This window comes from Megalobrama amblycephala, linkage group LG5 (assembly GCF_018812025.1).
Source record: "Megalobrama amblycephala isolate DHTTF-2021 linkage group LG5, ASM1881202v1, whole genome shotgun sequence".
NCBI classification, from domain to species: domain Eukaryota; kingdom Metazoa; phylum Chordata; class Actinopteri; order Cypriniformes; family Xenocyprididae; genus Megalobrama; species Megalobrama amblycephala.
Genome location: NC_063048.1, coordinates 37,969,411 through 38,041,499, shown reverse-complemented (window position 1 = coordinate 38,041,499; position 72,089 = coordinate 37,969,411). Strand labels below are relative to the sequence as shown.

At 37.2% G+C, this 72,089-nt stretch overlaps 3 protein-coding genes across 6 annotated transcripts in view; 2 read left to right on the top strand and 1 right to left on the bottom strand.

Moving 5' to 3' along the window:
* Window positions 1-12,821, bottom strand: part of LOC125269307 (1-phosphatidylinositol 4,5-bisphosphate phosphodiesterase beta-1) — a 78,689-nt gene extending 65,868 nt beyond the window's left edge. For both annotated transcript variants that reach the window (XR_007185073.1, XM_048192208.1), the window contains exons 1-2: window positions 11,328-12,821; window positions 6,336-6,413 (exon numbers count right to left, since the gene is read on the bottom strand). Coding sequence is in view for 1 of the 2 variants with exons in the window: in XM_048192208.1 (XP_048048165.1) it covers window positions 6,336-6,413; window positions 11,328-11,426 (177 nt within the window). In the remaining variant the exon portion in view is untranslated. The remainder of the gene's footprint in view (window positions 1-6,335; window positions 6,414-11,327) is intronic.
* Window positions 12,822-16,937: 4,116 nt separating this feature from the next.
* Window positions 16,938-28,591, top strand: tmx4 (thioredoxin-related transmembrane protein 4). Its single transcript, XM_048192207.1, has 8 exons — window positions 16,938-17,143; window positions 17,607-17,722; window positions 21,229-21,274; window positions 21,414-21,542; window positions 21,644-21,689; window positions 24,167-24,268; window positions 24,725-24,788; window positions 26,640-28,591. Exons 1-8 carry the CDS (start codon window positions 16,950-16,952, stop codon window positions 26,879-26,881), a joined length of 939 nt encoding a protein of 312 aa, XP_048048164.1. The 5' UTR covers window positions 16,938-16,949; the 3' UTR covers window positions 26,882-28,591.
* Window positions 28,592-32,745: 4,154 nt separating this feature from the next.
* hao1 (hydroxyacid oxidase (glycolate oxidase) 1) lies at window positions 32,746-55,983 on the top strand. Of its 3 annotated transcripts, XR_007185071.1 has the most exons (9): window positions 32,748-32,928; window positions 36,697-36,848; window positions 39,369-39,624; window positions 49,682-49,857; window positions 52,437-52,528; window positions 52,949-53,107; window positions 53,190-53,259; window positions 54,100-54,290; window positions 55,533-55,983. XR_007185071.1 is itself a non-coding variant. In XM_048192206.1 (8 exons), exons 1-8 carry the CDS (start codon window positions 32,792-32,794, stop codon window positions 54,165-54,167), a joined length of 1,110 nt encoding a protein of 369 aa, XP_048048163.1. In that variant the 5' UTR covers window positions 32,748-32,791; the 3' UTR covers window positions 54,168-54,352. The 3 variants fall into 3 exon arrangements, 1 of the variants encoding a protein (XP_048048163.1); XM_048192206.1 differs by lacking the exon at window positions 55,533-55,983 and having other exon boundaries at window positions 54,100-54,352; XR_007185072.1 differs by lacking the exons at window positions 54,100-54,290; window positions 55,533-55,983 and having other exon boundaries at window positions 32,746-32,928; window positions 52,944-53,107; window positions 53,190-53,265.
* Window positions 55,984-72,089: the final 16,106 nt, after the last annotated feature.

The following is a 72,089-nucleotide window of genomic DNA, read 5'->3' as shown; positions in this document are numbered from 1 at the left end:
GCAGTCGCAAAGTTATTATTTATTCAAAATAAGTACCTACTCAAGAGAGTATGTGATCTCGGACTCACTGACTTCCCTCCATCTCATTCACTCAGATGTATACTACTGCTTACATGCGCGAGTGCCTACTACTGGCGGCAATAAATGAAACGCCCTAAGCCCTTGATCACTGTGGGTTGCTGTTGTGACATAACAATCGTATTGCTTTGTGCTCTATGGATCTGCCTAAAGTGTACATATGAGTAGACTCCCTCTGTCAAAATCAAGGGTCTGTCCAAATAAACTTCCCTCGTCCACTTGACGAAGTTGAAGGAACTTCAAAATGGCGGTGCGGACTCCACCCTCTCCCCCCATCCAACCAACAATTTTTTCAATACATATCGATACTGAAATATCTGAAATGCTCCCAATACTCATTTTCCACAGAACAGATACATGATATTAGCTGCTCTTTCTCTCTCTCATCTCTCCGACAGCGAGTTGACACACAAACCCTCCTCCCCTCACTCACTCGTTTCATTTGTTCCGGATGAATATTGTTGGTGTTACAGGTCTTGAATTGCGGCATGGGATTGCACATATTGTACACAATTTTACTAATTCTCGCAGATTTTGAGCACATAAAGCTGCCACTCAGTACTAAATTGAGTTCTTTTTCACTGCTTTTTGCGCCTAAACCATCAAATACACACAAAATAATGTCAAAATGCTGGTCATGGCGAGTATTCATTCATGTAAACACAGTCAGTTTTGTTTTAAGTGAACGTAAACAGTTAAGAAAGAAAACGCACGTGTAACAGTATAATAGATGTTTGTATCAGATCTTAAAGTGACAGCAGCCTAATAAACCTGCTGATAATTATGAGATACCTATGTGGCATTTTTTCCCCATGGTATCGGTTGAATTAAAGAGCCTCTCATAAAAACAGTCACTTGTCGCCACCTACTGGCATAACCTGCAGAAATAATGATTGCAAAATCCCTACCTCCATGGGTGTCCAAACTCGGTGAACGTGATTTCACCAAGTACAACATGTTCCTGTATCAACATCTTTGTTGATCCTGGAACAACATTCCAATCAACCAATCAGATTTGAGGGACAAGTTTACCATTTATGTCAAGTTTAGGCTTACAACTTGGGTTAGGTGCTTCCACAACAGTGTTATTCAACTACCATTTCCCTCTGATTTTAGGGATAAGTTATGGGTAGGGTTAGGCTTAGGGGTTGGGAAAAGGTTAGGACTAAATTTTCGGATAGGAATGTTGTTCCAGGATCAACAACATGAACACGTCTTACTTGGCAAAATCACGTTGACCGTCCAAACTCGGTCATGGAAGGCCACTGTCCTGCAGAGTTTAGCTCCAACTTACCTCAACTCAGGTGTGTTTAATTGGGGTTAGAGCTAAACTCGGCAGGACAGTGGCCCTCAAGGAGCAGGACTGGACACCTATGCCCACCCCTTTAATACACTGACAAACAGTCTGTCTGGAAGAAAAGACAGATATAACAGATATAATATGATTTACACATACAGTCCTATATGTGCGTTATTGGGCATTAAAAAAATCCATATAATCACCAATTCAATCTCAAAATGATCATTATTCCTATATTACATTTCTGTTTATTCCTGAAACACATTTTGGACGGACTTCAATCCCCACCCCTCGCTGACACACTTTTGCGGTTGTGACACATTTCTGTGCAGTGGAGGGTGAGGACAGCGGACTCCAGGAGATTACATAAAGACAACCTGGATGTCATTTGTTCAGCGATTTGACCTAAAACACTAACACAGGACGAGAAACACGTCTCCTTTAATATTCACTAGGCCACGAGGTCAACTCAACTCAACTCACATTTATTTCACTTTGAAACGAAAACATAATCCACAAACGACACGGACGAGAAACCCAACAATGCCTGTAGTGTTACATTTTCTGATCATGTGAAGGTGCCTGTCAGACATGGAACCATGATGCTATGCAAAGCAATGCTCCCCATAATATGACTATATAATATTTATGATAACTGCCAAGGCTATCTGAATAATGAAAGCTTCTCTCTCTGTCAACCGGTTCAACTATGAAAATTCGAGTATGGTGGCGAGCGCTTCACCAGCGCCATGGCAACAGGGGATGGAGGTGGAATTGGGCTAAAGCAATTTGAAGACAGGCACCAGGCACCTTTGAAATCAGCTTGCAGAAGCCGTCGCCAGCGAGCTGCTCCTGTGAAAACCCATTGAGACTACATGATCAAATATCTGTAGGTCAGCAGAGCAAACCGCAGTCTATTGACTCTCTATCCACAGAAAACTCACAAACGTGCTACAATGTTCAATAACGGAGCCGGTTGTAAGTGACTATAATGATTTGCTCGTCCCTCGCTGGCGACAATCCGGCCTGTAGCGCATCTAAATATAGAAAATCACGTATTGATTCAATAGACACTTGCTTTGCATAACAATACAGGATGCTATTTTATTACTATTGGCCAGAGGCGCCTGTTCTGGAATTCCTCACGTATTTTATCGACAGGAAAATCTGTCAGGTTTGTTTCCGGTGATTTGCAAGTAGACTAAAAAAACACAACTGTGAACTCTGGTGTCTGTCCATGTGCATGTATATTATTCACATGATATCTCACAGAACCTGTCAAGAACGAGTTACCATTTATTTAGTTTTAAGGTAAAGTGTGAGCTGCTTTTGTTTTCATCAATATTAGTAAGCACAGACACTGTTCTTAAGACAATAATCAAATGCAGTTTTGGTGTCCTGCGAGTCCGTCACAATTAGCAACGTTTTATTCAATACCATCTGGTGTCAGAAGATTGAGTCACTCAGATGAATATTATTGTGATATTACTCACTGCTGCTTTCACAAACTCTGCATCCTGACTTACGTGACAAATGATATGATAAAGTTTGCTGGAATACACTCGCACTCGACTGAATCATAATTGATTTTCTTATATAAAAGGGCGAGAGGAGAGGAGAGGGTGTTACATACTGCCAAATCCACGCTCAACTTATACGACCTCACTTCCAGAGATGCGAAGATCAACTTATGTACATTTACACTGTAAAAAATACTGGTCAAAGTTGTAAATGAAGTTGTAAATGAAACAAAGATTTAAAATAATCCCGGACGAGCCCCCATATTTGTCACGACTGGCTCAAGCCGTGACAAATAAAAGGAGGACTAGTAGGTAATAATAATTAATAATTCAGTGTGTTGCTTGCTGTTTCTTTTAAATTATTTGTGAAATTTAAAGGGGTCATGAACTGTGTTGTTTTATTGTTTTATAATGTTTCCTGGGGTGCACTTACAATGTTAGTATGATTTTTACATCAAAAATGTACATAATTTAGAAATACAAGGCATTTTTGCTCCCCTGATTTTAGTCCTCTGATTTGAACGCTCTGTTTGAAGGGGCGTGTCTGCTGTGAGACTTCAGTGTAAATGCCCACTGTTGTGATTGGCTGACATCTTTGCATATGAAATAGCTAAGTATTACTCTCTAGGACGTTTGTACTATTACAGCTCTCAAGGTTAACTAATCATGAAAAGTGTTGATTATAGCATTACACTTAAATCTTTGTCATATTTAGATCGTGGCATGAAAGGTTGCAGTGATGAACATTGTAGCCGATCACAGACATGTTGAGCTCATGAAAGCAGTGATCTCGTCAATTTCTGCACCCTAACGAATGCTTTCATCATAACTAACGGTGCAAACTCGATGTAACTAAGAAATTTGTTGAATAAAACGGGAGTTTTGTCACGTCCAGAAGTCCAGAAGTCAGTCACTGATAAACTCGCGCTGTTTGATTGACAGCTCCAGCGAATGCAAAGGGAGCGTTCTTTGAATGCTTTCTATTGATATTTTAAGCACAGTTTAAATAACAGATTATTTTCATTCTATTAAGAGAAACAACATGACCGTTTAGTCACTGGTTTGATTTACTGACACATAGACAAAGATGAACATGAATCATTAATATCAGATCAGGCATTAGAATGAACACAGTTACTGACATGTTGTTGCATTACTGTCGAGTCCATATCGTAAAAGTCTGAAGTCCGAAATGTGATTAATTTACCAAAGAATCCACAGTGAAATGTACCGAATACAAGTAAATAAAGCTTAACTGAGACTCGCATTGTTGAAAATAAATAACCATATTCCTAACATTAGGATCCTTTGAAAGGTAATGTTATTTTAGTCTTGTATCGCTCTTCTCTCTTCATCAACTCACTAACACAGTAGTGGGCGGGGCTAACGCTGCAATGATGAAGTAGGCATTGATTTATTCTGTGGAGGCGGAGTTTCACCTATCTTCACATTATGGGGCGAGTCATACACTGGGCCTGGTGGACTTACAAGGAAAATTAGAAATTACAGGATATTCTTATAGTACGATGACCTCTTATATATGGAAAGCTCTAAGAAAAGTTGATTTCTCATTTCATGACCCCTTTAATAGCAATTTCTCAGTGAAAACTGTTTCAAAGTAAATCCTACACCAACATTAAGACTTTTTTCCTTGAAATAGCATGCAAGAGCAGGAACATGCATTATGAAGGTGAATAGGATCAGTTTTGAATTCATGTTAAATTGCATAATTCTGTCTAAAAATACATAGGCTCATCAAAAGAGGAGAATTAACATGAAACATGAAGGAGTCTGAAGTATTTTCAACATTCTTTTACAGTTCAAAATCAATGGCAGGTGAGCAGTTCATTTGCTGAAAACATTTACACAGCTCAATGACCTTCATTTTCTATGATAAGATACGATTGTTCTTTCCGACGCCTTCAAAGCTGCTGTAAACGGCAGAATGAACTGATGTTATCTCACCAAATGTGGTTGTGATTCTTGAGTAATTATTGTCTGGCATCCCATTGAGCAGTTCTGCCTTTTAGTACATTGTGACTTCCTGTTCTGCTCCTCACCCACACGTAACTCTATTCAGAATGTTTCAAAGCAATTACTATTGAGCACAATCTATTAGATGCTGTTTATCAAATCAGCAGCTCCAGGTACATAAATCAAGATGGACGCTGACAAAATGGCAAATTTACAATGGCAAAAAGTGACAGAGAGACAAACTATGGAACACTTGAAATTAAAAATTTATCTATACTTTAATGAAAATCTTTCATTTAAAGTGGGACGCCACTATAAGCCAAACTCTGAGGCAATGTGAGCAGTTGGCTGTCAGTGGTCCATCTGGACAATAGACTCAATCTCATTCCCCACAGACAGACTTTGGAAAGTGACACTGCACAAGATAAAATTAACTGTTTTGTTCTGATGAGATGCTCATTTGTTCAGTGTTGTTATCGTTAACTAAAACTAAAAACACTAAAAACATTTACGCTGAATGAAATAAATTACACGATAAAATAAATAAATAAATGTAATGATAATTGAAATAAATTAAAAGTTAAATAAACAAATAAAAATGAATAAATGTTATTGAAATTTTTTTAAATAAATAACTTAAAATGAACAAAAATAAATGTAATTTTAATTGAAATAAATTAAATGTTAAATAAATAAATACAAACAAATAAATAAATGCAATAATTGAAAGAAAACGCTGAATAAATACATACAAATAAATAAACACATGTAATGTTAATTAAAATAAATTAGATGTTATATAAAATAAATAAATAAAATTAAATGAATGCAAAGTTCAGTGAAATAAAATGCTAGATAAATTTAAAAAAAATACATTTAATGTTAATTGAAATTAAATAACAAAAAATATAAATAAACAAAAATAAATGTAATGTTACTTAAAATAAAATGTTAAGTAAATAAAAAAACAATGTAATAGTAAATAAAAATAAATAAATAAATAAATAAATGCATATAATGTTAATTTAAATAAATAAATAAATAAATGTCAAAGGCAAAATTTACTAGTACTAAAATTACTAAAACTAAAATTGAAATAAAAATGAATAACAGGCATATTAAAAAACTAATCAAAACAATAAAAACACACCAAAATTACTAAAACATTAACTAAAAATTAAAATGAAAACAGAAAAATTATAAAAATAAAAGCTAATTAAAAAAAATAAAAAAAATACTAAGATATTAGTAATGATACTAAAATATCACTGAAAACCCAATCAACAAATATTACAAACAAAACTGGGAAGCACTTGTGTTTAAACAAACAAAAAATAATAATAATAATATGTGTGTATATATATATATATATATATATATATATATATATATATATATATATATATATATAAAATCACACGCTTCAATCACACTGCACTGGATTTTGATTTGAGAGATTTTACCTTATTCTGATCCGTCCAGTACAGGAAGTATCCCTGCGGATCGACGCGTAACGTCACTGGAGTCACAGTAGAAGAATCCTGAGCGGAGAAATTACATTGTTAAGTCTAAACACACAGCAGAAATAATATAAAAATGGCTATAGTCAACATATTTACAGAATGCATTAAAGGTCACATGAAAAGATCCCTTTTTTCCTGCATTAACATATTTCCTATTGAAACAGGGTTAAAATTCAGGACATATTTTAAATAAAGCCAAGAGAGTGCAAAAGTCAGGTTAGGGAAGTAAAAACTTTCAACAGGGAAACTGATTTTTAACAATAACTTATAAACCTTTAAAGACAGACCGACTGTGAGCTACGAGGTCCGCATTATTTCAACTTTAAATAATCATACTTATCAGTAAAAAACTACATTACCCATGATGCTATAATGACAATTCCACCAATCAGAGAGTTGCAAGAAGCAACACACTTACAAAATAGCAGTTTAGCTCCGGCCACTCCCATGAAGCACTGCGAATGACGTAATCGAATCGATCCATCGTTTTTAATTTGATTATGCTGTTTGCAATGCTTCATGGGATTGTAGTTCTTTCCCTCACTAAAGCGTAAAGTTCACAGTCTTGTATTTTTGTCTGATTTTCAAACACTTTTTTGCTTCAAATCAAAGTTTATAACGTTGAGATTCTCCTCGTAGCTGGTTGGTTTGGTTCATGGCTTAAAAAAAACTTTTTTTTTTAAATCCCTATCGTAGAAATGAATGGAAAAAATACTTCTGCAACCAACGGCGCTGAAAAAGTGGACGGGCACTGTTGCACTCTATAACCTTTAGTTTACATAAACCATGATTTACTGCTTGCTATCATGCATATATGGATCTGAATCCCAGATGATATCATCGGTACAGCTGGAGGAGAAGGATGGCACATTTCAAACGCTAAAAGTTTCCTTTTACACCAGCATATAGATGAGCTCAGAGCCAACAGATGAAATAAAACCCATCATTTTGATATCACAGGGTCTGTAAAGTCAACTGCAGGAGTTATTTTAAGTACCCTGAATAAAAAGAGCAGCAAAATCAAAGTCTTCAGTAAAGCGACGTCATGTTTCTGTGGGAGGTAAAGACTAATCTTGCCTCGCGCAAGAAAAACACATGGGATTTCTGTGGAAATCCACTTGAAAACATGTTTCTCGATACGGGACGGACCAAAATTCGAGGTTTGACTCAGAGATTGCATAAGCGCTCTATATTAGTGTGATTCACGCTGGCTTGTAATAAAGTCTCGAGAATAAAACGAGACGCCGGTCCTGTTTTAAACATGATGCGGTCGTGCCTTTTTGAGCAGAACATTTGAACAGACAAGCTGGTGAGGAAAGGGGAGCGTTTACCCCTCGAGCAGACGGTGCGATCGCGGCGTCCCTTTATAAAGAGACCTGTAATTGATTGTGTTATTTTAGATCTTGCGTGGGTCTGCCCACATTCTAACTGCACATCTAAGTTGGGCGGCGCAGCATGTCTTAGCTAATGTAAGGCAGGCAAGGAAGACGGGAATTTAAAGCATGAAAGTTGCCATAGCAACAGGCCAACATTTCCAGTTTTATTTGCAGAGAAAAGCTTTTAAACGTCAACATTTTCAGCATAAGCTCATGTAAAGCTGTATGGCATTATGGTGCTGATAGAAGTCAGACTCCTCCAGAATACTTACTGCATTTATTTAAAGTGAACACAGCTTCTAAAGGACTGCAAAATTCATGAGAACCATCTGGGATTTTTGTTTCTTTTAAACCTTGATTAAGTAAGACCAAGAATAGTAAGAAATATTTCAGATTCTGCACTATTTCTAGGTCAAGACATTGACATCGAAGCTCTTTAGATCATCTCAAATCATTGTGGAGAACATGATGATGCTCAGGTTTTGTTCATGTAGAGAAACACGCCAAATGCATGCTGATGTTTCTTGTCTGTTGATAATTTGTTATGCAAATAAAATGTTTTAAATAAGAAAAATAACTGAAATGGTATCAGACTTAAATGCACTACCTAGTGCTTTTTTGGACAGAATTTATAGCAGCAGTTTCTAAATGATTAAAGGGCACCTATTATGCTATCTTTTTACAAGGTGTAAAATAAAATCCCTAGTGTGCCCAGAATGTGTCTGTGAAGTTTCAGCTCAAAATACCCCACAGATCATTTATTATAGCTTGTTAAAATTGCCATTTTTTTTGAGTGTGAGCAAAAACATGCCGTTTTTGTGTGTGTCCCTTTAAATGCAAATGAGCTGCTGCCCCCACCCCCTTTCAGGAAAAGGGCGGAGCTTCAAGAGCTCATGCTCTGGTGTCATGAGAAATCGAATCCCATTCCATCAGCAGCTTTTGCGTAAAATCCCTATTATTGGTTATTATAATGCCTTTTAAACAATATAAATCATAATGTGATTTTGTAGGAATTATAAATCAGGCACTAAAAATACTACCCATTAAAAGTGTGTTGAACCAATGGAGTAACTCTGAGTCCTAAAGAAGACCCGATTCCTGGGGGGATTCGATTTCTCACCACACTGGCATACAGACAACAACAAAACAGGACAATCTCATGCACTGAAAATGTCAGGAACTGTCAGTATTGGCGTTCATTTCAAACCGGAGTCAGACAATGATGCCTATAGAGAATATATTCTGCATGGAGATAGAACAGGTACAGTTTAGTTTAATCATGGTTATAATTTCACAAACAGTTTGTACTGATCCATCTTTGAGTTGACAACTTTTTAGCAAAAACCTGTGTTTTGTATTGTCCCTTTGTATAAAGCAGTGTGGTGTAAAATGATTCGCAAAAACATAAATGAATTTAGGTATATGGGGGCGCATTCTCTTCAAAAGTGAAACTAATCCACGGCGTCTTCAGCGGCTCTGATGTCAGGATTAAATGAAGACCAGCCTGGAGAAAATGGCGGAGAGTGTACAACTCGCTCAGGGTGGGGTCTATGCTAATACGGCAGAGCCCGTCAGCAGTCGTGGGCGTGGTCTGAGCAGTTTGACGTCATGAAAACGGCTTGTTCTGAGACACTGCTTATGATTTATGAGGATTAAAAAAGGAGTGGGTGGATTTTATTATTATAGGATGGTTGCGGTTAGCTTTAGAGCATTACATAATAGATAAGAGTACTGATGTTACCAATGTCGACAAATGATTTACTTTAATTTACAAAACCACATCGAAACCTCTTAATAGTTGAGTTACAGTTGATTTTTAAATGAAGGATGTAATCAAATATTTAAGCTCTGTATGGACTAAAATTAAAAGTCCAAGAATTGGTCATTAAAAACCCATATTGATCAACCATGAAATGCAATATCATGGAGAACTTTCTTAAAGGGATAGTTCACCCAATAATAAAAATTCTGTCATCATTTACTCATGTTTGGAACAACATGATGGTTAGTAAATGGTGACAGAATTTTTTATTTTTTGAGTGAACTATCCCTTTAAAAGTGTGGTTGATTATGATTTGACTGTTTTAACTTTAGTTAGTGTGTAATGTTGCTGTTTGAACATAAACAACATCTGCAAAGTTACGACGCTCAAAGTTCAATGCAAAGGGAGATATTTTCTTTTAAAGAATTCGCTGTTTAAGGACTACAACAAACGGCTGCTAGGGACTACAATGAGCTTCTTCCCGGGTAGTGACATCACAAACCCCAAAATGTACATAAACCCCGCCCCCGGGAACACTCAACAAAGGGGGCGAGGCCATGCTGGGCTGCTTTAGAGAAGAGGAAGAGTTGTTGTAGTAGAGTGTTGTTGACATGCCGTCATTTTCACAAACGAGGGTCAATTCAACACTGGATTTGAACAAAAGATGAACATGACGGCACATGCTAGTGGATGAGTTGAATCAACTCCACAGCAACTACTTAAATTTATCCATTAACCATTCAGAAACGTCTAGTTTCATTCTAAAAGTTGTAACTTCTTCCTGAGTCTCTCCATCAGTGTCGACTCCGGTTTGAACAATGTAAGGCTGAACACCGTTACTGACAATCCTCATTTTTGCTGCGTGAGATTCTCCAGCTTTGTTGTTGTTGAGCTGTTAAAGCTCCGCCCTCTTCTGGAAAGGGAGCCGGGAGCAGCAGCTCATTTGCATTTAAAGGGACACACACAAAAACGGCGTGTTTTTGCTCACACACAAAGAGGGGCAAATTTGACAAGCTATAATAAATGATCTGTGGGGTATTTTGAGCTGAAACTTCACAGACACATTCTGGAGACACCAGAGACTTATATTTCATCTTGTGAAAAGGGGCATTATAGGTCCCCTTTTAAAATATCTAGACATGTTACAGAATAAAGCACATCTGCAATAAAAGGGAAAAAAGAAATGCTTTAAAATAACTGTTTGATAATTATCTTATATCAAAGTGTTGATTCCCAGAGTGCAGCAAGTTTTTTCTGGCTGATCCAACAGGTGAATGTGTAACACCTCAGTGCTGATCCACACTCAATCAATGCTCATGCAGCACTCGCTACAAAATGCGACACATTCGGTCTCCAAACGCATGCTTCTTTTTAAAGGTTTTATATTTTCATATTACCTAGTGAGGAATCATCTCAAGCTGGTTGCATTAGGTTTCTGCAAAGTAGTGACAGGGCTGAGATGCAGTGATACATTACTGCACACAAAGTAACCTGATGTCATTCTCATGAGCCTCTGCAGAGACTCTGACACTCAGTCCAGATGGAGTCTGTGAACATGCTGATGGACTTGAGAACTCGAAACTGATCTTGGTGTGCTCGTTTCTCTGTGAATCCCCCTCTAACATCAATAAAGGTCGACCGAGAGCTGATTGTGAGGGTCTGCGGCGTTTGCTGTTGGATATGTAAACAATGCAACATCCGCGCGGGCAATCAAACAAACAAAACGCCGCACACATTCACCGCAGAAGCGTCATGTGCATTCATTCTCTGACACACCGGCTATTTGTGACTTACCTCATCCCATTTCATAAATCTACTGCCTCGCTTCAGACTCTCGGACACGCGCACCGGCTTGAGTTGAAGCGCATGAACGCCAGGTTGAGCTCCAGCCATTCAAGCTTCAACATTTAAACCCAAAACAGCTGTGGGGAGAAAAAAAATCAAGTCTCTCTCTTTCTTCTCCGGGAAGAAGCCAAAGCAGAGCGCACAGGATGACAGCGAAACAGTTCTGGTGAATGGAAGCGCTTCTTTACGCACGCGGATGGTCATTTAGAAGCCCTTGGCATATGGACACATCACATGCCTGCGGTATCATTTCACAAAACGCCGCGGGTTTGTGTTTCAGAACGCAAGGAGTGATCGAAGACGCGGAGCAAATGAGCAGCGGGGAGAAACAGCGATCATAAATGATGGAGAGAGTGAGTGAGTGAGCGAGCGAGCGAGCGCGTGTCCTCCGCACACTGACTCATGTGCGCGCTGAGATCCAGCGCCTCCTAGTGCGCAGCGCTTCCCTCCCCTGCTGGACCAACCGTCACAATTAAACATTTCATAACACCTCTGCAAAGAGAATGCAGGCAGGACACGTTGGAGGATTTTTAATAACTATTTTAGCCCTATGGAATACAACACTGAAGACTATCTATTACAACAACTACGAATAAATCAAAGTTTGTTCATATGAAAAGCACAATACAGAATACTGCAGTGAGAAATGAAAGGTATATTATATAGGCTACAATTTTTTTTTTGCATTGTGACAATTTTTCATTGTGACATTTAACCCTCATAAACTTCATTTCCAGTTTACACTCTGGGTGTTTGAGGTCAATATTTAGAGAGCGATTGTATAAAATATATACATTTTTAATAATACAAATGATATATCTTTTTTTGTTTGTTTAGTTCTCATCTATACGTTTATGCTGTGTTTTGGGAATTTGAATATGACATTATATGAGGATTCCTCAACTATACCATTAGCATGCATATGAAATATTACATTTTTATTAAAAAAAAAAAGGGCCCGTAAATATGAGTTGTTTCTGGATATTAATATAGGTGTTAGATGCAGAATTCTGTCATCTGCTGGTTAGAGAAAAATCTGTAGGAAAAACAGTTTTAGGAAAAAGAAAAAAAAGTTGTAGTTACCATATACATCCAGCAGAGGCCCATAGAGACCCATTAAAGGTGCCCTAGAACCAGTTTTTATAAGTCTAAGGTGTCCCCTGAATGTGTCTGTGAAGTTTCAGCTCAAAATACCCCATAAGTTTTTTTTAAATTAATTTTTTTAACTACCTATTTTGGGGCATCATTAACTATGCACCGATTCAGGCTGCGGCCCCTTTAAATCTCTCGCTCCCCCGCCCCTCGAGCTCTCGACTGTAATACAGTGCATTTACAAAGTTCACACAGCTAATATAACCCTCAAATGGATCTTTACAAGATGTTTGTCATGCATACTGCATGCATGCGTCGGATCATGTGAGTATAGTGTTTATTTGGATGTTTACATTTGATTCTGAATGAGTTTGATAGTGCTCCGTGGCTAAAGCTAACATTACACACTGTTGGAGAGATTTATAAACGGCTATATATGGCTCTCTTGTCTCCGTGAATACAATAATAAACGATGGTAACTTTAACCACATTTAACAGTACATTAGCAACATGCTAACGAAAAATTTATTAAGACAATTTACAAATATCACTAAAAATATCATGTTATCATGGATCATGTCAGTTATTATCGCTCCATCTGCCATTTTTCGCTGTTGTTCTTGCTTGCTTACCTAGTCTGATGATTCAGCTGTGCACAGATCCAGACGTTAATACTGGCTGCCCTTGTCTAATGCCTTGAACATGGGCTGGCATATGCAAATATTGGGGGCGTGCATATTAATGATCCCGACTGTTACGTAACAGTCAGTGTTATGTTGAGATTCGCCTGTTCTTCGAAGGTCTTTTAAACAAATGAGATTTATATAAGAAGGAGGAAACAATGGAGTTTGAGACTCACTGTATGTCATTTCCATGTACTAAACTCTTGTGATTCAACTATGCCAAGGTAAATTCAATTTTTGATTCTAGGGCACCTTTAATTTTCCTGGATGTGGCTAAAGCCCAAAGTATACTTCACTTTTTATGCATATGCGAGGGTCGGCGTACAGTGCACGTGACACAAATTTAGAAGATTACACACGTACTGTACGTGCACCAACAGATTTTTGTAACAGCCCATACTTGTACGTGCAGGTCGGATATGGGCATTAATTTTAATTTTAATTTTTGCATTAATTTTTTTGCTGTAATTAATTTATCCACAAGGTGGCAACCATGCACTGGGGGCGTCGATTCACAAGGTAGTCAAAGAAAAACTGCATAAACAGAACAGAACGGAACACATGCGAGCTACAGCGACAACGGAGGCCTATAGACGAGAGATTGTGTGAAGAGGTTAGAAAGTACCTTCATTTGGACAACTCTAGCATGAAAGAATACAAAGATGTTTACATGGGTTGTAACTCTTGGCGAGAGATTGCTCAAAACTGCGCATGCGTCGAATGCCTGTGAACACATATGAGTCAAATGGTTCAACTGTGTGCGTACACTAGTGTACATGTAAAAAAATGAAGTATACCCAGGGCTTAACTGCTCTTAAACAGCTTTTGTGATGTATATTTTGTGAATATATATTTAAACATTATAAAATACATTAAATCAGTATTTTTGTCCAAGTTTACATTTTTTTGTTTGAGGTCTTTTGAAGCATCTTGTTTTTGCAATAATGCCACATAAATTTGCAATAATGCCACAAAAGATTCCTCTAAAAGACAAGACCTGATTGTAATCACATATTATTTATTTCAATGATCCAAATGTATACAAATTATTAACTTTAGAATAAGAAATTCATTTTAAAAAAGTAAATAAAATCAATAAAATAAAAATTTAAAAATCCTGTCCATATCTGCAATAAGCAGATATGGACAGGAGCGAACAGTGAACACACACCTGTGTGTGTGTGTGGATTGATATTGTAAAAAAGTCACAAAATCTTGCCACTCAGATGAAGGGAACCATGTTTTTTAACTAAAGAAAGTTCAAATAGGGTCATATTAACCCCAAACACCCAATTAGGGTTAAGCACTTGTACACCCTATACTTTCAGAACCTATTGTAATGTGAAAAAATGTTATTTATGTTATAAAGTATTTATATGGTATTTGTTTTCAGTTAATACACTTTTTTTGCTTGGGGAAAAAATACATATGTCCTGACAAAATCATTCTCATTAATGTGATAAGAATATGGCAATAGCAGATAATTATTTGTTATGGACATCATTATACATTTCTTTTGAAATGAGATCACAATCAAACAAAGAATATGTCCCTTTTAAGTCATTTTTTCCTCTTCCTCATCTGAGAATCTTTATCCTGTACAATTCAGCACTGAATTCAATGACACATTATAGAAGTATATTAATTTCTCATTTTCTTTCATCTCTTATAAACAAATATAAGCTTATTTATCAAATGCAAAACAAAAGAGCATGTAGGATACATTTCTAAAAAATGAGCTTGTTCTTCATGTTCAGTTAATGAATGTTATTATTAGGCTGCATCAATATTAATTCAGACCAATGATTATAATTAGGCCTATAATATATTAATATTGTCAGATACTCAATATGATTATGGTTTATAATTATATCAGCCATATTCATGCATCTTGTTTCAGTTCCATGTTTGGGAAACCCACAAGATAATAAAAACAGCAATTATGTTACTATTTTATATTGGCTTTAACTGACTGACTAAAGTACATAAAGATTAATTTACCTGTTATATAATAATATATTTCAGGTGTGATTCAACAGAGTAGTTTAAAATTCTCAATGTAGCAAAATATATTAAAATGATTTGGACAAAACCTCATCTGAGCATTTTTGGTTTTTATTATATCTGTAGCAAACAGGTTTTTCAAAGTTATATAGCATGTTGTGTTATGTAAGGCAGTTCCTGAACTGTGCTCACATATAGAGGAAATAACGTAACTTTGTGAAATCCACCCTTTAATTCACAGTGTGTGGGCTAGATTAGATAACACACCCTGAGACAGGTTTCTTTGTATACACCGATCAGGCATAACATTATGAGCACGTTCCTAATATTGAGTTGGTCCCAAAACAGCCCTGACCCGTCGAGGCATGGACTCCTCTAGACCCCTGAAGGTGTGCTGTGGTATCTGCACCAAGATGTTAGCAGCAGATCCTTTAAGTCCTGTAAGTTGTGAGGTGGAGCCTCCATGGATCGGACTTGTTTGTTCAGCACATCCCACAGATGCTCGATTGGATTGAGATCTGGAGAATTTGGAGGCCAAGTCAACATCTCAAACCCGTTGTTGTGCTCCTCAAACCATTCCTGAAGCATTTTTGCTTTGTGGCAGGAGCATTATCCTGCTGAAAGAGGCCACAGCCACCAGTGAATACCGTTTCTATGAAAGGGTGTACATGGTCTGCAACAATGCTTAGGTAGGTGGTACGTGTCAAAGTAACATCCACATGGATGGCAGGACCCAAGGTTTCCCAGAAGAACATTGTCCAAAACATCACACTGCCTCCGCCGGCTTGCCTTCTTCCCATAATGCATCCTGGTGCAATGTGTTCCCCAGGTAAGAGACGCACACGCACCCGGCCATTCATCAGACCAGACCACCTTCTTCCATTGCTCCGTGGTCCAGTTCTGAAGCTCACGTGTCCACTGTTGGCTCTTTCGGCGGTGGACAGGGGTCAGCATGGACACCCTGACTGGTCTGCAGCTCCATATGCAACAAACTGTGATGCACGGTGTATTCTGACACCTTTCTATCAGAACCAGCATTAACTTCTGGAGCAGTTTGAGCTACAGTAGCTCGTCTGTTGGATCGGACCACACGGGCCAGCCTTCGCTCCTCACCTTGGCCGGCCATGTCCCTGTCGCCGGTTCACCACTGTTCCTTCCTTGGAGCACTTTTGATAGACACTGACCACTGCAGACTGGGAACACCCCACAAGAGCTGCAGTTTGGAGATGCTCTGACCCAGTCGTCCAGCCATCACAAATTAGTCCTTGTCAAACTCACTCAAATCCTTACGCTTGCCCATTATTCTTAACTTAAAGCCCCCTCTGTGGTTTTTAATGTCGTTTATATGTCTATGTGGTGTTTTTAATATGCTTTAAGACAAACTGTGTGCAAATTCATCACCATTTCTGAGCATTTTCTCTTTAAAACTCTGACGTCGTGAGTGGAGGCGGGTGTAGTTACATTCAAGCTATTTAAGGCATGAAGAAATTAGTTTTAAATATGCCATTTTGATTATCAAAGATAGTTTTAAGGGATAAAATTACTGACTACAGGGGGACTGAGATAATTTAATGCAATAATATTCTAATAATAAATGCATTTAATTAATTCTTTATTATTATTGTTGTTATAGTAAATTATATAATTTTAATTATTATTAATCAATAACATACGGATGAATGTGTAATAGTGTATATAGGCTTGTGTGTTTCTGCAGAGGTGCTAATGCACATCTGTCGAGTTCAGCTTTAAGCGCTGCTGCTGCTGCTGTATTTCCTGCTTCAGTTGAATCATGTGCTCCTGCAGCAATATGGCGGGACTGACACGAGCGGACATGCAGAAATATGGCAGAAGTTCATGTTGGATCTCTGCTGTATTTCTGCTGCTTGTGTGTCGAGTAAACGCTCAGACGGAGGTTAATAACGTGCTGACGGTGGCCGATGCGAACTGGACGCTCATCCTGCAGGGCGAGTGGATGATCAAATTGTGAGTATATGTGTGTGTGTGTGTGTGTGTGTGTGTGTGTGTGTGTGTGTGATCTCATCTGATCCGTGAGCTGCTACTGTGAATGATTGAAATGCGTTGATCTGATCAGCAGCGCGGGATTCTATAACGCTCTGCAACAATGTATCCGTTTATTCTGTTCATGTGTTTGTTATGCAGTGAAGGATGTGCTGAGTTGCAACCGGAAGTGTTTATAAACATCGCTCTTTTTTTGCTGCAATAATATATGCAAATCGTCATGTCATGCATTAAGCATCTATATGCACACATATTGTGGATGTTATTGTGTTTATACTGGCTTATGGTGAATATGATCTCATCATTAGGGTCACGCCCACATTTACACAGCATGCAGGGAGTTAAAAATAAATCATATATTATTTATGCATGCATGCATGCATCCATGTAAATGAATTGCTGCTCTGTTTCATGTGTTTTATTACAGTTATGCACCTTGGTGTCCTGCGTGCCAACATTTACAAGCAGACTGGGAGAATCTAGGAAGACAAAGTGAAAGTCTGGGCATATCAGTGGGCAGGGTTGATGTTACACAACAACCAGGTTTGACTGTCTGTCTCGGTGTCTTGGGGGAAGAATGAAAATAAAAAATAGCATGGACAATTTTATGTCATGCAAACAAAATATATCACAATGCATTTATTTTACTGCTTTATATATTATATAATAACCATGTAATGCATATATACTGGCTAATCCAGTGAATTTTAATTATTTTGGAACTCCTCTTCACATTATGCAACAGTAGAGTTAAAACAAAAGACTTAAACAGTGAGGCTAATGCTGTAAAACAGGTTGAGCTGTTGCATATAGTGTAATCATGAGCGTGTGACACTATCAACAGTGTGAACGCCTCGTTTGATCAACTGCAGCGTGTCTGGCGTTTGAGCAGGAACACTGCTGGATTCTTTGGACACACAGAGCTCTTCACAGACTCTCTTTAAGAGTCGTCATGTGGCTCAAATTAACTCTACGACAGCGGGACTTGAGTTGGGCTTTTAATATGATGACTGATATAACAGGATGTCACTAAATTTAATTCCTACTGCGGTTATTTTCAGCCATGTTTGTTGTGTACATCATAAAGCTGCAGTCTGTAACTTTTTTTTATCCAAAATCAATTTTTGAGCAAGTACATAACCAGCTAGTGTTCAAAACGATCTCCTTACCTTAGCCCGATAAAATCGGCACTGGTAGGTTTCCGTGGGAAATTTGAGCATGTAGCGGTTCGTCTTTACGTTATTACATCACGTCTGTTTACATAAAGAAGGAGTCCCAGCTAGTAGCTATATGGCATTTATAGCCTTTTCCCATTATGTAATAATTAAACTTATCATTTTGATGGCGGATTGTAATCCAGAAAGTGACAAATGACAATCATCAGTGACAACTGGAGATTCACCCGTAGTCAAAAAGCAAAAGACTTTGGACTGTGGAGTGGCTACAGAAATTGAAATCTACAGGTAACGCTAATACACACTAAATACACATAGTCACGCAATGCTAATGTTGTTAACATTAACAATTTGAGAACAGTAATAATAATTTGCACGGTTTGGCGTGATCTGAGCTAAGCGATCGTTAGATTTAATCATCATTGGCAGTGTGATTTATTGTAGGCCTAATGCTTTTTTTCTCAGATGGTCAGAATAAAAGTGGCAGAAATGTTACTTACTTGTTCAGATGATATTTTCCAGTAAAAATTCTTATATTGGTCATTCTTCCAAAACTACAATCTGTGATTCTGTGGTACAGTATCCACACCGATGACTGACAGCAAACATTAGATTCATTCACGCTGAGAATATAAAGATGATAATTCCACAAATAACTGCAATTGCAGGTTTCAAACAAAGATGGCGACAGAGGCAAAACGTACAGACTGCAGCTTTAAGCATAGGGGTGTTGATATGAATCATTTCTATGATGCATCACAATGAGGACATGGACGATTCTGCATCGACGCAGTAATAGACCATAATCGATTATAAGCTACTGACGTTTCTCTGACGTCATTCGTCACACACGTGCTTCTCGCTCTAGCGTAAAATGGCGGAGGGAGGTGAAACACAAAAGCGAGTAAAAAAAAAATGCATCTGCTATTTTATCGAAGGCCAAAAGGGCCAAAAAAACGTGAATTTTAACCATGTCAACAACACACAAAATGTGTATTTCACACATATTTCACACTTTACACAAGTGTTGTTTGCGCATGGAAAAATCAACGCGTTAAATACACGTATTTTATGTGTTGTTGACGTTAAAATTGACGTGTTTTTAGCCTTTGATACTATTTTAACATTTACAGCGTGCAAGCATGTGAGAGAGAGTGTGTGTGAGCGTTATTGTGATTTAAGTACACTATTTGACACTTGTTTCATGCACTTTTAGTATTTACTAGCGTTTATTAGTTCTAAATGCTTCTTTCATCTGCTGTGTTCAGACTTTTTCAGAAGTTTTGTTTGATGTTTGCTTCATTCAGGAAGTGTGATTACTTGGAGTGAGATAAAAAGGAAGTTCATCTATCTGACTGCTTGTATTCATCGATGCAAATGCAGTCACAGCCATGTGCAGTAATATTTAAAATTGAGGATGCAATGCATCGTGGAATCAAATCAAATCGTTGACAAGATAATCGTAATCAAATCGAATTGAATCTCTTCCCAGTCTGTCAGTAACACTCTCCCAATGTCCATACTATCCATCCTAAATAGTATGTGAGATTAAAAGAAGTGTGTCCCAAAGCATAGTACGTTGAAAAGAGTATGCCAAAAGTTCCCGGATGGTCTACTATTTCTGGTAGATTTTTGAAGTGTGGATCCGTGCACACTATAAAGGCTAATATTGCCCACAACCCATTGCGCTTTGGACGAGGATTCAGTTCAGAACTACAAACACGAGTAAAAAGTGTTAAAAAACTACAAAACATGGCGGATATGCGTGACCGACGGTGAGAGGTTTGAGTGACTAATAATCAGTTTAACCTGATAGAAAATATTTATCTAATGTTATCTGTGTTATATTTCATCTGCAATACCAATGTGGACTTTTATAAAGATCCGATTGGCCATTAACTTTTAAATGCATCATTATGCATTAATATGAAGAGAGTTCTCCACATGAAAGACTCGCGACTGCAGATCAACATGCTTCTGCATTTCTCTCCGATACGGTAGGAAATTAGCTAAATGAAATGTGATAGAGGATGTAAGATGATTGACAGGACAGTTTACCGTGACAGGATGCAACAGAGAGAAAAGACGCAATTGTATGACTTAATAGTATGCCCCTACTCTTTTGCTGCACACTCAAAAGTATGTATTTTTCGTTCACAGAAAGAGTACATACTTTTAGGGCGTAGTATAAGTAGGTGAATTGGGACGCAGCATCTGTTTAGTTCCTGTCTCTATGAAGCCCCGCCTTCTGAGCAGCACAGTGTGCTCTTATTGGTCGGCTGGAGCAGTGTGTTGTGATTGGTGTTTGGGGAAATGTCCCGCCCTTACCATAACCGCCAGTTTCAACTAACTCAACCAGGCCCCGTAAATTAAATAATTCATACATTCTGTGTATGAATTATTTAAACGAGGAAAACTGTGACGTGTTCGTTCCCGGAAGAAAACTCAAGACTACAGAAACACTGACACTGATATAGAGACGAACTCCCGCTGGAGGGACGCTTTCATGCTCAAACATCAACATTACACACTAAAGAAAGATGTAAAAAAGCATAATAGGTCCTCTTTAATACCATTATATCCAGACCCGATTCCCTTTGAACACTAATTACATTTTAAAAGCAATCAAAGCTAATAGTGCTGGTGTTGTCTTGTTCTTCTGAATGGCGTCTCTCTTGCAAATCTCAGCTGCCGGGGAGAAAACGCCTTTTACTGTGTCTCTGTCAGGAAGCTGTCAGGCTGTACTCGTATTACAGCTCCGCTATAGACCGTATACCGCCTTCCCATGCCGAAGGGATTCTTTTGCCCAGTATAGGATGTGCTCGCTCTTCTCTCTGCATCAATATTTCCGTCCTCTCTTCTTTTGTTCTGCAGGTCTGAGTGGGAGGTTTCTGGTTACAACACTGCCGACTATTTTTCAGTAAGTCCTCAGATGGCTGAATTTACATTCCCTCAGGTGTTCTGACAAAACTCGTTTAAAATCTTCTTTCAGGTTCCTTTTCTTTTCCATTAAAAAAGTTCATTGTGTAATTCAAAGTATAAACCCATCTAACCCACAGCGCTAAGGATGGAAATTTCCGCAAATACGTTTCATCACGGACTATTGAGGATATCCAAGCTTATGTTGTGGACCAAAAGTGGGCGCTGGTTGAGCCGGTGCCAGGATGGAAGTCACCATCTTCTCTTCTGTAAATAAAACCTTTCCTGTCTGCAAAAGTGCTGAAGTGTTTGCTTCATGAAATCTCACATGTACATTTTGTGAGAGTAAAATAATTGTATTCTTTTACAGGATGTCAGGGATGGCTAATCTGTTTCGTCTCTCGGTGTGGATCAGAGTAAGAAACATTTTGCAGTTTGTTCTGTAGTTTTGTCTTTAAAATTGACATCGTTTACTCATTCTGAACACTTATGATGTTCACGCTGGTCCAAAAAGGATGAAAAATATCAGAGTAGTCCATATAACAGCATGTCCTAACCAGACACGATGCGATTTCAGCGACAAACAATTTTTCTGTCCACACTAGACGCGATAAAGTCAATCAAAAATCACAGCCAATCAGAAGAGAGCATGGGCGGGCTCTCTCTGCAAGCTCCTGGCACTCGCAATAAAATGCATAAGTACATTATCAAAAAAATCATAATTACTTGTTTATGCTTAAAATAAGAAAATCATCTGCCAATGGGATCAGAATAATAAACTTTAATTCAAAGGGAAAGCTCAACTGACTCAACTGGCAGATATTTTTTCTTGTTTTAAGCAAAATTTCACTTCATTTTGATCTTTTTTTTTTTTTTTTAGAAAACAAGACTTAATATAATTTCATCTGTATCAATATCAGTCATTTTGCTCTCAAGTAAACATATCTTGATTTAACCCCCAATTTTTTGCATAGACGTGAATAATGTATTATATAAAATATATATTTTACAAAATAATTTTTACTCTAAAACTGATATAAAATCAAAGCCATATGAAAGAGGATTAGGGCCAAGCAATAATGAAAAAATAAAACCATCTCAAGATTAAAGTTGTTAAATTTCGAGAAAAAAGTCGAAATAAAATGTTGAGAATAAACTCGTTAAATTATGAGAAAAAAGTTGTTAAATTAGGAGAACAAATTAGTTAAATTACGAATTTGTTCTCATAATTTCATGACTTTTTTCTCATAATTTAATGACTTTTTTCTCGTAATTTAATGACTTTATTCTCAACATTTTATCTCGACTTTTTTCTCGAAATTTAACGAAATTTTTTTCATAATTTAACGAATTTGTTCTCGTAATTTAACAACTTTTTTCTTGTAATTTAATGACTTTATTCTCAACATTTTATCTCGACTTTTTTCTCGAAATTTAACGACATTTTTCTCATAATTTAACGAATTTGTTCTCGTAATTTAACGACTTTTTTCTCGTAATTTAATGACTTTATTCTCAACATTTTATCTCAACTTTTTTCTTGAAATTTAACGACATTTTTCTCATAATTTAACGAATTTGTTCTTGTAATTTAACAATTTTTTTCTCTTAATTTAATGACTTTTTTCTCGTAATTTAATGACTTTATTCTCAACATTTTATCTCGACTTTTTTCTCGAAATTTAGACATTTTTCTCATAATTTAACGAATTTGTTCTCGTAATTTAACGACTTTTTTCTCGTAATTTAATGACTTTATTCTCAACATTTTATCTCAACTTTTTTCTTGAAATTTAACGACATTTTTCTCATAATTTAACGAATTTGTTCTCGTAATTTAACAACTTTTTTCTTGTAATTTAATGACTTTATTCTCAACATTTTATCTCGACTTTTTTCTTGAAATTTAACGACATTTTTCTCATAATTTAACGAATTTGTTCTCGTAATTTAACAACTTTTTTCTCGTAATTTAACGAGTTTATTCTCAACATTTTATCTCGACTTTTTTCTCGTAATTTAATGACTTTATTCTCAACATTTTATCTTGACTTTTTTCTTGAAATTTAACGACTTTTTTCTCGTAATTGAATGAGTTTATTCTCAACATTTTATTTCGACTTTTTTCTCGAAATTTAACAACTTTAATCTCGAGATGGTTTTATTTTTTTATTATTGCTTGGCCCTAATCCTCTTCCGTAAAGCCATATGTCTAACCAAGTTGTGTTCCAAATTTGAAGTTGATATCACAAAAATTTAAGTTCCCATGAGATTTTGTTTTGGGCGTTGTACCAAAAACAGCCACCGGGTGACCCCACATTATATTGAAATTTATTTGATGCATTTTGATGCAAATTTCTGTCCAAATATCACTTCAATCACAAAACAGACACCAAATATGGAAGCTTGAGATTCAGACCTTTGACAATACGTGTTTTGTCAAGATTAGAAAAGTTTTGTAATCAAAATAATTTTTGTAATATGAAACATGACAACGCCCACTTGGGGGAGGAGACCGCTAAAGGAATTAAAGTACCGTTTCCATGGTAAAGCAATGTCCAATTTCAAGGATGAATTTTGAGTTTATAAGCTTTCAAATGATACATAATTTATGATGATACAAAAAAGGCAATAAATAAAAACGGTGCCAAGTGTGCTGCTTAGATATTTGTACTAGGAAAAAAAATACAAAAATACTGAGTAAGAACATCAGTTTTTGAAAAATACTTGTAAAGCATTTATTAATAATTTACTAATACATAATTGAAATGAAAAGTTGTATGTGTTACTGATACTTTTATGTCCTTTTTGGAGCTTTATGCTTTCATTCACTGAATGGAAACCTGTCTTTTACATATATTGATTATATCCCTGTTTTGTCCGTTTATCCCAGCAAATCCACACGTACCTGACGAACACTCTCGGTATTCCTTCCTGGGGTTCTTATGTGATATTTGCCATCATCACACTCTTTATGGGACTGATACTCGGCCTGGTAAGTTTAAAAACATCATTTTCACAGTTTAGATAGGTTAATGTATTATTCATGTTCAAAGCATAGAGTGATAAGCTTTACTCTTTGCATGAAAGTATCTCATGCATAAATCTTCCTGCAAACGGACCATCCGCAGCACTGATCTAAAAAGACCATTTACCGAAGGGACCCAACAAAGTGCACTTGACTTCATCGAATGCGAGCGCTCTACGAAGCAAATCGCACATACAGATACATGATGACTTGCTGCAGAAGGAATTATATAATGCATTTTGAAATAAAGATGTTCCTACATTATACAACTGTGCGTTGTGTAACGCTGGTCGATTCTGCGGCTCTTTTGAGGATACAGTGGGTGGTTCTCTGCTCGCATGTAGTGGATCAAACTTTCAAAAGTGAACTTCCACTGGTGGGTTTGAAATAATCACTCGGTCTAATAATAAATATCTCAATTAGATGCTGGTTCTGATCGCTGACTGCATTTGGCCATCCAGACCAAAGCACAGAGAAGACAAAACAGGTGAGATTAGAAACAATTTCTTTGCACTACACTTTTTAGTTTTAATTAATTGTACAATGTTTTTACAGATGCTGTAATTTCTTATGTTTAGTAAGAGCGTTACATTCTGCTGTTTTATTATTGTATATTGCCTGCTATTTTTGGTATCACATAATAAGGTCCCATTAGTATACATTAGTTCAATCATGACAACTCTCAGAATAGTTTTAGCACGTTATTAAATATGAAAATGTTAACTCTTTCCCTGCCATTGACGGAATTTTCCAGCTTTCCATGTTTTCACTGTTACACTGTAGGGGGCGCTATTACACATCTTCTGAAAGAGAACAGACTCTCTGGATCAAAACAGGCAAACAATGAGCAGAAACAAGCGATAAAAGCATTGCTTTTTTTTTTCTTTTTTTTTTAGGAAACTTAGAAAAAACTTAGAAAACCCCCATTCAAGTGTTGATAAAGAAATGAATGCATGAACCTAAAAGGAAACAGTTTTTGTTGTTGTTTAAAAGCAGATCTCTGTTCTTTCTTTTGATGTTGCATGTTCACATATTAATACGTCAAAATATTCTGAAGCCCATGAAATTTTTGTGAAAATGATCAAAAACGCTGGCGGTGGCTGGCAACTTTAATAACCCTAAGATACATTTATTTAAGAAGTTATATACACAAGATATTAAGTCTTCTTTTCTGAAGAAAAATAAATAAAGGAATTTAAGCCTAAAGAAAGAAAAATATTCAGAAAAATCAGAAAAATGAGCATAATTTAAAGGGAAAATCTTTTTTCTGACCTTCTTTTAAGGGAAAAGTCACTGAAGTTTTATACATTTTTCAGAAAACAAGACTTAAGGTCCTTAAGGTTTCTCATCCGAAATTTTCACACGTTAAAAAATAAATACGACCTCACGTTGTGTCAATCACGTTTACACACTGCCTCCGTAACGTCCTTCCGTCATAAAAAAAAATTGGTTTGGGTTCAATTTTCTGCATTTTCCGCATCCGTAGCAAGCAATTTGAGAGTTTTTTTTGACAATTCAGAGCCACCGTACAAGCAAACGCCAGAATCCAGAATGGATGGCGTCTGACAAGTTGATCCACTTCAGCCCTGTCCCAAATGGCACACTTCATATACACTTACCCTACAAGATCGTAGAGTGTCCCATTTGTCAATTTCAGAAGGGTGCTCGAGAGCGCCCCCTTTGGGGTCGATATGCACACTTGCACACTTTTGAAGTGAGCGCCGCAGCAGATTTCTACCCGACAGTCAAAGTGGCTTTACATCACAAAAGTGCGGACTTGTTGATAGACCGCAAGTATTTAGGGTGCCATTCGGGACAGGGCCTTCGTCTCGCAGCACAAGCACTGTATGACAAACAGAGTGAGGAATACAAAGACATGGAATATAAAGACAGATTATGGCAGATGAACAGCTTGGAAAACAGGATTGGATGGACCCAATATTTTCTTTCTTTTTCTCTTTTTAAGAAGAACGAGGACAACAATCATCCTCTGCTCTGCATACATTTTGTATTGTTTTTTGAATTTTTCACAACGGATTAATACGCATCAGACTCAAGTGCGCAAGGTTTCTGTGCATGACTAATTTTTAGGATGACAAATTTTGGACTCTTAATGCACACAAAAGATTTCAGTCAACATTAGAGTGGTTTTGAATCGACTCACTGAAATTGACACTTTGAACTGATGAACAGATTGAAATAATTGTAAATATATTGTGCATATCCAATAGTAACGGCCAGCTCTACTTGTAAGTACAACTTTACTTGGTCAAAGTCAAGAGTTGTTATTGAACCTTCACTAATCTAATGAATAATTTCACTCTTTGTACCTCTGCAGTTGTGATAGTGAAAGAGGAAGTGTCAGAGGAAGAGGTAGAGGACATACTGACGGAGGAGAAACGCGCGTCTGACCTGGACAACGAGAGTGAGAGAGTGTCCGGTGACGAATCGACCGAAGAGGAAGGGCCGCTGACAGACGGAGCAGCCAGTGGCAGTGAGCAGCCGGCGTCAGAGGGGGCAGCAGAGAGCTCAGTGAGGAAACGCAAACCACAGGAGCAGAACACGGCAGAGGGAACCTAATGCGCCCGGGTCAACGGATTGCAGTTGCCACCAAATACAAGAGGAAGCTGCCATAGCTGTAGGATATGCAATGCAAAGCCAGCTACTGGCTGATTTCTGCGCCATTCGTCGTGCAGAACACGGTTTGCCCATGTGTCGCCTTCCTCACATTTACCTGCTTCACGCTGCAATTTAATACATTTTAGTTTTTAAGACTAGTTGCTTGAAGTTATGCTCAAAGTTGCCAAACATTGACAGATCTTCTTTAAAGGGATAGATGGCCAAAAAATGAAACTTTTCTCATCATTTACTCAACCTTGTTGGTTGATGGACCCCATTGACTTGAAAAAAAAATACTATGAAAGTCAATGGGGACAATTTGGTTACAAACATTGTTTAAAATATTTTCTTTCGTGTTCAGCGGAAGAAAGACATTTATAGAGGTTTGGAACAACTTGAGGGTGAATAAATGACAGAATTTTCATTTTTGGGTGAACTATCCCTTTAAGATTTTTTATTTTCTATAAACACCAAAAATATGAATCATTTTAATGCTGAAGTTACGATAAAAAAAAAAAAACATGTTTACTATGTATTTGGATGAATCTCTCAAAATCTGTCAAGAAATATCTGGCTCATATTTCACCTCAAAATCAAAAGAAAAAAAAATTATTAATGCTTTTGACATGATGATCAAGCACATAACGGTAGTATTTGTTGTACTGCCTTTATGCTGATTTTAATAATTGTTTTAATACGTTGTATAACTCATTTTATATTTGTGCTTCTCTATATCTTCTGCAGTATCCTGTAAAGTATTTTTTACAGTAATGAAAATTGAGAATTACAGAACTCTAAACTAAATTGTACTGATGCATTACAATAATGAAAATTATTGATATTAATATATTGAGAGAGATGCTTAATTGTCACAAAAATGCAAAACACCTTAATGATCTTATAAATAAATATTTTAATTATTATTTTAGAGTGAAATATGAAGAACATGTTCTTATCAGGTTTAATGACTCATCCATTACACTGTTGTTTTACCACAATTCCTTAATTATTCTATATTTGCTGTAATGAACGCTTTCATGTTTCACATTCCTGTGCCACAACTGAATTCCTGCATTTACAATCCTGACTGTTTTCAGAAGGAAAGGATCTTAAAGTATGGTAAATATGAAGGGTATTTTTGCACTATTGCATTCATCCACACATGATGCATATAGTGTTGAGCAGCACAATCTGTCCGTAATCATCGTTACATAAACACAAGAGATCATCAGAAGGATGTTTTGCGCACCAGGTCTCAGGATAAGTATTTCTCAATGGTAAGAAGACGTTGTTTTGTACAGTGTAGATTTGTAATGTATTCCCAGTAATTGCAAATGAAATTGATAATTTGCACAATAAAACATTGACGATGTCTTTGGTATTAAAATTGGTGCAGTCTTTGACTGGCGGCTCGATGGTCAATTGCCTTTCATTTTTTATACTATTGACAGACTGTTTAAATCTGTGTAGCAGAATAAATATTGGTGATTTTTGTAAGTGGTAACCAGCACAGAAACACACCAGCACATCTGTAAACTGTTTCTGTGTCGTTTATCCTATGCTGAACATCTTGTCAATTTCATTGTATGGTGTGACAGATTGTTATATTGTTCATATTGTGTAATGTGTTTAACTGCTGGTTGTATGTGTTCATTAAAAATTTTGACTTGATATTATTGACTTGATGTCTGCATTAAAACAGATTTTTTTTAAGTTTAAAAAAAAAAAAAAAATTGCATTTAATCCCCTTAAAACTGACATTATTGGCCAAGAAACTGCATTGGGATAATCATTAAAATACAGTGTTGAAAGTATCACCACAAGATTTAAACATTAAGGCCCAGATTTACTAACAGCTTATGCCAACGTTAACCCTATTTTGGCATTAAAAACACGCAGTGGAAAAATTAGCAATGAAAAGGAGTGGACAGTTATTTTTGCACCTGACCTTATTGCATATGCATTAGAGATGCAAAATGTAGTATTTAAATCAATAATGCTATGCAATTTACTAAGGTTTGCAGTAATCAATGGCTGCGTTTAACTCAGGGTTGCCAGGTCTGTGCAACAAAAGTAGCCCAAAAACAGCCCAATGCAATTTTCTCCATCGGGTGGCCGAAATCTCCACTGAATTTGTACATCTGGAGTGTGTTTTGGGGGTGTTGAAGCACCAAAATCGTACATACAGGGGTGTAAATCAACCCGTGGCAACAACTTAAAAGTAGCCCAATTAACACTTTTAGACATGCACTTCCCCTCAGAAGAATCTCTGCCGCCATTTTGAAGTGCGTTAAACTTCGTCAAAATTGACAAGGGAAGTTTATTTGGACAGACCCCCTTGACCCCTCGATTTTGACAGAGGGAGCGTGTCTCCTCATATGTACACTTCAGATAGCCCCATAGACCAAAATGCAACATGGTTGACGTCACAACAGCAGCTCGCACTGCTTGCACAAGTGATCAAGGGCGTTCCGTTTAAACCAAGTAGTGGGATCTCATGCAACATAAGCAATGACACATCTGAGTGAACGAAACAGAGGGAAGTTAGCCAGGGAAGGCATTAAACGCAGCCATAGTAGTGTCATTTGCAAGTCTGACTTAATCACCTGACAGGACATTGAATTTGTGCAGTCAGACAGTAGATCACCCGCAGAACTTTCACACACTAGGAAGTTCAGACTGAAGGTCTGTGGATGATGCATTTCAAGGTAGGAAGGCATCAAGGCATGTCTGAATCCAAAGTTAGCTTCACTTCCTGTCTCCTGAGACACCTTCATCTGAACAATATTTGAAGGCAGCATAGATGTATCATTCGCTGCCTTTGATATCCCACAATCCTGTGCTTTCTACTCTGTGACAGTTGAGCTAAAAAATAAAGCCTTGGAACGTGTCCTCCGAAGGCAGCCTTTTTCAGTTTTTGGTTGTCCAAGTGTGCAGTGTTTCAGGATCCTTCATGAATCCTTTATAGGGGTTCATGAGACTGACTGACAGTACATTGATATGTGGCTATAGACCTCAAGCGCCAGAGAAACAAGCCATCACCATCTTTAGAATTCTGTCTTTGAACTTCTGCTTTTGCGGTAGCTCTGTAGCTGGTGAAGTGGATGTCATAACAAATATCAGTAGACTGAGAAGATATTAAAACGAGCGGTTCATTCATAAATCCGTAAGATCTTACCTTCATGCTGTGGAAATACAAACCTGAAGACGGAACACAATGAGTGCAGCGCTGAAAAGGAAATAAAAAATAGCAAATAATAAAGTGAATTTTAAAAAAAAAGTTTTTTATTGTTATGAAAAATGCACAAAAATACTATTTTTTTTTTTCAGTTTTTATATGAAATGTACATTTTCTAAAACTGAGAAAATCAAAGCCATACAACAAGTTGTGTTCCAAATTTGAGCTTGATATCTCAAAAAATGAGCTTTCAGTAAAAGTTTGTTTGGGCGCAGTACCAAAAGTACAATTAGTTTCCCATTCATTTCCAATTCAAATAATTTTTGACCATGAACAGTAACAAGTGTACGGAAGATGATTAGGGCCAAGCAATAATAAAAAATTAAAACCGTCTCGAGATTAAAGTTGTTAAATTTCGAGAAAAAAGTCATTAAATTTCAAGAAAAAAGTCATTAAATTTCGAGAAAAAAGTCGAGATAAAATGTTGAGAATAAAGTCATTAAATTACGAGAAAAAAGTTGTTAAATTTCGACAAAAAAGTCGAGATTTGTTCGTTTCATAATTTAATGAGTTTATTCTCAACATTTTATCTCGACTTTTTTCTCGAAATTTAATGAGTTTTTTTCTCGTAATTTAATGAGTTTATTCTCAACATTTTATCTCGACTTTTTTCTCGAAATTTAATGAGTTTTTTTCTCGTAATTTAATGAGTTTATTCTCAACATTTTATCTCGACTTTTTTCTCGAAATTTAACGAGTTTTTTCTCATAATTTAACGAATTTGTTCTCGTAATTTAACAACTTTTTTCTCGAAATTTAACGAGTTTTTTCTCATAATTTAACGAATTTGTTCTCGTAATTTAACAACTTTTTTCTCGTAATTTAATGACTTTATTCTCAACATTTTATCTCGTCTTTTTTCTCGTAATTTAATGAGTTTATTCTCAACATTTTATTTAGACTTTTTTCTTGAAATTTAACGAGTTTTTTCTCAACATTTTATCTCGAAATTTAACAAGTTTTTTCTCGTAATTTAACGAATTTGTTCTTGTAATTTAACACCTTTTTTCTTGTAATTTAATGAGTTTATTCTCAACATTTTATTTCGACTTTTTTCTTGAAATTTAACGAGTTTTTTCTCAACATTTTATCTCGACTTTTTTCTCGAAATGTAATGAGTTTTTTCTCGTAATTTAATGAGTTTATTCTCAACATTTTATTTTGACTTTTTTCTCGAAATTTAACGAGTTTTTCCTCAAAATTTAACAACTTTAATCTCGAGATGGTTTTATTTTTTATTATTGCTTGGCCCTAATCCTCTTCCGTACAAGTGTGACTATTTTTCATGGCCATGATTTTTTTTTTTCACACTAGTTTGGCTCAATTCATTTCTCTTAACCTCAAAAACTGTTTGATGTGCTTAAAGATGTAGTTTAGACAATGGTACGAAATTGGTAAAGGTTCTGTTGACACACACACACACACACACACACACAAAATCATATTTTTTGTCTGTTAACCAGAGGGTTAATAAACGTTGTAATCAAATGAGCATCTGATAGTTGTTTAACTGATACTTTGATTCGATCAGTGAGCGATCTCTGCGGTGTGTGTGAAGTTGAGGTGTGTGTGCAGCAGTTGTGAAGCACTGAAGCTGTTACGTAAATCTGCAGAGGAGGCACATCTGAACATCCTACACACACTGAAGGAGAAAATACTGCCATCATTTAAACTCACGTCAGGAGAACCTCACCAAACCTGTCGGGAATGTGTCTGCAATATATTCCACCCCCCAAAAAAATGTATATTTCACTTTAAGATGAAGACAACTGAATGAAACCTATTAAGACATTATATTACATTATTTAATGAAACTTAATACACAAACCATATATATAACTATATATATATATATATATATATATATATATATATATATATATATATATATATATATATATAAGATGATATTAGAGTAATGATAATTTAATGATTATTAGCACTGAGAATAATGACAAATTTTGATTACAGAAATGAGAACAATGCAAAAAATGATTTTACTTACTATTTTGGATTGTTTTTCAGTACAAATATCTTAAATCATGAAGCATAATGACTTAAGTTATTAATTCTTATTTTGTGACTTTATGATTAAAACAAGAACAAACATCTGCCACTGGTGTCAGAAAAATCTACTTAATTCAAAGAGAAAACAAGAACATTTTTCTGACCTTATTAGCAGATTTGCAAAAACTCACTTATTTTGATACATTTTTCAGAAAACAGAGGAATATTTTTTTTTGTGCTTGACTGTAATAAAAAAAATAAAATCCTAACGGTCCTATTTTTCTTTATGCATATGCATATAATTTATTTTTTAATTTAATTTTTAATTTCTGTCATATGCAATTGTTAATCTCATATATGAGTAATTTGAATGTAAAATTCTTAATTTGACCATTAAGTACAGGCCGTATATTGATTTTCACTCAGTTGTTGTGTTGGTTGATCACATATTTCTGAGGTGAAGCCCCGAGAGCTGCATGTGACGGGGCAAAGGGACCGACGCTGGATAAACATTAGTTAAAAGCCTGCAGAAAGTTCACCTCAGAAAGTTAATTATTCATCAGTGTCTCTCTGATCTGGTGAAATACAGCTGGTTGAAGAGGTCTGAGTCTCATCAGCAGTCAAACATGTCAGACACGGTGGTGTGTGTTAACGATTATGAGCTTCAAGCTCAAAGACTTTTGCCAAAGTCAGTGTTTGATTATTATTTCTCAGGAGCAGACGAGCAGGAAACTCTGCGTGATAATGTAGCAGCTTTCTCCAGGTACGCGACGCTTCACCATCATATAAACGACACTTGATTTTACAAGCTTTGACTAGAGGGTATCACTTTAGTTTAGGGTCCAATTCTCTAACTAGTTGCATATTACTAGAATATTGTCTGTTTATTAGTACTTATAAAGCAGATATTAATGCCTTATTCTGCATGACCATATTTTACATCCCTTAATCCTACCCAATACCTAAACTTAACAACTACCTTACTAACTATTAATAAACAGTAATTAGGAGTTTATTGAGGCAAAAGTCATAGTTAATAGTGAGAACTGGACCCTAATCTAAAGTGTGACCAAAATGATTTTTCATATTTGTAAGTAAAGCATTTTTGGAGAAAATGCTATTTCTGTCTTTCTAATTCAATATTTCATGTTTAATTCAATGTTATTTGCTGTTCGTTTGTAATTATTTATGACATTTAGGGGCCGTTTACTCAACACGTAAAACTTTTAATGAAACTTTTATGCAAACTTTTGAAAACGATACTGTTATCGTCTCTGTGTAAACTACAAAAATGTGAATTTGTGAAAACGGTGATGTCTTGTGCATGCATATGACATGTTCAGTCTATAGGCGCGTAGTGTTTCTTTACAAAGTGACATCGCCATCTACTGGCCTGGCAGCAGAACACAGTGTTTTTAGACATTTTCGCTGATCCGTGAGAACAGGGATCGTTTTGAGACCAGATAAAGTATTTAAATGTTAGATCAACACAATGTTTCACAAAATGAAGTTTAAAGATCAACCTCCATGAATCATTCTGAAGAGATTTATGTCACAGGTCAATCACAAATAATGCATCTGACATTACGTACCAACACACTGCTAGTTTATGTAACTAGAAATCTGACACTGGCGGCTTAGTGGGTAAAGATTTAGGCCTGGCTGCACAAAAACATTTAGCTAAAACTCTTTGTTATAAATATAATCAATTTATTACTAATGGTTTTCTGAACTTAAGGTTTGTGCCACCAGATGTTGGTCTTGTAACTCAAGGGTTGAAGGTTCAAAACCCCAAAACAAGTAAACGCATGTTTCTCCAGGTGTAAAACAAACATATTCCAAGTTGATCAGGATAAGATATACCAATTATATCTGATAGAAAGAAATCACACCGGGGCTAGTTGTCACAGTCTACAGTCAACATCAGGGTGGATTTTAGTTTAAAAGTCAATTTCTGTATACAAACACAAACCTTGACTACAACAAACTGACCATTTCTGAGATTAAAAAGACTTTATCTCAGAAATTATGATAAAAAGAGATTTAAAAAAAAGAGATAACATTAGAAAAAAGTCAAAATTATTACATAATTCACAATTATGACATACTAAGTTATAATTATATAAAGTTTATATTTTGAGATTAAAAATTGACGTCATAATTTTGACAAATTATTTGACTTATAATGACTCTATATCATAATGACATCATTATCTCATGTTTTAGTAGGCCTATGTCATAATTTTGACTTTATCTCATAATTATGATAGTGATGAAAGCCAAAATATTAAATGTCATGGATGTATATTTACCAAAATAGTGGATTACAATTTTCACCTGAGATTTGGAGCCAAATTACAGGAGTGTAAAAATGATGGCAGCATCATTATTTTATTTTTACACAGAGATTGGTAGGACTATTAGTAAAATCTGTTGACTAACTCAAGAAGTATTAAAGATATCTTAATATCCTTTTAGATTATGGTCCTTAAACTTTCCTTTTGGTATCTTCATTTTAAAGATGGTTCAGTCCCAGAGATATGGAGATCTTAAAGGATTAGTTCACTTTCAAATGAACATTTCCTGATAATTTATTCACCCCCATGTCATCCAAGATGTTCATGTCTTTCTTTCTTCAGTGGAAAAGAAATGAAGGTTTTTGATGAAAACTTTCCAGGATTTTTCTCCATATAGTGGACTTCAATGGACCCCAAATGGTTGAAGGTCAAAATGTCAGTTTCAGTGCAGCTTCAAAGGGCTTTAAACGATCCCAGACGAGGAATAAGAGTCTTATCTAGAGAAACCATTGCTCATTTTCTAAATTTTTTTTTTAAATTATACAAGTTTTAACCATAAATGCTCATCTTGAACTAGCTCTCTTCTTCTTCTCTATTTGAATTCCAGCAGTGTAGACAGTGCTAAGTGTATTACTGCCCTCCACAGGTCAAAGTTTGAACTAACTGTTATATACTTGCACTAGCATATTGTATATGACAATTTAGTTCAAACTTTGACCTGTGGAGGGCAGTAATACACTTAGCACTGTCTACACTGCTGGAATTCAAATAGAGAAGAAGAAGAGCTAGTTCAAGATGAGCATTTATGGTTAAAACTTATATAATTTTTAATTTTTTTTCTTCGAAAATGAGAGATGGTTTCTCTAGATAAGACTCTTATTCCTCGTCTGGGATCGTTTAAAGCTCTTTGAAGCTGCACTGAAACTGACATTTTAACCTTCAACCATTTGGAGGCCACTGAAGTCACTATATGGAGAAAAATCCTGGAATGTTTTCATCAAAAACCTTAATTTCTTTTCGACTGAAGAAAGAAAGACATGGACATCTTGGATGACATGGGGGTGAATAAATTATCAGGAAATATTAATTTGAAAGTGAACTAATCCTTTAATGCGGCAAACTGGTAAAATGTACACATTTCAGTGGTCAAAAACCAAATGTGCGTCACTTTGAATACAGCTGATATTTTCTTTTTTTAAAGAGAACAAATAATGTTGAAACTAGAAATGTATCTCATGTTTTTCTATCAACACAATTGCATAGAATATACCCGTCATGACCTCTGGTTGAGATGACACAGAATGACCATTCTGTACTGTTACTGTGGAAAAAACTTAACTGAACACATTCAATGGGGCATGTTGTCACACTATGGGAGAAAGTACTCATGAAAACCTGCTGTTTATCTATGTTTGTTTATTGATTTGAGAAGAAAACCTTTTCTTGCAATATGATCTACTAATTTATAACGCTCTATAAAACCAATTTGGGGTCATCGAACTCTACAGTATATAAAAATTTGGTGGAGAAGTGAAACAATGTTAAAAAATATAAGAACACAGAGCTCTGGCTGTTCACTCAATCATCAAGTAAACAGCACGAGTCAGCCTGTAATAGTTCGAGTCAGTCCATCACAATGTTGACAAGAATTACACTTTTCCTAAATATTTTGACCTAATTTTAGAGCAGCGTGGGGTCATTACGGCCAGTTCTAATTCTGTGGTTTATCTTGGCCTGGAGCGCTCGTGTGGGAGAGCAGACCCGAACACCGCAGCTCGAGGACTTACAGCACTGTCCAGATGAATAATGCCACTTTATATTAGTCATACATACATATTTATAAAATGTGCAAACAAGACGTCCTTCAGGGTTACAGACACGCGTTGTGAAAGTTAAGTGAGCTGTGGTCAGACGAACCGATGAGTCACGAAATCAACACAAATATTATATTAACACAAAAGTCAAGGGTGAATTCATTCGGCAATACGGTACACAAGTCATACGGGAGGAAATAAACAAACATTTTATCTATTTAAAAAGATATATGGACAAACCCAGCAGTAAATTTTTAAACCCAGCAGTTAGGGTTTTCCATATTTGACCCAAACATGAGCTGAAACAAGCCAGCATTTGTAGAGTGCAATTATGACATTTTGTGACAACTAGCCCCGGTATCATCTACTGTATATTATTAAAGTTGTTATTTCTGAATGATGAATTGTGGTGTCCTGCAGGTGGTGCTTTTACCCTCGTGTGCTCAGAGACGTGTCCGCAGTGGACATGTCCACCACAGTTCTGGGTCAGAGAGTCAGTATGCCCATCTGTGTGGCACCGACCGCCATGCAGCGAATGGCCCATCCCGACGGAGAGACGGCCACTGCCAGAGGTCAGACACCATTAGCTTAGTCTGGAGCTACAGGCTTCACTGTCACGTCACATGCAATTACTCTAAGTAACCACATGGGGGCGTCATTAGACTTTCCTACATACTACAGAATCTCCTGTGCCCAAACACATTCAATTATCCCTTACAGAAATGGACCAGATTTACCATAGTATGAGCTAAAATACTGTATTTCTGTGTGGCCATAATAGGGAAGCACATTTCTGACACATAATTAGAAGAAATATGCTTTGGTAAATCATAATTTGACATACAAAATTATAATTATGACATAATACGTCATATAAGAAAAAAATGTTGCAAATTGTAAATTATTACACACTAAGTCAAATAAAAAGTCAAATTTATGACATTTTGTTATGAGACAAAGTCAAAGTTGTGACATACAGATTCAATTTTGTGATAAGTCAAAAGTTTGACATAAAAAGTCATAATTATGACGTCATAATTATTAGATAAAAAGTGAAATTACACTAATTCATAATTTTGTGAAATAAAGTTGAAATTATGACATGCTAAGTCATAATTGTCAGATAAAAAAGTTAAAATTATGACATTAAAAATTCAATATTATTCCATATTAAAAATTATGACACTATTATGAGACAAAAAGTCAAAGTTATGACATAAAAAGTCAAAATTACGACATATGACAAATAGTCATAAGTATGACATAAGTCATAATTATGACACTAATTCATAACTATTAGGTATAAAGTAGAAAATACGATTGAGATAAATTGAGATAAAAAGTGAAAATTGTCAATTTTGTGATATAAAGTTAAAATTATGAAAATATTATAAGAAGAAAAGTCAAAGTTATGACAATTATGACATAAAAAGTCAAAATTATGACACTAATTCATAATTATGAGATATAAAGTAGAAAATATGATTGAGATAAATTGAGATAAAAAGTGAAAATTGTCATAATTTTGTGATATAAAGTTAAAATTATGACACTATTATAAGAAGAAAAGTCAAAGTTATGACAATTATGACATAAAAAGTCAAAATTATGACACTAATTCATAATTATGAGGTATAAAGTAGAAAATATGATTGAGATAAATTGAGATAAAAAGTGAAAATTGTCAATTTTGTGATATAAAGTTAAAATTATGACACTATTATAAGAAGAAAAGTCAAAGTTATGACAATTATGACATAAAAAGTCAAAATTATGACACTAATTCATAATTATGAGGTATAAAGTAGAAAATATGATTGAGATAAATTGAGATAAAAAGTGAAAATTGTCAATTTTGTGATATAAAGTTAAAATTATGACACTATTTTAAGAAGAAAAGTCAAAGTTATGACAATTATGACATAAAACGTCAAAATTATGACACTAATTCATAATTATGAGGTATAAAGTAGAAAATATGATTGAGATAAATTGAGATAAAAAATGAAAATTGTCAATTTTGTGATATAAAGTTAAAATTATGACACTATTATAAGAAGAAAAGTCAAAGTTATGACAATTATGACATAAAAAGTCAAAATTATGACACTAATTCATAATTATGAGGTATAAAGTAGAAAATATGATTGAGATAAATTGAGATAAAAAGTGAAAATTGTCAATTTTGTGATATAAAGTTAAAATTATGACACTATTATAAGAAGAAAAGTCAAAGTTATGACAATTCTGACATAAAAAGTCAAAATTATGACACTAATTCATAATTATGAGGTATAAAGTAGAAAATATGATTGAGATAAATTGAGATAAAAAGTGAAAATTGTCAATTTTGTGATATAAAGTTAAAATTATGACACTATTATAAGAAGAAAAGTCAAAATTATGACACTAATTCATAATAATGAGGTATAAAGTAGAAATGATGGTATGTCAGAATTATGAGATAAAAAGTCAAACTTGACATAAGCCATAATTATAAAGTCAAAATTATGACATACCAAGTCAATTATAAGATCAAAAGTCAATATTATGTGATATGAGATATAAAAGTCATAAAAGTCAAAAATGACATATTAAGTCAATTATGAGATAAAAAGTCAAAATTATGACACTAATTCATAATTATGATACAAAAAGTCAAAGTTATGATAAAAGTTACAATTATATGTAAATTAAGAGTAAATTAGTCATAACTATAACAGTCAGCATTTGACATACCAGTTCAATTATGAGATAAGTCAGAATTTCAGTAATTTTGTCAATTTTACTTTTTATCTCATGATTTTAACATTTTGTCATAAATTGTGCATGTATTTTTTTTCTTATGAGACAGAAATGGGCTTCCATACTTATTGTTACTGTCAGTAGCAGTGAATACAAAACAGCAGTTTCACTGAAGTAATAATTAGTGGCAGAAACTTCTTAGCATGATGATCGATGATCTCTGAGCAGATCCTAGCTGACACAGTTAACGGATCGCTCCTTTCTGAAGGTTTGAACCCCAGCTCAATCAATCATCTTGTAGCCCTTTTGCTGTTCTGACCTCTCCTCCGGTCTGTTCCCGCCCTCAGCCTGCCTGTCCTGCGACACGGGGATGATGTTGAGCTCGTGGGCCACCTCCACCATAGAGGAAGTAGCGGAGGCCGCACCTGGGGCCGTGCGCTGGATGCAGCTGTACATTTATAAAGACCGAGCGCTGACTCAGTCTCTGGTCAGGAGGGCAGAGGAGGCTGGGTATAAGGGTATCTTTGTCACAGTGGACACACCTTATCTTGGCAGGCGACGTGATGACGTGCGCAACCGATTTAAGCTGCCCTCTCATTTGAGGTAAACGCTGAGACAACCACACGTGACGTGTGTGCGTGCCAGACTGTGTTTGTGTGTGTGTGTGCATGTAAACTCACCAACACAGTTAGAATTCTTCATCAGATCTGAGATCAGAGTAATCTGACTGCATGTCTTTAACAATCAACAACTGCTGATTATGATTTCATTGGAACTTTAGCAGCAGCATATGTATTATTATACTGTCACAATGTTGCTTTCTCTGCTGCTCTGGAGGTTTCTATGACTTTTGCACCAACAATTTATAATTATATGGTCAGATCTATAATCATATATTCCAATTTTACACCTCAGCAACTGCATATCACTGTCGAAGCCCTGACAGCCACTCAGAACAAGCTAGCAACTGCTTAGTAACACACTAACAACTAGTCTGAAGATCTAGCAACAGCATAGCAACGAGAGAAAAAGTGTACACACACACACACACACACACACACACACACACACACACAATCAACAAGCGATTTTGCTATTTTAACAGCATCATATGACAGGACATATTATCATTGCATTTTTTTTTCTCTCTCTCTGATCATATCAACACCCTGGCAACAACTTAGCAAACACTTAACAAGCTTATGAGAAAAACGAACAGTTGGACACATGTAAGTGTGATGAGAACTACCTAGGCTAAAATGACAGAAACTATCTCTGGAAAAACATTATTTGAAGTGTAATTTGGAATTTTTTTTTTTTTTTTTCTCACATCCCATTTGAGAGGTTTATGACTTATACAGTAGCCAGTAATTGAAATACTTTGACTTCACTTTTCAGGACTTGTGCGACACACTTGATTATGAAGGTCACGCAAAATTATATTTTAACTCACATTAGAAGCTTTTAACACTAAATAAAAAACAAACAGTAACCTACCTGAGATTATTATTATCATACTTCGTATGTTGTTCCAGCCAGAATGTCGCAGAAAAAATGTTTCTAAAATAAAATTGCCATGCTTTGCCATCACAGCTGCTTAGGACACAATTAAAGGGATAGTTCATCCAATTACTCACCCTCATGTCGTTTCAAACCCGTAAGACCTTCGTTCATCGTCGGAACACAAATTAAGATATTTTTGATGAAATCTGAGTGCTGCGTAACAGGAGAATGAACCTCATTGGTTCTTGAGGAAGCTCAAACGTGCTGCGTAACACGTGAATGAACCTCATTGGTTCTTGTGGAAGCTCAAACGTGCTGCGTAACACGTGAATTAACCTAATTGGTTCTTGAAGAAGCTCAAACGTGATGCGTAACACATCAGTGAACCTAATTGGTTCTTGAAGAAGCTCAAACGTGCTGCGTAACACCAGAATGAACCTCATTGGTTCTTGAAGAAGCTCAAACGTGATGCGTAACACGAGAATGAACCTAATTGGTTCTTGTGGAAGCTCAATCGTGCTGCGTAACACGTGAATGAACCTAATTGGTTCTTGAAGAAGCTCAAACGTGATGCGTAACACATCAATGAACCTCATTGGTTCTTGAAGAAGCTCAAACGTGCTGCGTAACACCAGAATGAACCTCATTGGTTCTTGAAGAAGCTCAAACGTGTTGCGTAACACGTGAATGAACCTAATTGGTTCTTGAAGAAGCTCAAACGTGCTGCGTAACACGAGAATGAACCTCATTGGTTCTTGAAGAAGATCAAACGTGCTGCGTAACACGAGAATGAACCTCATTGGTTCTTGTGGAAGCTCAAACGTGCTGCGTAACACGTGAATGAACCTAATTGGTTCTTGAAGAAGCTCAAACGTGATGCGTAACACGAGAATGAACCTAATTGGTTCTTGTGGAAGCTCAATCGTGCTGTGTAACACGTGAATTAACCTAATTGGTTCTTGAAGAAGCTCAAACGTGATGCGTAACACATCAATGAACCTCATTGGTTCTTGAAGAAGCTCAAACGTGCTGCGTAACACCAGAATGAACCTCATTGGTTCTTGAAGAAGCTCAAACGTGTTGCGTAACACGTGAATGAACCTAATTGGTTCTTGAAGAAGCTCAAACGTGCTGCGTAACACGTGAATGAACCTCATTGGTTCTTGAAGAAGCTCAAACGTGCTGCGTAACACGAGAATGAACCTCATTGGTTCTTGTGGAAGCTCAAACGTGCTGCGTAACACGTGAATGAACCTAATTGGTTCTTGAAGAAGCTCAAACGTGCTGCATAACACGAGAATGAACCTCATTGGTTCTTGAAGAAGCTCAAACTTGCTGCGTAACACGAGAATGAACCTCATTGGTTCTTGTGGAAGCTCAAACGTGCTGTGTAACACGTGAATGAACCTAATTGGTTCTTGAAGAAGCTCAAACGTGCTGCGTAACACGAGAATGAACCTAATTGGTTCTTGAAGAAGCTCAAACGTGCTGCGTAACACGAGAATGAACCTCATTGGTTCTTGAAGAAGCTCAAACGTGCTGCGTAACACGAGAATGAACCTCATTGGTTCTTGAGGAAGCTCAAACGTGCTGCGTAACACGAGAATGAACCTCATTGGTTCTTGCTGAAGCTCAAACGTGCTGCGTAACACGAGAATGAACCTCATTGGTTCTTGCAGAAGCTCAAACGTGCTGCGTAACACGTGAATAAACCTCATTGGTTCTTGCTGAAGCTCAAACATGCTGCGTAACACGTGAATGAACCTCATTGGTTCTTGAAGAAGCTCAAACATGCTGCGTAACACGTGAATGAACCTCATTGGTTCTTGAAGAAGCTCAAACGTGCTGCGTAACATGAGAATGAACCTAATTGGCTCTTGAAGAAGCTCAAACGTGCTGCGTAACACGTGAATGAACCTAATTGGCTCTTGAAGAAGCTCAAACGTGCTGCGTAACACCAGAATGAACCTAATTGGTTCTTGAAGAAGCTCAAAAGTGCTGCGTAACACGAGAATGAACCTAATTGGTTCTTGAAGAAGCTCAAACGTGCTGCGTAACACCAGAATGAACCTAATTGGTTCTTGAAGAAGCTCAAACGTGCTGCGTAACACCAGAATGAACCTAATTGGTTCTTGAAGAAGCTCAAACATGCTGCGTAACATGAGAATGAACCTAATTGGCTCTTGAAGAAGCTCAAACGTGCTGTGTAACACGAAAATGAACCTCATTGGTTCTTGAAGAAGCTCAAACGTGCTGCGTAACACGAGAATGAACCTCATTGGTTCTTGTGGAAGCTCAAACGTGCTGCGTAACACGTGAATGAACCTAATTGGTTCTTGAAGAAGCTCAAACGTGATGCGTAACACGAGAATGAACCTCATTGGTTCTTGAAGAAGCTCAAACTTGCTGCGTAACACGAGAATGAACCTCATTGGTTCTTGTGGAAGCTCAAACGTGCTGCGTAACACGTGAATGAACCTAATTGGTTCTTGAAGAAGCTCAAACATGCTGCGTAACACGAGAATGAACCTCATTGGTTCTTGTGGAAGCTCAAACGTGCTGCGTAACACCAGAATGAACCTCATTGGTTCTTGTGGAAGCTCAAACGTGCTGCGTAACACGAGAATGTACCTCATTGGTTCTTGAAGAAGCTCAAACGTGCTGCGTAACACCAGAATGACGTGAATGAACCTCATTGGTTCTTGCTGAAGCTCAAACATGCTGCGTAACACGTGAATGAACCTCATTGGTTCTTGAAGAAGCTCAAACATGCTGCGTAACATGAGAATGAACCTAATTGGCTCTTGAAGAAGCTCAAACGTGCTGCGTAACACGTGAATGAACCTAATTGGCTCTTGAAGAAGCTCAAACGTGCTGCGTAACACCAGAATGAACCTAATTGGTTCTTGAAGAAGCTCAAAAGTGCTGCGTAACACCAGAATGAACCTAATTGGTTCTTGAAGAAGCTCAAACGTGCTGCGTAACACCAGAATGAACCTAATTGGTTCTTGAAGAAGCTCAAACGTGCTGCGTAACATGTGAATGAACCTAATTGGCTCTTGAAGAAGCTCAAACGTGCTGCGTAACACGAGAATGAACCTCATTGGTTCTTGAAGAAGCTCAAACGTGCTGCGTAACACGAGAATGAACCTCATTGGTTCTTGTGGAAGCTCAAACGTGCTGCGTAACACGTGAATGAACCTAATTGGTTCTTGAAGAAGCTCAAACGTGATGCGTAACACGTGAATGAACCTCATTGGTTCTTGAAGAAGCTCAAACATGCTGCGTAACACGTGAATGAACCTCATTGGTTCTTGAAGAAGCTCAAACGTGCTGCGTAACACGAGAATGAACCTAATTGGCTCTTGAAGAAGCTCAAACGTGCTGCGTAACACGTGAATGAACCTAATTGGCTCTTGAAGAAGCTCAAACGTGCTGCGTAACACCAGAATGAACCTAATTGGTTCTTGAAGAAGCTCAAACGTGCTGCGTAACATGAGAATGAACCTAATTGGCTCTTGAAGAAGCTCAAACGTGCTGCGTAACACGAGAATGAACCTCATTGGTTCTTGTGGAAGCTCAAACGTGATGCGTAACACGAGAATGAACCTCATTGGTTCTTGAAGAAGCTCAAACGTGCTGCGTAACACGAGAATGAACCTCATTGGTTCTTGCTGAAGCTCAAACGTGCTGCGTAACACCAGAATGACGTGAATGAACCTCATTGGTTCTTGCTGAAGCTCAAACATGCTGCGTAACACGTGAATGAACCTCATTGGTTCTTGAAGAAGCTCAAACATGCTGCGTAACATGAGAATGAACCTAATTGGCTCTTGAAGAAGCTCAAACGTGCTGCGTAACACGTGAATGAAGCTAATTGGCTCTTGAAGAAGCTCAAACGTGCTGCGTAACACCAGAATGAACCTAATTGGTTCTTGAAGAAGCTCAAAAGTGCTGCGTAACACCAGAATGAACCTAATTGGTTCTTGAAGAAGCTCAAACGTGCTGCGTAACACCAGAATGAACCTAATTGGTTCTTGAAGAAGCTCAAACGTGCTGCGTAACATGAGAATGAACCTAATTGGCTCTTGAAGAAGCTCAAACGTGCTGCGTAACACGAGAATGAACCTCATTGATTCTTGAAGAAGCTCAAACGTGATGCGTAACACGAGAATGAACCTCATTGGTTCTTGAAGAAGCTCAAACGTGCTGCGTAACACGAGAATGAACCTCATTGGTTCTTGTGGAAGCTCAAACGTGATGCGTAACACGAGAATGAACCTCATTGGTTCTTGTGGAAGCTCAATCGTGCTGTGTAACACGTGAATGAACCTAATTGGTTCTTGAAGAAGCTCAAACGTGATGCGTAACACATCAATGAACCTCATTGGTTCTTGAAGAAGCTCAAACGTGCTGCGTAACACCAGAATGAACCTCATTGGTTCTTGAAGAAGCTCAAACGTGTTGCGTAACACGTGAATGAACCTAATTGGTTCTTGAAGAAGCTCAAACGTGCTGCGTAACACGTGAATGAACCTCATTGGTTCTTGAAGAAGCTCAAACGTGCTGCGTAACACGAGAATGAACCTCATTGGTTCTTGTGGAAGCTCAAACGTGCTGCGTAACACGTGAATGAACCTAATTGGTTCTTGAAGAAGCTCAAACGTGATGCGTAACACGAGAATGAACCTCATTGGTTCTTGAAGAAGCTCAAACTTGCTGCGTAACACGAGAATGAACCTCATTGGTTCTTGTGGAAGCTCAAACGTGCTGCGTAACACGTGAATGAACCTAATTGGTTCTTGAAGAAGCTCAAACGTGCTGCGTAACACGAGAATGAACCTAATTGGTTCTTGAAGAAGCTCAAACGTGCTGCGTAACACGAGAATGAACCTCATTGGTTCTTGAAGAAGCTCAAACGTGCTGCGTAACACGAGAATGAACCTCATTGGTTCTTGAGGAAGCTCAAACGTGCTGCGTAACACGAGAATGAACCTCATTGGTTCTTGCTGAAGCTCAAACGTGCTGCGTAACACGAGAATGAACCTCATTGGTTCTTGCAGAAGCTCAAACGTGCTGCGTAACACGTGAATAAACCTCATTGGTTCTTGCTGAAGCTCAAACATGCTGCGTAACACGTGAATGAACCTCATTGGTTCTTGAAGAAGCTCAAACATGCTGCGTAACACGTGAATGAACCTCATTGGTTCTTGAAGAAGCTCAAACGTGCTGCGTAACATGAGAATGAACCTAATTGGCTCTTGAAGAAGCTCAAACGTGCTGCGTAACACGTGAATGAACCTAATTGGCTCTTGAAGAAGCTCAAACGTGCTGCGTAACACCAGAATGAACCTAATTGGTTCTTGAAGAAGCTCAAAAGTGCTGCGTAACACCAGAATGAACCTAATTGGTTCTTGAAGAAGCTCAAACGTGCTGCGTAACACCAGAATGAACCTAATTGGTTCTTGAAGAAGCTCAAACGTGCTGCGTAACACCAGAATGAACCTAATTGGTTCTTGAAGAAGCTCAAACATGCTGCGTAACATGAGAATGAACCTAATTGGCTCTTGAAGAAGCTCAAACGTGCTGTGTAACACGAAAATGAACCTCATTGGTTCTTGAAGAAGCTCAAACGTGCTGCGTAACACGAGAATGAACCTCATTGGTTCTTGTGGAAGCTCAAACGTGCTGCGTAACACGTGAATGAACCTAATTGGTTCTTGAAGAAGCTCAAACGTGATGCGTAACACGAGAATGAACCTCATTGGTTCTTGAAGAAGCTCAAACTTGCTGCGTAACACGAGAATGAACCTCATTGGTTCTTGTGGAAGCTCAAACGTGCTGCGTAACACGTGAATGAACCTAATTGGTTCTTGAAGAAGCTCAAACATGCTGCGTAACACGAGAATGAACCTCATTGGTTCTTGTGGAAGCTCAAACGTGCTGCGTAACACCAGAATGAACCTCATTGGTTCTTGTGGAAGCTCAAACGTGCTGCGTAACACGAGAATGTACCTCATTGGTTCTTGAAGAAGCTCAAACGTGCTGCGTAACACCAGAATGACGTGAATGAACCTCATTGGTTCTTGCTGAAGCTCAAACATGCTGCGTAACACGTGAATGAACCTCATTGGTTCTTGAAGAAGCTCAAACATGCTGCGTAACATGAGAATGAACCTAATTGGCTCTTGAAGAAGCTCAAACGTGCTGCGTAACACGTGAATGAACCTAATTGGCTCTTGAAGAAGCTCAAACGTGCTGCATAACACCAGAATGAACCTAATTGGTTCTTGAAGAAGCTCAAAAGTGCTGCGTAACACCAGAATGAACCTAATTGGTTCTTGAAGAAGCTCAAACGTGCTGCGTAACACCAGAATGAACCTAATTGGTTCTTGAAGAAGCTCAAACGTGCTGCGTAACATGTGAATGAACCTAATTGGCTCTTGAAGAAGCTCAAACGTGCTGCGTAACACGAGAATGAACCTCATTGGTTCTTGAAGAAGCTCAAACGTGCTGCGTAACACGAGAATGAACCTCATTGGTTCTTGTGGAAGCTCAAACGTGCTGCGTAACACGTGAATGAACCTAATTGGTTCTTGAAGAAGCTCAAACGTGATGCGTAACACGTGAATGAACCTCATTGGTTCTTGAAGAAGCTCAAACATGCTGCGTAACACGTGAATGAACCTCATTGGTTCTTGAAGAAGCTCAAACATGCTGCGTAACACGAGAATGAACCTAATTGGCTCTTGAAGAAGCTCAAACGTGCTGCGTAACACGTGAATGAACCTAATTGGCTCTTGAAGAAGCTCAAACGTGCTGCGTAACACCAGAATGAACCTAATTGGTTCTTGAAGAAGCTCAAACGTGCTGCGTAACATGAGAATGAACCTAATTGGCTCTTGAAGAAGCTCAAACGTGCTGCGTAACACGAGAATGAACCTCATTGGTTCTTGTGGAAGCTCAAACGTGATGCGTAACACGAGAATGAACCTCATTGGTTCTTGAAGAAGCTCAAACGTGCTGCGTAACACGAGAATGAACCTCATTGGTTCTTGCTGAAGCTCAAACGTGCTGCGTAACACCAGAATGACGTGAATGAACCTCATTGGTTCTTGCTGAAGCTCAAACATGCTGCGTAACACGTGAATGAACCTCATTGGTTCTTGAAGAAGCTCAAACATGCTGCGTAACATGAGAATGAACCTAATTGGCTCTTGAAGAAGCTCAAACGTGCTGCGTAACACGTGAATGAAGCTAATTGGCTCTTGAAGAAGCTCAAACGTGCTGCGTAACACCAGAATGAACCTAATTGGTTCTTGAAGAAGCTCAAAAGTGCTGCGTAACACCAGAATGAACCTAATTGGTTCTTGAAGAAGCTCAAACGTGCTGCGTAACACCAGAATGAACCTAATTGGTTCTTGAAGAAGCTCAAACGTGCTGCGTAACATGAGAATGAACCTAATTGGCTCTTGAAGAAGCTCAAACGTGCTGCGTAACACGAGAATGAACCTCATTGATTCTTGAAGAAGCTCAAACGTGATGCGTAACACGAGAATGAACCTCATTGGTTCTTGAAGAAGCTCAAACGTGCTGCGTAACACGAGAATGAACCTCATTGGTTCTTGTGGAAGCTCAAACGTGATGCGTAACACGAGAATGAACCTCATTGGTTCTTGAAGAAGCTCAAACGTGCTGCGTAACATGAGAATGAACCTAATTGGTTCTTGAAGAAGCTCAAACGTGCTGCATAACACGAGAATGAACCTCATTGGTTCTTGAAGAAGCTCAAACGTGCTTCGTAACACGTGAATGAACCTAATTGGTTCTTGAGGAAGCTCAAACGTGCTGCGTAACACGAGAATGAACCTCATTGGTTCTTGCTGAAGCTCAAACGTGCTGCGTAACACGAGAATGAACCTCATTGGTTCTTGCAGAAGCTCAAACGTGCTGCGTAACACGTGAATGAACCTCATTGGTTCTTGCTGAAGCTCAAACATGCTGCGTAACACGTGAATGAACCTCATTGGTTCTTGAAGAAGCTCAAACATGCTGCGTAACATGAGAATGAACCTAATTGGCTCTTGAAGAAGCTCAAACGTGCTGCGTAACACGTGAATGAACCTAATTGGCTCTTGAAGAAGCTCAAACGTGCTGCGTAACACCAGAATGAACCTAATTGGTTCTTGTGGAAGCTCAAACGTGCTGCGTAACACGAGAATGAACCTCGTTGGTTCAGATTTCATCAAAAAAATCTTCAATTGTGTTCCGAAGATGAATGAAAGTCTTACAGGTTTGGAACCACATGAGGGGTGATTGGGACACCCATTCATCTCAGTGCCAAAAAGTGTCCCAAACTGACCATCTCAGTTTTGCTAGAGAACAGAATGACTACACTGGTCCACTAGCTAGAGCAGCTCTAACCACCATAAACCAGCACTGAACCAACACAGAATTCATGCTGGATTTTTCAGCAGGGGCATGATAAAGAAACCTCACAAGATGGATCATATCAGCTCTTTTTACAAATCTCCCTAGGTTTCTTTATAAACAAAGCCTCAGTTTTCTCTCACTCATGGACAGATTATTTTACAGATTTGTTGTCCCTTGAAAACCAAAGCACTCACTGAAGAGCTTTATGTATTTATGGAAACAGAAATCTCTCTCTTGAACCAGGGAACCGTTTACTGACGCCGTACAGTAGATCACGCCACTCATGGGGATTAATACTCGCTCCGTCAACACTCGCTACATTATGCTTTTTATGTGGGGGAACATTCAGATATCAGCAGTTCTACAGATATATGCCAACAGCGGCCCGCTATAAAAATGCCCTCATGAAAGTAAAGCCTTCCTGCTCCGGATCCCACGAGGTGAATTACGGCAATCAGAAATCCAAAAAAGCGTCACGGCCCCACCGTATATTTCAGCACAACTGCCTCCGTTTCCATCAGCAGTGACACAACATGAACTTCATCTCAACCCTCCCGGAGACCTTTCGCTCGGCCCCACAAATCAAAGCGCACCAGCGGCAACAAGGTGCCATTGAGCGCGAGCGCTGGTGTTTGGATAAAACCCCAGCTCAGTTTTCATACACTGACCAAAAACAACACTCACAGGACTAATTCCATTTTGCACTCTCATTTTTTTCCCACAGGATGGCCAATTTCGAATCCCCTGATTTAGCATTCTCCTCAAAAGAGGGTTATGGGGAGGACAGTGGCCTGGCGGTGTACGTAACTCAGGCCATAGATGCCACGGTCAAATGGGACGACATCGCCTGGCTGAAGAGACTGACCTCCCTGCCGGTGGTGGTCAAAGGGGTTTTGACAGGTGAGTGATCCTCTTATGTTTTGTGTCATTGTGGTTGTGTCTGAAAGCTGTCCAGTTGGTCAGTGACAGAAAACTGGATTCAGACAAGCTTCCAGTGCGCCATATCATCACATCTAAAGATCTGAAACAAAGTAAAGTGAGCTTTAGAGACAACCAAACAAAGATTTAGTGGCAAAGTTTATTTTTAAATTAAAAAAAAAAGAAAAGAAAGTAATATAATAAATAAAATAAAATAAATATACTGTAAAAAATAAATTAGTTAAAATAACAAATATGACATTAAATTAAATAAATTAAAACAAATATAAAATAAAAAACAAAACAAATAAAATAAAATAAAATAAAATAAAGAAATAAAATGAAAGTAATATAACAAACATAATAAAATAAAACAAATATACTGTAAAAATAAAATAAAAATTAAATTAAATTAAAACAAATATAAAATAAAAATAAAATATAATTTAATAAAAGAAAAGAAAAGAAATATACTGTAAAAAATAAATATTACATGAAAACATATATAAAATAAAAAACAAAACAAATAAAATAAAATAAAATAAAGAAATAAAAAAAAAGTAATATAACAAACATAATAAAATAAAACAAATATACTGTAAAAATAAAATAACAAATATTAAATTAAATTAAAACAAATATAAAATAAAAACAAAACAAAATAAATAAAAATAAAATAATAAAGTAAAAAATAAAATAATATAAATACAATAAATACAATAAAATAAATAAAAATATACTGTAAAATATAATAAATTAAAATAACAAATATTACATTAAATTAAAACAAATATAAAATAAAAAACTAAATAAAATAAATAAAAATACTATAATAAAATAAGAATAAAATAACAACAAATATACTGTAAAAATATTGTTGTTAAACAGTTTTTCTATTCAAGAAACTTTCCTTTTCAATAACCAACTTGAGTTGTAAAATAAATATTCAATAAAACTAATATAATAAATAGAATAAAATAAAACAACAAATATACTGTAAAAAAATTAAAATAACAAATATTACATTAAATTAAAGCAAATATAAAAAAACAAAAATAAAATACAAATATAATAAATATAATAAAAAAGCAACAAATATACAGTAAAAAATTTAACAAAAACTAAAATAAGATTAAATTAAATTAAAACAAATATAAAATAAAAACAAATAAAATAAAAATAATATAATAAATATATTAAAACATAAATAAAATAAAACAACAAATATACTGTAAAAAAACAAAAAAAAACAAAAAAAAAACAAGTTGGTTATATGGTTCTTTGGAGATTGTTGCATTATAAGTTTTTAAGATCAATTTATTAATTTATGGATTCTTTAATACACAAGTACAGACGTTTTCTAAACAACTACTGAATAAAAGTTCTGACTTTCCAGTTCTAACTGGAACCTTTATAGTTAGGAGTGTGGAATGTTCACCGTCACTGATACAGAACAACCTATTTGCATAATATAATCAAAACAAAGCAGACGTTGACCCCGTCTGTCAGCGAGGGGCCGCTAATTAAAGATAATGTGTCATTTATCTCCCGGGAGGAAAAAGCAGTCAGAGCGTGAGCGGTGAGGTTATCTCGGAAACGTCTAGAAGCTTTACTGCTGTTATTGTGTCTTCAGATAAACTTTTATCTTCTCTCTGGCTCTGGAAACGGCACATTCTGTAAATTAAAGAGCACACACATGAAAAAAGGATAGACCAAAGGATATAAATGTATTCCCTGAAAAACTTGGAAAAGTATGTCGGGGTAATTGGGGAACACCATTAGTTATTTTAGCTCATGTGTGGAACATAATTTTCCTTGAAAAGTGCATCCTTTCCTCTTGGCCTCGGCTTAAAGGAAAAGGCTATTTAATCATTTTCGGGACTTTTCCAAACAGAACAGACTTAAATTACAGTACATGCAAAGCAACATTTTCACATTTTCTGAAGATGCAGATGAAAGTTGGTGTCTAATAAATGAATAAATGCATTTATGAGATGCCATTATGCATTTTCTTTTACATGTTCACCTTTCTTTAGTGTGTAATGTTGCTGTTTGAGCATTGTAGTCCATTGTAGTCTTGAGTTTTCTTCCGGGAATGAACACATCACAATATTCCTCATTTAAATAATTCATACGCAGAATAAAGGGGAGGAGTTAGTAGTGTGTTGAAACTGGCGGTTATAATAAGGGGCGGGACATTTTCAAAACACGCTCGAAGAGCTTGACCAATCACAACACACTGCTCCAGCCGACCAATCAGAGCACACTGTGCTTTTCAGAAGGAGGGGCTTCATAGAGACAGGAACTAAACAGAGCGTTACTGACAGACTGGGAAGAGAGGAGCTGCAACAATGGAGAATATGGGGAAATAATGAACATTCAAGCATGAAAACCTGTTTTAGTAGAGCCCCAAAAACAAAATCAAGATATAAGTCTACTTTAAATGCAATAAAGATTTTGGCTCCAAATTGCAGCTCTCTTGTAGAATGAGAAAATACAAAACAGCTTTAGAAGAACCACAGTAATTCATGTTCTTCTCATGGTGAATCTTGCCGTTTTAGCTGAAGATGCCAAAGAAGCTCTGAAGTATGGCGTGGATGGAATACTTGTGTCAAACCACGGAGCAAGACAACTCGATGGTGTTCCAGCCACCGTAAGTGTCTACTGAAGAAATGAGACCTCCAACCCACAAGTCCTCTTTGCAAACTGTCCTCTGTGGCCTTTAAATTGCATCTTTGATAGTGTGAAATACAGTCACTGGTTTACCAAAGTCGACGCCAAACAATGGTTTGGATGCAACCTCAAGTTTTATGGTCTGCAAAACTGGAGAACATCAAATGAGCGTGAAGAACGTGCTGAATATAGACACAGAGGTGGTGTATCTGCTCCTGGTCTTCCAACACTTGCATTTATGATCTATAATTAGTGCTGAGATGATCTACTCAAGCTCCTTCTAGAACTTTCTGTGATATGACATACTGTAAGACGAGAAATAAAGTACTGTAGAACTGAGAATGAAAGAGCAACCTTTGATCAATAACATACAGTAATGTGCTGGTGTATGTCAGTGCAGATTGACGCTTTGCCTGAGGTTGTGGAGGCTGTTGAAGGAAAGGTGGAGGTCTTCATGGATGGAGGGATCCGCAAGGGCACGGATGTGCTGAAGGCTCTGGCGCTGGGAGCGAAGGCTGTTTTTGTAGGGAGACCTGTCCTGTGGGCACTTGCCTGTGAGGTAAAACACAGTATTTATGCAATTACTGGACATGCACATTAGTTTCTAATGTCTAACAAGACATAAATCTTTCTGTTTGCAGGGTGACAAAGGAGTCGCTAATGTTCTCCAGTTACTGCGAGAGGAACTTCACCTTGCATTGGCGCTTACCGGTAGTTTGGTTTGAGCATTAGTTTGTGCATGGGTGATTAACATATAAAAAAATAAAATAAAATAAAATAAAATAAAATAAAATAAAATAAAATAAAATAAAATAAAATAAAATAAAATAAAATAAAATAAAATAAAATAAAATAAAATAAAATAAAATAAAATAAAATAAAATAAAATAAAATAAAATAAAATAAAATAAAATAAAATAAAATAAAATAAAATAAAATAAAAAAGAATAATAAAAAATAAATAAATAAAAATTAAAATTAAATAAAAAATAATAAATAAAATAAAAATAAATAAAAAATTAAAAAATTAAAATACAATAGATGAAAAATAATAAAATAAAATAAATAAAATAAATAATAATAAAAATAAATAAAAAATGAAAAAATAATAAAATAAATAAAATAAAAAATAAAATAAAATTAGATAAAACAAAGTAAATTACAATAAAAAGTAGAAACAGTACTGCACTGCATAAAATACTATATCAATACTATATCAAAATGTATTCAGACACCTTGAACATTTCATTCATTAATACAGTTTATTCACTACAGTTTAAAAAAAAAGGGTAGTAAAATGACAATATCTCAGAGTTAAACTGTCAGATAAAAATAATCTTAATTATGTCAGATAACACTTAAGCAAAACAAGTCAGGTCAAAATGTCTGAATAATTTTTAGGTATATTATCATTCATATAAGTTATTCTTATATATAACTCATATTCTCTTACAATATATATATATATATATATATATATATATTATATATATTACTTAAATTTAGATTAATCTGTGTGATTGTATTTGGCATGTGATATTGTTTTTGCAGGATGTCGCTCACTGAAGGAAGTCAATAGATCCCTTTTGAGAAGATCTGAACTCATTTCAAGGATCTAATGAGCAGAACTACTGCATGCTGGGGGATTTCATGTGTGCCAGTGACTGGACCGACTTGTGTAATTCAAATGAACCCAGAGGATTTGGGCACGACAGATTTAGCATCATGAATAAAACATTTGTGTAAGTCATTTGTGTAAAGTTTTGAATAAATGCATCAAAAGCATGTGGTTTGTACAACCCTACCATGCCTGACAGCAGTAATCCTTCCTGTTTACTCGAGGCATGCAATGTTTAGTAACCCAAACCAGTTTTGTGAATCTTCCAGTCTGCACAGGGACTGTTTTCTTCACTGTACAGACACTGGGAACAGAATGAAGAGGATATATAAAGGAATATTTAACCAAAAAACCAGGGGTTTTCTAGTTACAGTAAAACTAAAACCATAAAAAGTGTTAGCTACTTGAAATAAAAAATAACTTGCCAAGGAAACATTTCTCATTTTCATTTAGTTTAACTTGTACTAAAAAAATACCTAAAACTAAAACTCAAACCCTTGTTATCAGCGCCACCGGTGGCCGTTAAGTGAACTGCAGCCAACAACTTACTGCTCTCGCTTGTACTCGTGCACACGTAACAAGAGACTTAACGTGATTCAAAAAAGAAAAACATCCCGACACCGTCCATACTGCTGAGAACGACATTTAGATGAATATGTTAATAATGTGTCCTGTTTGCTTTTCTCTCAATAACAAAAATGGCAGCGGTGAGTAAGCAGCAGTTCAGAAAGCATTAGCGATGTGTTTGCACGGGTAATCATGGCATCATGTCGACAGATGAGGTCATTAAAATTACAGTGTTATGATAGTTTCATTATAAAGTATATTTAAGACTATAGACTACATAGATCTGGCTATGTGGGACTAGTTTGAATCAATCCCTTTAGTACTTTGCATATTTTCCCGGCAAAAACGTCCCGAGTCCCTCACGCCTCATTTCGAAGGCTGCGTCCTCCCGAGGTCGCATTTGTAGGTTGTCACCAAGGATGTCTTATTTAAGAAGAGTAACCGTGATAAAATTGACTGTTATTTCTCGTGAATTGTAAAATACTGTAATGTATTTCTTACTTTGCAATCTAACGGTTACTTCGATGACGTATGTGCGACCTCCGGATGTTGCAGCCTTCGAAATGAGACTGTTCACAAGCTGTTCACACATTGGCAATAAAAAAGCGATTAATACATGAAAATTCCTACATATAGCCCATTTAACTAATGCAAGTGATACACCACTAAAAAGAACAACAATGGTTATTATTATGACTTTTTCATGCTTTATGTTAATGCTATTTCTTGCATGCACAAGAAATCAAAACTGATATCACCACACTGTACTTGTCATTTACATTCCTCTCTTTCATTACAGTAATAGTCAGTTGGCTGTGAACAGGTTCCCTGCTGTACGTCACTGCAGCGACTTTCTCATGAATATGCATAAACTCCCTTGACGGGGCCCGAAAGGCAAACAGGTTTGTGAGAGGTTCAGAAAGGTCACACACAAGGCATGGGATTTCTTTACTAGCTCTTTCCATGGCTGAACCACAGGACCTGAATGAAGCCATTATATGCATTGACTCTCCACAGGAAAACAAACTTTGTCAGGGCTCTGTTCATTAGTACCTAACACTTTGTTTGAACCGCCTACTTGTGCAGGGGCCAGAAAGGGGAAGTGAACTCCTGCTGAAATCAAACAAAACCTACAGTTTATGAGATTTTAAGAGGTTTTGCATTGTTTGCATGCAACCTGGATACTTAGATGATAAATATAGCGGGCCCCAATTTCACCATGTATTTGCATTAGATAAAAAATATATATATATATAAACATGCAATATTTGGTGTAATGCATTACTAAGTAATTAATTACTTTTCCCTTTAAAAGGTTAAGTAAAGTATTACTCTTAATTTGTCTGTAATTAATTACAGTTACTTCTGATGTAATTGCATTAAATACTGTATAAATACTGACTACTGAACAGTTCTATATAAAACAATAATGGATTTAACATCAAATTTAATGTCTAATGTTAAAATGCATGTAACCTTCCCCCTTTAAGTACATTGGTCAGTACAAGAATAATTACCCAACTTAACTTACCCAACACTGAAAACAAGCTGCATATGCATACAAATTATGCATGTTTTGCCTTTTGATTTAATGCTTTGATATCTAAAGCAATGAAATTTGTGACAAGTGTGACTGAAGCATCCAAATATGTTATTATTGCCAAGCTAAGAAGGAACATTCTCAGGACTTTGACTAACATTATGGCAAGCTTCTCTCAAAGTTATGAACAAAACATAACATTTAAGGCACAGTATGTGGTTTTTTGCCACTAGAGGACGCTTATTCAACCAAAGCATAGCTTGATGATGCCTTGATTTTTTGCGGAATCATGGGAGGTGTTGTCTTCACATGTGCAGCCGGTGGAAAAGAATCCCACGGGATTCAGGCAGAAATCATATTCATGGATGAGGTAATGTATTAAAGATTTATTAACATTACTGTAGTATGAAGCAGGGTGGGGCTGAAAGCCGTTGGAGCGGAACGAGGCCGCTGGAGCGATTGCTAATGAGAGATGAGCGTGACACACTATGCTTTCATTATGCCACAGTCGCCGCTTCCGCTTCTTCCAATCAAGCGTATGTGGGGTAAAGAACCTTGCCAGAATGTTAGTCAAAGTTTGGGGAACATTCCTTCTTAGCTGAGCATTAATAGCATGCTTCAGTCACACTTAAAATTGTGTACTTGTTTCAGAGAACATTCAAAAGTAACGTTCCCATAATGTTTGAAGAATGATAAAATTGAATGTTCGCATAACCAAGGAATGACCATTTTTAAAACATTTAAAAAACTGGATGTTTAGAATGTTTAGAAACAACGTTTTCATAACTTAACGGGAACGTTAGCAAAACTGCATGCATATAATGACTTCACCTGAAAAAGTGTATGCGCCCGTTGATGTTAAGCTGTCAGATCACTAGTGCTGACATAGCAGGTCACCAGTTATCTCAATATAACCTCGCCTGCACACCGCAGAAATAGAGCTGCATTGAAGGATATCATTTTGAAACACTGTGTGGCCATGAAGAATCTAACCGAAAAGCGCCCGCATCACACAGCTGTTATTCTAATTTGTTTGAGCGTTTGCAAATAGCACCAAGACCGCATCACCCATAAAAGTTAGCAGAGGTTTTGCTTAACAAGGCGCTTTTGTCTGACCAGAGGAGGGCACTTGTTCAAACACACAAACCAAAGTGAAGAAAACAAAAGTGGCTCTAGAGAGAGAGAGAAGCAACTTTGTCCTCTCATGTCACCAGCCCTGCATGCAGATACTCAGAATGGCATACTACAATACTTATTTTTTGCAGTAGTGTTGTGTAATATATGTAAAAATGTGTATAGCTATGCAACCAAAGCACACTTTTTGGGACAATGCATACCATAATACAATACGGCTCCAGTGTGATGAATAAACGGTAATATCAGTTAAAAAATGTTTTCATCAAAATCTGCAACACTACAAAATAGATCATATAAATAGATCAATAGTATTTTTAGTGCATATTCCTCAATAGTAATTACTTTCATTTCATTGGATTTCATATTTAGTGGTAAAGAATCACTTCTATTGCTCATACTCAGGGTTACAGATTTTAACAAACCCCTAAATGAAAGTATTAAACTTTACAAACATGTTGGCTTGTGAAATAAGGCCTTGGTATCATATGCATCTCAGCTGTAGTCTGTTTAGATTTGTTCGGCCGTGATCTGGCAGGCGAAAAGCTGCAACGGTCTGTGTGTCTGTTTCTGAAATACAGCCTCTGGCTGCGGCCCAGCGTCTATGGCTTTAGCTTTGGTTTCTGCACACTGAAAGCCTTTGGGGGAAGTCAGCGTGGGACAGGGTGTGTCCCGCTGAAGCTGCGGTCGCTGTGACAAGACACCGGCTGAGCGTCTCTGCGCACGGAGAACCAGAGATCTGCACCTGTGTGTCTAGACAGCGGCCCGAGAATAAGAGCGCGTCAAGGGAGAAGATCTCACATACGATTTCTTTCCTCTTTGCAACAACTGAACATAAATAATAATATAAAGTGAATATAGGAAATGCTGAAAGCATAATATACTAGATTTTTACATTTTCTGGAGAAAATGTGAGCGCTTATTGCCTGTGCAAATCTCACTGAGTGCTGCGAGTGGTTGCCAAGGTCTTGCTATGTGGTTGCTAGGGTGTACCAGAGCATGCTTGTCATGCAAAACTTGCCATTATGATGCTAGGGTGTTGATATGTGGTTGCTATGGTGTCCTGGGGGGTTCTTAGGGTGTTGCTATGGTGTTCTGCGTGTTCTTAGGGCGTTGCTATGCAGTTGCTAGGGTGTTCTGGGTATTTACCAGGGCATGCTGGCCAACAATAATGTTAAGGTGTTGATATGTAGTTGCTATGGTGTCCTGGGGGGTTCTTAGGGTGTTGCTATGGTGTTTTGCATGTTCTTAGGGTGTTGCTATGCAGTTGCTAGGGTGTTCTGGGTATTTACCAGGGCATGCTGGCCTACAATAATGTTAAGGTGTTGATATGTAGTTGCTATGGTGTCCTGGGGGGTTCTTAGGGTGTTGCTATGGTGTTCTGCGTGTTCTTAGGGCGTTGCTATGCAGTTGCTAGGGTGTTCTGGGTATTTACTAGGGCATGCTGGCCAACAATGATGTTAGGGTGTTGCTATGTGGTTGCCATGGTGTCCTGGAGGGTTCTTAGGGTGTTTCTATGGTGTTCTGCATTTTCTTAGGGTGTTGCTATGCAGTTTCTAAGGTGTTCTGGGTATTTACCAGGGCATGCTGGCCAACAATGATGTTATTGAGGTTATTAGGGTGTTGCTATGGTGTTCGTGTTCTTAAGGCGTTGCTATGCAGTTGCAAGGATGCTCTGGGTATTTACCATGGCATGCTCGCCAAAAAAAATTTTAGGGTGTTGCTATGTGGTTGTTATGGTGTTCTGGGGGGTTCTTAGGGTGTTGCTATGGTGTTCTACGTTTACTTAGGACATTGCTATGCAGTTGCTAGGGTGGTCTGGGTATTTACCAAGGCATGCTTGCCAACAATGATGTTAGGGTGTTGATATATGGTTGCTGTGGTGTCTTTGGGGGTTCTTAGCGTGTTGCTAAGGTGTTCTACGTGTTCTTAGGGCATTGCTATGCAGTTGCTAGGGTGTTCTGGGTATTTACCAGGACATGCTAGTCAACAATGATGTTAGGGTGTTGCCATGTGCTATGCAGTTACTAGATTGTTCTGGGTAGTTCTGGGTCCAGGGGTGTGCTTACCCATGCAAAACTCGCTGGCATGATGCTAGGGCGTTGCTATGTGGTTGCTATGGTATTCTGTGCTTTCTTAGGGCATTGCTATGCAGTTGCTAGGGTGTTCTGGGTAGTTACCAGAGTGTACTGGCTATGTAAAACTCTCTTCCATGATCTTTGGGTGTTGCTATTTAGTTGCTTTGGTGTTCTGGGCAGTGCTATAGTGTGTTCTCTCCAACAAGCAAATGAAATATCATTCATGTCTGTAGCACAACTGTTTGTTTGAACCCCAAACCCTAAGTATGGCAATGCACTTCTAATATACATTAAAAAAAAAATACTCCACACACACAAATACATGGTAAAATTTTCCATATTTCATTTAGATTGAAGAACTTCTTAGCATTGAATGAATTATATTTATAATAAACTTTTCTCAAGCTTTGTCCACCATTTTGGATGTTTTTTTTTTTTATTTTTTTTTTTTAGCTTGTTTGAATGCATTCAGGGATTTGGTTTTGCATTAAAATGCTTTGGCCAAAAGAAGATATCTTAGAAGGCAGTATAATTATGCTGCCTACCTTTTGAAACACACTTCACTCCAATAATGCCTTTAAATTCCACCTACACAGAACCTACAGTAAATATCTGCTCCCTACTTACTGGATCATCAAGAAAGTGATTCAAGTCATATATCCAGGAGAGGGCAATGTTTAGCTTCTCATCTGTGGAAAAAAAAACAAAAAAAAAAACGTCTGTCTGATTACTGGGTTTCCCCTGTAAAGACAAGCACGTTCTTATTTAAAACAACTGTTTTGCATTGAGACAAACATCTTTTCCTCATTTTTCAGAAAACATCTTTGCAGGATGCGCTCCAAATTAATGCTGCAGTTTGGGATTAAACAAATACGCATTAAACACAAGGGAAACAAACCCGACCCGCAGATTGTTGAGTTATACCCTCATTAAATGTCAACGAATGCATCTGATTAACTCTTTTATTGCTCTATCAAGCCCAACTGTTGATGGAAAACCAGCCGAGTTAAAAGATCTGGCATGGGCGATACGGCAAACAGAACAAGGCAGTTCCTTCCTGTGGCACAGAATGTAATGGCCTGGAAAACCATATCAATGTGCAAGTAATTACTCCATCATACTTCCCACAGTAGTCATCTGCCCGGGGATCAGGCATGATTGTTAACCCACCAGAACTGATCTCAAACTAACACTCAGGGTCACTAAAACAACTTTGGACTGACACTAACACTCGGCTGTCAAGATGGTCTCGACACGTAGGGCATCCACAAGGAGAAACGAGCAGAAAAGAAGGAGAAAAAGAAAAACAAGCAGTGCATGCTTTGATTTCATAAGTTTAGAGACGGCTCTGCTTCTGAAGGCTTCCCACGTGTTTCGGCACTTTGGCTATGTTCAGAAGGGAATACTAGCTCGCTGGATGCTGCATACTCATTTTTAGAAATACTATGTACAACAGTCATTCCTGTAGCTAAAAAAGCTCTAGCAATGCCAAGGTCATGGGTTCGATTCCCAGGGAGTGCATGAACTGATATATATTGAACACTTCGGATAAAAGCATCTTCCAAATGCATAAATGCAAATGTAATGCTACATTGTTGCCACATGATTTCATTACATTGTATTTTACGATTGATATAAATGGAAGGTCAAGTGCATTGCATTGCAGTATTCCGTATACTGCACATACTCTGCATATGCATGCAATTCACAAATCTTTCCTACTGCTGAAATGCACTGAAAAAAGTGTTGTTGAAACAATTTTCATTGCTAGTAAGTTTCACAGTTAATTACAAAAAAAAGGCATTGCATTAAACATGCCATTTTGAAGTATACACACTGAAAACTGAATTTTTTTGTAAATCCTACTCTGATAATCTTTGTTTTTTCAACTTCAAAAAATCATTTTTTTTACAGTGTAGCATGCGATTTCGAATAGAGCCCACGTTTTTGGTTCATCAGACAGAACGCTCCAATTCTTTGTTTTCGTTCTCTACGTGTAAGAATGTGCGAGTTTTTCAAATGACCGTTTAAGTCGTACCAGGTGAAGAAATATGATTGCGGGGAAAGCAGTTTTGAAAACACTCTGTGTCTCTTTAACACTCAGTGACAATTGCCCCAAATTATCCATTTATTTTCGCACAGGCCTGGTGACAGTACGTGTTTTCAGATATGGAACTCACAGCTGCGTCCAATTAATAACAACTTCATGTGCAACTCTGCAGCAGGCCACAGCCGAGGGAGGGGGTTCGGTTCGAGTAAATTTAGTTTCAGAACAAGAGGAACGTTCAGACCGGAGAAAGGGAGAGAGCGAGAGGAGGGAAGGAGGAAAAAGCACACATCTGTTGACATCAAAATTGTGGAACCTTGAATTCTTCTTTTTTTCAGTCATTGTGGTGTTTTACTACCACGAGTCCGAGTCCAACATCTGGGCCTGTTGTTTTACGAAACATTTCCCACAGATCTTTCTGTTTTGTTTGTCAATTCACGGACGTTTAGCGCATGAATCCATAAGACATGAAAGCAAGAGCGTTGTATGTGGTCTCGCGCTCTCCGCCTGATGCAGCTGTGTCTGTTCGATATCCATCTAAAATCAATATCTGTTGATGATTACGGCCAACACTATTTATTCTTCTTGGGCTGGGATGTGGCCTTTGGTCAGCAGATGTTCGGCTGTGATTTGCATTCCTGTTTTCTTCCCATTTACCAGCAGATGTGCAGATGTTCAGAAATATAAAAGTTGTGTTCGTAGGTCTGGCTGCATTCTGAATAGCACACTACCATACTACCCTTACTATTTGGACACTTGAGCCACACTTAGACACAAGATATCATGCCAAACATTTGACAAAAAGGTGTTTATACTGTACATTTTGAAATGTTAAAACAATAGCTCTAGCACTGAAATTGAAGATAGTAAGTACTGTGTCACAAAGTGGAGCATGTTGATGATCTACACCTGTGATTCCTCTGCTAGGACACCTGTGTGAACTTGAGATGAACTGATTCCGTACATTCACTAAAAACCACCAAAACACCAGCTGATTCAAAGACATTGAGCAAAAATAATGAAGTGGATGAACTATGATATTTGCCAAGATGTGCTGTATGAAAGCATACTGCATGGAATAGTGACCAGAAGCAGTTGTATCCGGTCCTTCTCAACCCGCTCAGAATGGGATTCGAACCTCCGGCATGGGAGGCGGGTGTGCTAACAATGACGCTAAATACCACAGTCTCTAGCGTCAGTCGCTAAAGCGCCTTGAGGCCAAGGAAGTGAGGTTTACTCACCCAGCTCTTACTAGCTTGCCCTCATCCCCTTGAACCTCACTCCCATCCAGGTCACGGCACCAAATGTATTTGGTCCATCTCAATCTGCTCAGAGCGGGATTTGAACCTCTAACATGGGAGGCGGGCATGATAATAAGGACACTAAAGGCCGCAGTCTCTAGCGTCAGTTGCTAGAACACCTCTTAAGGTCAGGGGAGTGGGGTTTACTAACCCAGCTCAGCTCTTACTAGCTTGCCCTCATCCCCTTGAACCTCACTCCCATCCAGGTCACGGCACCAAATGTAACTGGTCCATCTCAATCTGCTCAGAGCGGGTTTTGAACCTCTGACGTGGGAGGCGGGCATGCTAACAAGGACACTAAAAGTTGCGGTCTCTAGCATTAGTTGCTAGAACACCTCTTGAGGCCAGGGGAGTGAGGTTTACTAACCCAGCTCTTACTAGCTTGCCCTCACCCCCCCCAAACCTCACTCCCATCTGGCACCAAATGCAAAACGACTTTAGCCGGTCCGAGCAGGATTCAAAACACTGTCTCCGGCATGGGAGGTGGGCACGCTAATAAGGACGCTAAAAATCACAGTCTCTAGCGCACGCCTTGAGATCAGGGGAGTGAGGTTTGCTCGGCCAGCTCTTACTAGAGCACCTTTCACAGCAAATTATTCCAGTAAAATTGCCAAGGTACCTTCTGTGTGAATGCAAACCGGGATCGATTCCGGGATGGGGAGCTAGTAACATTGCCAGGACCAGTACCGAAAGGGGGGTGTTGTAGTGATGACGCTGAGATCGTTCACCAGCTTAGTGGAACAGTATGTGATGCGCTAGTTTATGATCGAATCAGAAAAAAAAAATGCACAAGCATGGTTCTTGGCACAAGCATGGCACAAGCAAACTTGAGACACTGCACAGACATTACACATCACATCCTGATGTCCCTTGTCTTTACGAGATGTGTGTGAACGCACCCAAAGATTCCAGAAAATCACTGGCAGTGTGAATGAACTAAAATCATGATCCCAGGACACATTATCTGTGTATTTTCCGGGATATCTGTGTGAAAGGGGCTTAGCTTGCCCTCACCCCCCTGAACCTCACTTCCATCTGGGTCACGGCACCAAACGGAACTGGCCCTACTCAACCCGCTCTGAGCTGGAATCGAATCGGCGTCTCTGGCATGGGAGGCAGGTGCGTTAACAAGGACTCTAAAGACTGCAGTCTCTAGCACACCTCCTGAGGCCAGGGGAGTGAGGTTTACTCGCCCAGCTCTTACTAGCTTGCCTTCTTTACACTCACCCCCCTAAACCTCACTCAGATCTGGGTCACGGAACCCAATGTAACCGGCCCTTCTCGACCTGCTCTGAGTGGGTTTCGAACCACCATCTCCGGCATGGGAGGCTGGCGCTAACAAGGATGCTAAAGACTGCAGTCTCTAGAATGCCTCCTGAGATCAGGGGAGTGAGGTTTAGTCATCCAGCTCTTACTAGCTTGCCTCCATTACAATATCAACCACAATTTTAACATATTGTTCTTGCCTCATTCTTCAAGACATTACAGTATATGCTGCACAATATTAAGTAAGCTAATACTCCATTCTAGACACAGCCTGTCTGCATGTTTGGCAGGTGGAATGTGTTCATGCAGTCCAAAGTTCAGAAAAGAATGAATTTATTAAACAAGCATGTTGATGCACTGCTTTAATTAGTTGAAATATTTTATAGGGCTTACTCATAACTGCAGACATACTCAGAAAAGAAGACTTTTAAAGAAAGGCATTAAAGTGTCTCGTAAAGAAATGCTTTACTGTTATCCCTCTGAGAGTCTGGGACTGGAACATAACAAGCACGTTTAAATCATCTGAACTTCTCTGGTGGATTCGGCATGCTTGATATGAGAAACATTCTCTGCAAAAAAATAAAAAATAACATAAAAATAATAAGGTTTTGATTTATTGTCCCAACAGATTAAACATGGCATAATTAACATAAACAAGATCTACAATCCTGCAACATATAATATCATATCATAGAAGAAAATGTGATTGGTGTTAGCATGTTGCAGTGCAGTTGCTGGGGAGTTCTGGGTGATTGTCAATTCACTGTCATGATTTTAGTGTGCTATGGAAGGTGTTGCTAAGGTTTTCAGCATTTTGCTATGTGGTTGCTAGAGGGTTCTGGGTAATTGTCAATTCACCTTTATGATTCTATTGTGCTATGGGTGGTTGCCAGTGTTGCTAAGGTATTCAGCATCTTGCCATGTGGTTGCTAGGGACTTCTGAGAGGCTACTAATGCATGATTTTTCATGCAAAACATAACAAGGTGTTATGGGTGGTTGCTATGGAGTTGCTATGCAGTTTCTAGAGGACTGTGGGCAGTTGCCAAGGTGTTTTTATGGTTTGAGTGTGTTACTTGGGTATCCAGAGTGTTTTTTAGCATGTTTCTATGCAGTTGCTAGGGAGTTCTGAGTGATTGCCAATTCACCTTTATGATTCTAGTGTGCAGTGGGTGGTTGCCAAGGTGTTGCTAAGGATTTCAGAGTGGTTTTTAGTATGTTGTTTTGTGAATTTCTAGGGTGTTCCGAGAGGCTGACAATGCATACTTGTTTATGTAAAATATTGATTAACTACAATTACTGGGTGTTATAGGTGGTTGCCATGGCATTGCTATGGGGTTACTAGGGTACTATGGGTGATTGCCAGTGTGTTTCTAAGCAGTTGCTAAGGTATCCAGAGTGATTTTTGCCAAGTTGCTAGGGTGTTCTGAGTGATTGTAAATTCACCATCCTGATTTTAGTATGAAGTGGGTGGTTGCCAATGTGTTGCTAAGATTTTCAGGGTGTTTTTTCACCATGTTGCTATGTAGTTGCTAGTTTTTTCCAAGTCCACACATGCAAAACACTTCTGTGTTGCAGTGATAGTATGTTATGGGTGGTTGCCATGATGTTATTATGCGGTTGCTAGGATACTTTGGTTGGTTGTCAAGGTGTCTATGCAGGTGTTTGTTGTTCAGAGTGATTTTTAGCATGTTGCTATGCGGTTGCTAGGGAGTTCTGGATGGTCACAGTGACAAGAGTCCTTCACCGACAAGACCCTGTGATCTTCTGGTCTATAGATATGGCAAAGAACATGAAAATGCTTAAAAAAGTATAGCACAATTTAATGCACTAATCAAGTCAGGACTTTGTAGGACTACAACACAGTTTCAAGATAAACTCGCAATTACGAGAAAAAAGACAGAATTGCGAGAAAAAGTCAGAATTGTGTGATGAGTCAGAATTGTGAGAAAATGGTCAGAACTGTGAGGAAAAAGTCAGAATTGCAAGAAAAAGTCAGAATTGCGAGTTATAAAGTCAGAATTGCAAGAAAAAGTCAGAATTGCGAGTTATAAAGTCAGAATTGAGAGATATAAAGTCAGAATTGAGAGATATAAAGTCAGAATTGTGAGAGAAGTTAGAATTTAAAGAAAAAGTCAGAATTGTGAAAGTCAGAATTGCGAGATAAGTTAGAATTGCAAAAGTCAGAATTGCGAGATAAGTCAGAATTGCAAGAAAAAGTCAGACTTGCGAGAAAAAGTCAGAATTGCAAGATAAGTTAGAATTACAAGAAAAAAAGTCAGAATTGTGAGAAAAAAGGTCAGAATTGTGAAATAATTCCGTGGTGGAAACAAGCTTCCATACAATTGACTTTGCTTTACTGAAACAAATTTTGAATTTGAATTCAAGTGCCATATTTGCATCAGTGATTCTGTTACTTTGCTGTTTATCACCGTGAAGCTGCTTTGAAACAATCTGTATTGTATAAAGCACTATAGAAATAAATGACTCACCATGATTTAATCATAAATGAGTTAAAGTAACTGTAATGCTTGACTGAGCAAACACTACTAATCAAAATGCATAGACAAACAGCTCATTTATCTCTCTGCTTGTTCAAAAGACTTCTACCACACTTAATTGATATGACACACTAATCTGGCATTTGTTTTGTGGTTTTACCCTACGAGGAAGTAAATTCACTTAACAAGCTATTATCGTGTGATGCGATGTGACAGTGGTTTGGACGAGTGTCAGCAGGAAGTGATGTGGGCCAGATAAAGCCGGTGCGTATGTTTATGGTGTAATGGTTGATTATGACCTTTACACTAGTTGCCTTCAGGTCATGATGTGCGAGTCCATTACCTGAGTTAGACTTTGGCAGACGTGCTGTTGCCCTAAAGGAAAACACACACAACATGTATCCACAACAACAAACAAATTCGGGTGGGACCGTTTGCAAGGAAAAACTGAGACTTGTGTGGACATTGGCTCTCAGGCAATATTGCGCATAAACAAACCCAGAGGAAGAGCCCATCAACCATAGTACACAAATAAACGTAAACTACACAGCTGGGCGTCTTTGGCTTTGCACCAGGATGAGAGGTACAAAAATATTTAGACAGGCAGGGTTGGATTTCAAGATCGAAACGAAAAGTAGCCGTAACTATAAAATGTTAAACAGTTCTTGGCACACTGAAATTGAGATTTATTTCACAGAGCCATCCCCATCAAACTATGTTCATAAATTGGAAATTATTCGGGAAATAAATCCCTAGAGAAAAATGTTATTGCTCAGAGTCAGAGGTGAAATAAGATATTCAATGAGCTAGGGGGGAAAAAAGGGTGGGATGTGATTTTATCCATCAGGAATTGATTGGAAGGTGAAAAATGTTGATGACATCAGCTCAAAAGAAATGGTATTTTTCTATGAAATAACATGCACCAGAAACATAAATATAAGTCGATTCTGATTTCATGCTGAAAATAAACTCTCAGATGGAAGAAATAATATTACTAAAAGAAATACCGTACAAAAATTAGTAATATAAATATAACAATATAAAAATAATTTAAAAATAATCAATTTTTTTAAATGAATCAACAAAGATGTCTCCTGAAACTGAAGGACACTTTAGCAAATTTTTCATTTAATCTCAATGTATTATATTATTGCCATCTGGGAGATATGGGAAAATATCTCTAATCTCTAAAGAGATCATTTTTCTTTACTATGAAAAATGTATGCATCAATATAAAAGCCATATATATATACAGAATGTATGCATATAGCCAAAAGTGAAGTCCTGCCTTGGAAAACTGACATCTTCAATCTTTATTCAAATATTATTAAAAATGTGTTAAAGATTTTGTAAGCATATTGCATAGTTGTGTTTGGAGTCGATTGTTTTATTTGTGATGATTTATGCAGACATAATTTTGACATAAATTGTGACCAAATCATTTTTGGCCAGGCTCTCATATAAAGAAATTAAGAACACATGCAAAAATTAACAAAATATTAATAATTAATATTATATTGTAGTCAATGTAAATAAAACCTGTTGCTTCAGTTTCCTTTTTTTGCCAAATAATTTTGTCAGATAAATACCTTAACCAAGTTTAGTGTTTTGTTCTTCCCTCATATTTAAAATATTTTTAAAAATATAATATTTTCCTCGGTCACACTTTAGATTAGGGTCCAATTGTCATTATTAACTACATCTTTTACCTCAATAAACTCCTAATTACTGCTTATTAATTGTTAAGTTTAGGTATTGGGTAGTATTATGGGATGTAGAATATGGCCATGTAGAATAAGTAATTAATATCTGCTTTATAAGTATAAATATCCTAGTAAAATTCATGCTAATAAGCAACTAATTAATAGTGAGAATTAGGCCCTAAACTAAATTGTTACCTTTTCCTCTTAATTTGATGGTTTAATCAAGCTTGTAGGGTCATTAAGAACAAATGGACATCACTTTTGGTCACTACTGTACATCTAACAGGCTAAATATTTAAATTCAGTGTCATTATCGCAAACCACACAACTCCAAATGAAGTCATTCTAGCCAAATATCTTCCCCCTGTGCAGCGTCAGTGAGTCAGTGTTGTGTGTGTGTGTGTGTGTGTGTGTGTGTAAGACCTCTTTATGCGCCGACCGTTAAACTCTGTCAGAAATGACAGCAGACGTGCACCTGCAGCGAGCCCTTCAATGTGGGACGCTGCCACATCCTTAGATCAACAGCATGACTGGCTCTGTCTTACGTAAAGCTGTACATTTACAATGCAGGTGTCGAGCTCTGTCCGATTACACAGACCTGGATCCGCTGCCAAACAAACAAAATCCTCTGCCAACCCCCTCTGAGGAATGACTCGGCCCATTTGTACACAATATTCCTGAGAAGCGCTTCGCTCTAAATCATCTGTAATATGCCTTGCAATGTGACCCAGTTATTTCAGCAATCATCTTTCTGATGATATGACATTCATCTCAGTGATGTTATCGTAAACAAAAACTAAATAAACTTTTCATTAATGGACCCTTTACACATTTCCAGGGTTTAACGTCATAGTTGGGAACTTCTATAGTGGTGAACAGAAATTACAGCAAATATGAATTTAATTAAATATAATTTTTGCATTCCCATTTGCTCTAGTAGAAAACAAAAAAAAAATCAGTGAGAGCGTTTCTATGACTTTCCAAAATATTGAGATGTATTATAAACACTCACACAGCACTGTTAAGTAGTTTTCTGTAATTTAATGCCAAGGTAATTAAAGTATAGTGTTATAAGTTTACATTCTTTAAAAAAAAAAAAATGAAACATAAAAAAACATTGCTAGATTTAAGATGTTATTAATAAATGTGGTAATGCGTCTGTGAAAAGGTCCATTGAAATAAACTAAACTCAACAAAAATAAATAAAAACTATATACAAATATTAAAAACTTCTAAAAATGACATAGTACAAATTTACTAAAACCTAAGCTAAAATGAAGAATAAATAAAAACTAATAACTATAACAGTATATTAATAATGCTGTAAAGAAATATTGGTTCACAGAGACACCGCCGACATATTTAAGAAAGAAATGAATTCTAATTCTTGTGTGGAAATACTGTAACAAGATTTTAAAGGGACATTTTACACACACACACACACACACACACAGACACACACACACACAAATCATTATTTATCATTTTCCATGGCCCATAAAAGGAGATTTTTTTCTTTTTCATAAAATGAAAGTTAATTACAAGCGCTGTTGAGCTGCAAACATATAGTCCATGTCTTATGATACTGTAGCTTTGTGTAAGAAACAGACTTCTCAGTGAATACTGAATTATATCTGTGTCTGCTCCAATTTGGGTTGTTTTAACCCAGAATTTGGGTTAAATGTTTGCCTAACCTGCTTGGTAGTTTTATTTAACTCAACTATTGTTTAAAAATTACTGTTTTGCTTAATATGCTTAATAAATGAACATTTATTAATAAGTTTAATGAATAATAATTAAACCAATAAACATTTATTAAATTGCTTATTAATAAATGTTCACCTTTTGATTATTATTGTTGCCTCTAGTAATTATGTGTCTGATTTTTAATTTCCAACCTGTTTTGGGTTCATTTTAATCTAGACATATAGTCATTTTTAAACAATAGTTAAGTTAAATAAAACTGCCAGCACATTGGGCAAACATTTAACCCAACCACTGGGTTAAAATAACCCAATCGCTGGGATGAAACATCCCAATCGCTGGGATGAAACATCCCAATCGCTGGGTTAAAACATCCCAATCGTTGGGTTAAAACATCCAAATAATTTGGTTAAAACATCCCAATCGCTGGGTTAAAACATCCCAATCTTTGGGTTAAAACATCCCAATCTTTGGGATAAAACATCCCAATCGTTGGGTTAATACATCCAAATCGTTGGGTTAAAACATCCAAATTGTTGGGTTAAAACATCCCAATCTTTGTGATAAAACATCCCAACCGTTGGGTTAATACATCCAAATCGTTCGGTTAAAACATCCCAATCGCTGGGTTAAAACATCCCAATTGCTGGGATAAAACAGCCCAATAAAACGACCCAAATGCTAGGTTAAAACATCCCAATCGCTGGGTTAAAACAACTCCATCGTTGGGTTAAAACATCCCAATCACTGGGTTAAAACATCCAAATCGTTCAGTTAAAACATCCCAATCGCTGCGTTAAAACAATCCAATCACTGGGATAAAACAACCCAATAAAACAACCCAAATGCTCGGTTAAAATATCCCAATTGCTGGGTTAAAACAATTCCATCGTTGGGTTAAAACATCCCAGTCGCTGGGGTTAAAACATCCTAATGACTGGGTTAAAATATCCCAATCGCTGGGTTAAAACAATCCCATCATTGGGTTAATACTCCAAATCGTTGTTAAAACACAAATGTTCGGTTAAAACATCCCAATCTTTGGGCAATCGCTGGGTTAAAACATCCTAATGACTGGGTTAAAATATCCCAATCGCTGGGTTAAAACATCCCAATCATTGGGTTATCATCCAATCGTTGGTTAAAACATCCAAATCGTTGGGTTAAAACATCCAATCTTTGGGATAAAAATCCCATCGTTGGGTTAATACATCCAAATCGTTGGGTTAAAACATCCAAATCGTTCGGTTAAAACATCCCAATCTTTGGGATAAAACATCCCAATCGCTGGGTTAAAACATCCTAATGACTGGGTTAAAATATCCCAATCGCTGGGGTTAAAATCCCATCCTAATCGTTGGGACTGGGTTAAAACATCCCAATCGCTGGGGTTAAAACATCCTAATGACTGGATTAAAATATCCCAATCGCTGGGTTAAAACATCCCAATCATTGGGTTAATACATCCAAATCGTTGGGTTAAAACATCCAAATCGTTCGGTTAAAACATCCCAATCTTTGGGATAAAACATCCCAATCGTTGGGTTAATACATCCAAATCGTTGGGTTAAAACATCCAAATCGTTCGGTTAAAACATCCCAATCTTTGGGATAAAACATCCCAATCGCTGGGTTAAAACATCCTAATGACTGGGTTAAAATATCCCAATCGCTGGGTTAAAACATCCCAATGACTGGGTTAAAACATCCCAATCGCTGGGTTAAAACATCCTAATGACTGGGTTAAAATATCCCAATCGCTGGGTTAAAACAACTCCATCGTTGGGTTAAAACATCCCAATCGTTGGGTTAATACATCCAAATCGTTGAGTTAAAACATCCAAATCGTTCGGTTAAAACATCCCAATCTTTGGGATAAAACATCCCAATCGCTGCGTTAAAACATCCAAATTGCTGGGATAAAACAACCCAATAAAACAGCCCAAATGCTGGGTTAAAATATCCCAATCGCTGGGTTAAAACAACTCCATCGTTGGGTTAAAACATCCCAATCGCTGGGATAAAACAACTCCATCGTTGGGTTAAAACATCCCAATCGCTGGGTTAAAACATCCCAACCACTG

Excerpts from the sequence above, each read along its gene's own strand:
- tmx4 (XM_048192207.1), top strand. The coding sequence starts at position 16,950 with ATGTGCTCCTGCAGCAATATGGCGGGACTGACACGAGCGGACATGCAG. Across the intron at positions 21,275-21,413 it reads ACACTGCCGACTATTTTTCA|CGCTAAGGATGGAAATTTCC; the intron begins GTAAGTCCTCAG and ends TCTAACCCACAG. Across the intron at positions 24,269-24,724 it reads TGGGACTGATACTCGGCCTG|ATGCTGGTTCTGATCGCTGA; the intron begins GTAAGTTTAAAA and ends TATCTCAATTAG.
- hao1 (XM_048192206.1), top strand. The coding sequence starts at position 32,792 with ATGTCAGACACGGTGGTGTGTGTTAACGATTATGAGCTTCAAGCTCAA. Across the intron at positions 39,625-49,681 it reads AAGCTGCCCTCTCATTTGAG|GATGGCCAATTTCGAATCCC; the intron begins GTAAACGCTGAG and ends TTTTTCCCACAG. Across the intron at positions 52,529-52,948 it reads TCGATGGTGTTCCAGCCACC|ATTGACGCTTTGCCTGAGGT; the intron begins GTAAGTGTCTAC and ends ATGTCAGTGCAG.